This window comes from Solanum stenotomum, chromosome 6 (assembly GCF_019186545.1).
Source record: "Solanum stenotomum isolate F172 chromosome 6, ASM1918654v1, whole genome shotgun sequence".
Lineage (NCBI taxonomy): Eukaryota > Viridiplantae > Streptophyta > Magnoliopsida > Solanales > Solanaceae > Solanum > Solanum stenotomum.
Window position 1 is genome coordinate 11,334,506 of NC_064287.1, and position 72,089 is coordinate 11,406,594.

The window sequence follows — 72,089 nt, forward strand, 5'->3', positions numbered from 1 at the left end:
GACTGTATTAGACTTTTGTCATACTCTTTATGATATAAAACTGTCTTTGAACTCTTTAAATTCTATTGTCTTGTATAATGTATGCTAAATGACTTGTGTAGGGCCTCTCGGGGTCTTATACGCCATGTCACATCTAGAGTGTTGTACTTTGTATCAGTGACAATAACCTCTTAAAGTTGTCTTGTCAATAGCTGTTGTTTTAGATTGAATGATCAAAGGATCATTCAACCATTGTAATACGCTAAAGAATTGATATCAAGATAAATGCAATTTCAATTAGTTTCACACAAATAATCAATTTAACAATTTACATCGAGCAATAAGTTAAAGGAAGTGTTATCAAAAGTACTCCAGTCCTTAAAAATTCATTGGGTTTGATACACTCTTCTCTTGGTTTGTTGATACTCTTGAATGAGATATTCATAGAAATCAAAGAGTTTACATGTCTTTATTTATGACGTATTGAGGTCATAGAAATTGAGCTTATTGTTGAAATTTTTATAGAGAATAAGAATACGCCATGTTAAGAACGTTAGTAAGGATTTAGTTATTGCCCTTGAAACTTATTTATATAGTTCATATATGTATTGCTTTATATTCTGTTAAAATCAAGCTTGTCACACCCTTTTTTTTTTACCATATTTATAGGGTTTGAAAAAGGTTTGTCCAATCAAAATGACGTTTGGATGGGGATTATTTATTTACAGAATTGCCACTTGAAATTGAGTTTTGGTGTTCCAAGTCACTATATTGAAATCGCTAATCAAAATGAAGTTTTGACTCTATTAACTAATGGTCTACGAACTAGCTAAAAAATTAGGTAAGGAATTTTGTTGACTGAGGGGAAAGGTATTAGGCATCCCTCGAATTCCGTGGTTCTTGCACAACCACTTTATTAACTTATACTCTGCTTAAACCAATTTTTGAATAAATTGTGTTATTAATTATGCCTATAATTCACATAAGATTTGCTGAACTTTCATTAATCTTACCCAAGACGCAATGTTGCGACCTCAATTTTGACAGTCGATCAAGGCGCATAGCTAAAAGTGCAACTAACAAAAACAATTTTTTTTTAAAAAAAATCAACCAAATTAAAATATCAATCTTATTCTTAAAAAATGACCTTTAACTTGGCTTCAACGGACAACTACGTCCTCCAATTTTGAGTGTGCACAAGTAGACACTTAAATTTGTATAAAATTGAAAAAGTAGACACACATGTCCTACATTGACATAATACATGTAGGACGCCACGTAGAACACAAAATTGCTATGTAGGAAAAATGTGTTCAATTTCATACAAGTTTAAGTGTCTACTTGTGCATACCCAAAGTTAAATGTCATAGTTGTCAGCTAACGCCAAGTTAAAGATCATGTTTATGTATTAATAACTCTTGAAATGTATAAGTCCCAGCGGCTTCATAGGGAAGACCGGGAACTTTTCATACTACTATCGATAAAAGTCGTCCTTGGTGCTAGTAATCAAGTCCAGCTTATCCTGGGAGATGAATGACGCCATTCCAGAATAACCAGGGAGAATATAAATGATCTAAGGAAAATTGTATACATCTGATAAGCCTCTTAATTTAGGGAGCAAGCGGAATCAGACAAACAAGAAACCTTCGATAAAATTATTTAAAAATATAAAAAAGGGGAAGCTCAAAGCCAATAGTGAAACGATACGTATAAATCAAGAAAAACCTTCAATATGATGTGTGATCTGTGTGTTCCCAGGCACAACACTAATATTCCCCTAGTCATTCATCTAGTTTTACATGTGGAAGGTCACTTATTTATATCAATGATTTGTATTTAAAGGCGAATCCAAGATTTGAAGACTTTGGATGCACTAATATAAACATAGCTCAAATATGAGCTCTTAGCTAAACTTAAAATAAAAACAATAAAAAAGCGCTTTAGTTGGGATTCAAACCCTGGTCTTCTCAAGGGATAGTATCTCTAGCTTGTACCAGTAGCACAAAAACACTTCTATGCTTCTCATGGGTGCACTTTTAACTATATCCTAATTTCAACCAGTTTTTCAAAATAGATATACATAGGACTATTTTGAAAATTAGCGGATGCACGTGCAGTCCCTCTCCATAGTGTGGGTCCACCTTTATTTGTATTCTTTCAATTCTTTTTCATGCGCATTACCTGACAAATCACCGGCAAACAAAAGGGCTTTCAGGAGAATGTCGATGGATAGCGCTTTCTTGCCGGCATCTTTTGACTGACTACCGGCAAGGGCCTTTTCTTCACAATGACTTTGCGAAGAAGCTCCTGTTATAACCCACTCTTCATCTAAGTAATATGACGGAGTGCTTGTAGCCACAAATGCTGAAGAAGACATAATGTATGGACTTTGATCATTAACTAAGAGCCGGTTTGGATTGGCTTAAAAAATCAGCTTTTAAGTTAAAAATAAAAAATCAAACTTAAATGATTTTTAACTCAAAAAATAAAAAGTACGGGCAGACCTACTTTTGGTTTTTGACTTATTTTAAGTTATTTTTTATATTTTTCAAACACTCCAGAAGTCAAAAACTAGTTTAAAAGTAAGTTTGACCAACTTTTAAGTCAATCCAAACACCCTCTAAGAATTGTAATTTCTTAAAAGTGTATTTACCAATTATATATATAGTAGATATATTTTTTAAGTCAAATATTATTTTTTTCTAAAAATTAATACTTACAAGGTAAAACACCTACTTTTTAATTATTATTTTTTGGGTATAATTGCATACATTGGTTGAAGATTACATGATTAAGATGTCTTCGATAAACACTCGTATAGATTGCCTAAATATAGTCAGGCCCATCTTGTTTGGACTAAGACATAATAGTTATAGTTTTTGTGTAGATTATTTACAAGATAATTACATATAAATATGTGTGAAATGCTAAAAAACACACTTAAATTATTCGTCTTTTTGAATTTCACATCTAAACTATTCGGAGTGTGAGAAACACATCTAAACTCACTCATAAATTTGAGAAACACAACTCAAATAATACTCCCTCCGTCCCTATTTACTTGTCCATATTTCCTTTTTTGGTTGTCCCTATTTAGTTGTCCATTTTGACAAATCAAGAAAGGACAACAAATCTTTTCCTATTATACCCTTATTTACACTTCTTGAAAATTGTAAAAGTGTATGTTGTTTCCCTCCAATTTATTTCACTTTAATTCAAATAAGTAGTTGTAATTTTGAAGTGAAAAGTTGTCATAAGGGTAAAATTGTAACTTCACTGTGCTAATCATTGTTGCCTTAATCTGTGTGTCATTTCTAAAGTGGACAACTAAAAAGGGACGGAGGGAGTATATGATAGTGTGTGTTACACTCACTTTTTAAAATAAAAAATTGCCACGTGGATTGTCGCACGGAAAACAATTCCACCGTGACATAAAATGACAACACATGTAACAGTTCCAGCTGAATATATAAATTTAATCACTACTTCACTCTTTAAAAATCAATTGAAAATGTATAAAAAATATTTTAAAAAATGTGTCAAAAAAAAAGTAGACGAATATTCAAGGTCCAATCAATATTGAAATGTGTTTCTCAAACTAATAAGTGATAGTTTAGATGTGTTTCTCGCACTCCCAATAGTTTCAGGTATGAAACAAAAGAAATATATATTTAAATAAAAAAGGCCACGTGGACGAAAATTGTGAGTTAGACGCGCATGAGAATTTGTAGACACACATTTGGTCCATCCAACATTGACGAATGTTTCTCAGATCAATGAGTGATAGTTTAGGTGCACACTCCCAATAGTTTAAATTTGATACTCAAAATACAGATAGTTATGAATGCTTTTGACACTTAACCTATCATTATTTATGATAAAGACATTAATTGAAAACCTAATAAATTTGGTATCCGAGTGGCTGTCATGTATAAAACTACTTTGATACAATTGAACAATTACTTTACACTGTTGGTATATGTAATTCAAATCGATAGGGAAAAAACATTCCAATTCCAACTATGGTTATTAACACATATAATTGTGTTCCAAAGTTGATAAGACAACTTTGGCAAATCAAAATTTGACTCCTATGCATTTAGCATGCTTTAAAAGTTAATTATAGGGATTTTTACACTACATAGACTAATTGCCGAAAAATGTATATATTTTGTATATTAATGTAGTATGTACATATAATATACGTATCTTATACATAACTAGTGTAGATTTTATGTATTTTTGACTAGCAATTGTAATTATTATCCAAATTGCAACTTTCCCAATTATTCCACATATGAGCTACAATTATACTGATCAAAGTTGCTGCCTGCAGAGAATAGATACACGAAAAGAAAGGGTAAACAGTCCCAACTAAGTCATCATCCACCAAAAATTTCCAGCAGGTTAATCCCAAAATTTTAAATAGCTGGACAAAATGCTTCTTTTTCTGCCAAAAGACGAGAAAAAGAAATGCTAAAACTACAGATGAACGATAAATTTTAGGCCATCATCACATTCGAAACAAGTGTGATCATTGTATTTATGTCACTACTACATATTATGGATGTTCTTGAAAGTTTTCTCTTCATTTGCCCCTAATTTTGACTTGCAGAACCCATTGGACTTTACCTTCAGGCAAAGGAATGGACCTCGGCATCCGTAGTGGTACTTCAAACTCACCCATCACGTGCAAAGGTGTATCCAGAACTAAATGTTCAGGTTCAATATGAACAGAGATCTGTCTCGCCACCTGATAAAGAAGAAAGAATTATGGCAGCACGAAACTAGCATTACGTTTTGAGCATTACCTTAATATAATTGAGTGGCAGAAAATTATAAATTTCATTCTAGAATTAACACTTCTGAATCACAAACCCAATGTAATGACAAAAGAAAGAAAAAAAAATAATGAGGTTTTTTGACTACTACTCAGGTACCCTCAATTGTATATTTCTGTACTTCTATCAATAATGGAAATTAAAGACTGTGGACATAAGGCTCCCCACCTAATTAGGGCTTTGCATAAGAGAGGGGAACCCATTATGAGGAGACATGTCAAATTCTCTTCTATCCTTTTTTTTTTTTTTCTTTGGTGAGGAAGGAGGAGACATGTCACTCATATATCAGTCTCCTATCAGATGCCATTTCAAGGTCAATCTTGGAGACAGTATTTTTACAGAAACCAACAACAATATTGGCCAAGTTGTTATCATTAAGTTACTAAACAAAGTCAGGTGTCTCAAGGTCACAAGAGGAGGTTGATAGTGATTTATTGTGGAAAAGCTTGACCCTATTCTCCCGAAAGGAAATCATACCGATGCTAAACCATAACATCCCTAGCAAATATGTGATATTCTCCATAAGTTTCAAAACTCCTCAAATCAGCTCTTCATGACATTACATGCTGTGGTCATGCAGAAAAAAGTCCCAACTTTGCAGGACACAAATTATGCCCCTTGCCAACCACCAATAGAAGGATATGGCCCAATGAATTGGAAATGCGAATCAAAGAAAGATTTGTCTTGTAAATAGAACCAAAAATAACATCCAAATACTAATGGAGGTTTGACATTGTATTTGGTCACACAATAATTATCATCCAACATAAAGTTTGCAAAAACTAAAGTTGGATTTCCCTTTATAAACACACACAGAAGCATATATGTGTGTGTACTACTTCCATTTCAATTTTATTGAGTGTATTTCCTTCATAACATTAGAAAAACCTCCCTCTTACATAAATATCATTGCAAAGGGGGCTTATATAGGTGCTACTAGAGTCTTCTAGAGTCGCACCAATTAACTACTTTCACACACACTTGAATCTAACCATATTGATACCATAAGTCACCTAGATAATACAAAATGATCATGCACCTAGGATAACTAAAAGACATAAATCTAGACACTCAAACATTTAAGTTTACTATTTTCAACACTATTTTCGAACTTCAATTTCTTCTCAAATTCTTCAATCTTTCTTGACAATTACAGCTTCATTTTCAGCATCCTCTTTGTGTATAGATTCCAAATTTGTCTTCAAACACAATCCTTACAAAAACCAAGTTAGTGACATGAGTTTTAACTTTCTTCATTCATAAATTGTAGGAACTTTCCAGCAATTCCTTCAAAATTGGATTAAACTGAACAGTTGCATGCAATCCATTCTCCAATTTCTTCGAACTTTTGGCTATATTGCAAATAGAATCTCATGAAAGACTTCTCTTGTCTTCTCTATCTGTCTTGTGAAGTCCTTCAAGACTTACACCTCCTCGCCGAGTTGTTCTTCTCTTAACAAACGCAGAGGATTCACTATTCTTTTGCAAATATCTGGCCTCTACTGCTCTATGAAGATCCTCAAACCTAGAGAAACACCCGCAACGGAGATTGCCAAATTTTTGCCTTCATATGTTTCAGGATAAAACCAATGCCCTGATACCACTGGTTGAAATGTTAGGCAGGCCCTTGATAATATCATAGCACACATAAAGGATGGAATACGGAGATATTCATTAAGCTCATTTCATATCATTATAAAAACACCGCTCTTACATAATATTATTACAAAAAGGGCTTATATATGAATAGTCTTCTAAACTCCCACCTATTAAGTGCTTTCACACACACTTGAATCTAGCCACATCGGTACCACAAAAGTCACCTAGATTATACAAATGACCATGCACCTAGGATAACTAAAAGACATGTGAATCTAGACACCTAAATATTTACGTTTACTATTTTCAATAATTGAAGCTCCGGGATTACACCCTTTTTAAGTGGGATCATCAGGGAACTTTGAGGTAACAAGTTCAAAACCTTATTTGAACTATTTATACGATTAACCATGATTTCTAAGATTGAAACTAAGGAGTTCAAGTGTTCTAGGATGGGTTTTAACCCTAAGGGGTGATTTGGTAGCTGGATAAAAAACAAGTTGTCCATATATTAATTTTCATATGACTTATACGATGTTTGGTAGGTAGATAGGAAACAAGTTATCCATGTATAAAATTAAGGGCAAATTAAACAAAATGTCCATTGAGTTAAATTTCTTACACAAAATATAGTCCGCTTAAAAAATGAACCCTTTATTATTGAAATTGCCATTCGGCCTTTTTTCCCCAGAAATTGGCCACGCAACGACCTCTGCTTCTTCTTCATCCTCCATGTTGCTTCTGTGCTTCTTTGTCCTCCTTCTACTTTTGCATCTTCATCCTCCCCTCATAACTAATCCCACTAGTACTACTACTTGCATAACTCTATGAAATGACACCTAAGTTCCCAATGACGATTTCATTGATTTGACCAAGTATATTGGATCAAGATTGGATTTTGATACAAATTTGGATTCCTTAGCTAATGGGTAACGCGTCCATGTAATTTATTTTGAACTTCGACCGATTGACCCAAGGGGTAAGTTTGAATTGACCAAGAATTGACTTTGACCAAAGGACATCCCAAAATTATGAGACAAGTTCTCCAAGACTAATTTGGACCTGACATTCATATTTTTGAATAGATTGAGGTCATCGGAGTTCATTTGAGTGGATTTGGGCGATTCAAATGAAGTAAAGTTGTGGTATTTGAGGCAAGTGAGACTTTAACTCTTAGTTTGCTTGTTTTTCATTAGAAACATGTGTTACTTATGCATAATTTAAACTATCTAGATCATGTGCGGGGAGAACATGAATTAGGTTAGTCAATTCTAAAGTAAAAAAGCATAGACCATGAGGCTCCTAGCATATGTATCTGTATTGTTGATACTTTCAGCAATTAATAAACTCTATGTGATATTTGTTAGTTGTTTAGCATGCATTATCACACAGTTAGTATCACACACAACTTGGGCATGGTGATATCACAAGGCTAGCTAGTAGATTGAGCAGTACCGAGTAAGACGTGTGGTTGATGCACCACGCCAGACAAATGAGACATGCACTAACACATCGAAGATAGGTAAGGCATGTGGTTGATGCACTGCCATCAGGCGGGTCAGAGAGGCAACCTACATATCATAGTGATTCATAAGCAGTTCTATCAGCTTTAGTAATTTAGTAGTATTAAGTAGGATCATGATTATCCCATGTGATTATGTTCATGACCTCTATTCTTGCATACTTTTATATGATTTCATACATGTTATGCCTTGATTGCTATTTATGCACTATCCGTAGTTTTCCAAAGTCTTGTCTTAGGGGTGACTGAGGGAGCGAGTCTATAAACTTGTTGGGTCTCTCGCCTCACACTTGTTATTTTTGCATAGGGTCTCTGTTGAGGGTGGTCCATAGGTCGACCCGTGATAATCATTCTATTGCAAACAAATCCAGCTGAGGTGAGTCGCCACTAGTTCGTGGAAGCCCTTTTCAATCATCATCACTCATTATTCAATATTATCTTTACTTTCAAGCTACATTGTGTACCTTGTACTTAGATATTATGGGTTATACACTATATTCGATATTGTGTTCGTTTCCACATTTATATTATATCAAACTATTATATCAAACTATTGTGATATTTTTCCATTGTAAGGATTGGCATAGAGGGTTTGCCTGGCAAGGGTTATGGTTTGTGGGCGTTTCGCCACGACTTTGCAAGGGTTATGGTTTGTGGGCGTTTCGCCACGACTTTGCAAGGGTAGTGGCTTGTTGGGTGCCTTGTCACAACCTAGGTGCAAAAATTGGGGTCGTGAGAAGCGTGTTTCAAAGCAAACGAGATTTCGTTGAGGCAAAAATCCAGATGTACTTGGCTCATGAATGAGAAATAACACTAGTTTTTTCCCATAAAATAGCCCAAATGCACCCCGGCGCTATAATCATATTAACAGCTTACAGTGAACAAGGAAGTAGTTTAAGACAAACAAAATGTTCCATGGTGAATTCCTAACTTTTTGAAAATTTCTACTCAGACAGAACAATATGTCATAGACATATTTGGTTAACAACTTTCGAGAGGGAATGAGTGGTTGCAAAGGAAATTTGAGAAAGACAGTCATTCAGCAGTACACAAGTGATGAAAATATTAGGTCCAGAAGATTATTGGATTCTACAAAATATGGTAGAATGTTATCAGAACCAGTGTTATCAAAGGCGAAAAGCGCAAAAAAGCTCTAAGGTTCGTAGGGGCTTTAAGCACAAAGCACAAATAAAGTGTGGGCTTTAATAAAAAAAGGCGCAAAGGGAGAAAAAAAACAAATATAGTTGTTTAGTCCAAGACTAATTATTATAAACATGAATGACAAATATATGACCAAAGATATTGAAAAAAATTTATGATAAAGTGAAATATCAATTATTTAGTGTCACTTCTTCATAAGAGGCTCATTGGCAAGGAAGCGTTTGCCTTAGAACCTTGATGATGACACTGAGGCGCACATAAAGCGAGGTGAAGCGCTCAACACGCTTTGAGCCTCGCTTCAGGGCTTAAGCACGCTTAAAGCGCTCAGAACAGACTTGATGAAGGTAATACACCATTTCTATTAAACATGCCAATTTGGAAAATGTTCCAAGCGGCGAGCCGAAGAAGTAAAGAGAACACATATATATTAGTTTGATAGGTAGCTTTTAGAAGATTGTATCCAAGCTACTGTCGAAAAAATGGAAGAGAGTCATTGATAAATTTGTTGGCAACTCTCAAATGGCATTCATAAAGGTCAGGATGTCAGGGTGATAAATTCTTTTGCAAGGGATTTCTTTCAGATACACAGGGAAATAAGGTAAGGTAATCCTCTTTCCCCTTTCCCTTTCATAAGAACAGAAGGAGGTGTAAGCACCATGCTTCAATTTGCAATGGAACAGAGTTGGATTAGAGGTTTCTCAGCATGGACAAGATACCAGGAAAGGCTTGCCATCTCAACACATTGTTTATGCGGATGATACTTAAATCTTGTGTGATCCAACTTGAATATACACTATACCTCAGGCTTTTGAGGTTGTCATAGCCATTCATATAAACTTACAAAAAAATGGCTATTTCCCGTAAATTGAGTCCAGAACCTCCAACAGTTGGCTAATATTCTTTGGTGTAACATCATGTCACTACCTTCCACATATTTGGGACTACCATTGGGATATAAACACAATTTGTCTCCATATGGAATGTCATTATAGAAAAAAAGTGAAAAGGGTTATCAAATTGGAAAAGAATCTCTCTACAAGAGGAAAGTTAAGTTTTAATAAATAGTGTATTGACTTCCTACCTACACTATGTCCATATTTCCTACACCTACTTTAGTGACGAAAAGAATCGACAAGAACTCGAGATTCTCATTGGCAATGAAATAGAGAAACAAAACCTTCAATCTAGTCAAGTGGAGATCAGTTTTGGAAGACAAATTTCTGGAAGACTTGGGGTAAGGACTTGCAAACACATAATGACAATCCCCTGAACAAATGGCTTTGGAGACTCACGCAAGAGGAAGATGCGATAAAGGTCATTGAAACCAAATAGGATATGTGAACCAAGGATAATAAAGGCACCTAATTTCTCGTATGGGCAATCTGTTTGGAAAAGAATCATGACATTCCGGGATGACTTGAAAGCAAAACATACTTCAAAGTTGGTGATGGTAAGAAGATTAGCTTTTGGTATGACACATAATTGTGACACACCCTCACAAGTTGGACTTCCCTGTTCTTTATACGCTGGCTGCGAACCAGAGTGCTTCTGTATCAATACTACTCTAATCATGGCTAGAATATTTATTTCGGGAGGAATTGCAATGACTGAGAATTAGAGAGGACAACTACTAGGAACCATTCCACAAGTTCAGACAAGAAAGACACCATTTGTTGAAAGGGCAAGAAAGATGGTATCTTTACAGTCAAATCATGCTACACATTGTTATTGAAATTACAGAATGCAACATCAGTTTGGCCTTGGAAAAAAAATGGAAATGTTTTGCTCCTTAAAAAGTTCAGCTCTTCACTTGGTTAGTAGGCAAAAATGCATCTTTCACAGACTAATTTCTAAAGAAGATGCCCATATAGTTGCAACAGATGCTCCCTATTTGAAGAACAACCAGATGACACAAACCATCTATTTCAGTATTGCCAAAATATTGCACAATTGTGGGACATTTTTTTAACATTTTGGGCCTAAAATGGACAATGCTTAGAGTTGAACTGAAACTTTTACAAAGTTGGCACAAAAGGGGGCTGAGGGGCATACACCGCTCACGGGTTTGGAATGCAATCCCAGCAACAATTTGGTGGGTTATTTGGAGAGAGTAACTCCAAAATTGTACGTCAACTTGTGATGTGGAGGCCATGATTGACCTCATTAGTTCTCTACACAATGTATAAAATCTTCTTTTGATGTACTCTGTTGTATTTGTCAGCATAAGCTTAATGATGATACATATATAAAACTTTTACCTTACCAATGCAAAAAAAATGCATTTTATGTTGTCATATCCATAACGATGACATGTAGTACAGTTCAACAAAAGGAGTGCAATACATTTCTACATTAAAAAAAATTGTATGTCCCTACACATATTCTCTATTTACTTGTAACTTTCTTCAAACATGACTATAAAGAATATGGCACTAAACCAGAAATCTTCCACCATATGAAGTATGATTATTTAACACCTAACTTTGATAGATCTGTGATGACATCAAACACCACGCATTAGGGTAGTCTTCAAACACTCATCCACAAGCAAGCAAGACACTGGCCCTCGAGGATTTCTTGGTTATAAAACAAAAGAAAGACACTGGGCTAGTGTCTCAATAGTAACATGTACATCAAATCATAACCCCCTAACAACATAATCACAGAATTGATTCAGAAGGAAAAGAAGGTACTAAAATTGGAGGTAATCTACATCTAGGCTTTCCACAAACAAATTGGGAGCAGGAAGGTGAAGTTCTATTGACCCAAATGTACAGTTAAGACAGTAAGGCTTTCAGCATATGCCACCAGAAAGAAAATCCACATAAAGAAAACTATGTAACAGCTGTACGGAACAGCAAAAAGAGAAAGAAAATTACGGCCAAATCTCGGTGAGGGGATAGGCTTCCCTCAAGTAACTTTCACTTGGCTGTTGGGACCAAATAGGAAACAGAAAAAGGTCAAGAAATTGGTAAAAAACTGAGATTACTAGAGCTAAAGACAACTGGCAAGAGTGAAAAACAGCATTAATTTTAGTTCCCCAAACGAAAACCTTTAGTCTATCTCCTTCATATTTTGTTAGTTTTGTAAACTTCCATACTAAAAACATTTGTTTGTTTTGATGATTACTACTCCTTCATATACATCCTTCTTACTGAACTAGAAAAGAAAAACATTTGACGCACATAGCATTAGTTAAAGGTATATGCCTCATGCCAAATATTACAACATAAATTTCCTACACCTGACTGTCTTCAGCCAATTAGGCCTTGGGTAACATGTCCCCGTTACAACATTGATGTTGATCCTAGTTCAGTTATAGGGAAATCAAGAAGCCCAGAGATACTAGGCTAGCTGACTCAAGCTACAGAAAACAATCAGAAGTTTTGTAGAACAGCTGTTAGTAATTATGTTTATAGGAAATGTATAGACCACCAATCTACATTAGTAAGAGAATGAACTATTTTTCCACAATCAGCAGTGGTGCAAATCATACTGTGGCTACTAAGCTTTTGCAAAGTAGTCTTATAGTGCCTGTTCAGATCAGTGTTATTAAAGGCGAGCGCCTTTCGCCTTTGGCGACAAGGCGAGGCGAGGCGGCCTCTAAAAGGTGTGCCATGGCAATCAAAAGGCGACTGGCGACTGACGTGGTGATGCAATAGGCGTAGCCTTTTTGTTTTTTTTTTTGTTTTTAAAAGTCTAATTTAATAATTAAAAGCCAAAATTAGGGTTTTTTTTGGGTATTTTTGCAAACTCACATCAGATTAGGCATCGCGACTGCTGCTCCTCCTCTTCTCCTCAGATTTCGCAAGTCGCGACCCCTAGAGATTTACGTGACCTTCGCAAATCGCGACGCTGCTGCTCAGGTACGACTTACGCGACTTTTGTTCAGGTACGACCCCTAGAGACTTACGTGAATCTCTTCTTCTCTTCTAGTTCTTCCCTTCTTTTCTTCTTCTTCTCTGTTTTTCAGCAGTACGATTATGCTGCTCTGTTTTTCAGACCTCTATTTTTAGTGGTAGACTGGTGGTGAAGTATGAACTGAGTGCTCTGCTCTTCTGTTATGTTGTACGTACTGCTCTGCTGCTCACTGTCTATATTTTTAAAAAATAATAATTTAATTCTTCTATAATTATTTCTTCCCTACTTAATCTAGTTTTATACTAATTAATATAGTATTTTGAATTATTGGTTCATTCAAGTTCTAGACTTTTGATATCTATTATTAGTTTTTAAATTGAAATGTTTGCTAATATATGTTATTTCTATTATGATTTTGGATATTTATATATGCAATTAAAAATTTTAATTTTTGATATTAATTGGCACCTTAATTCAAAAAGGCGAGCGCCTCGCCTCGTGGCGAGGCAGGCCCTTGTCGCCTTTCGCCGTCCAAAACACTAGTTTAGATTGCGTCATATATGAGGTCTCAAAAGGTACTCCAAAAGTCTATCTTAGGCATTTTCTGCAGAAAAGTGATTCTAGCTCAAAGGGCTTGAAAATGGGTAAGGATTTATAGCAAATTGGAATACGAAGTAGCAAAAATGAAGAGAGTAGTGGCCATATATAGTGCTGACAAACACTGCCAGGAAAATAGTACAGGTAATGAAGACATGTCCTATAATTATTGGGATACAGGAACAATGATTAGCCAACTGATCAAACTGAAAGGCTTTAGCATTTGAGCCTAATAGGAAAAAAAAAAAAAAAAAAAGGAAGAAAGAGATAGAAAATGTCAGCATTACTCTTACCATCCAAGAAACATCACAAGTAAGATTAGAACTAGAGCTTTTATTTTTCTTTTGGGATAAATAAAAAAAAAATCCTTCTTTTTTTTTAATCAGGAAGTCAAGAAGTTTCAGTTTCTTCATTTGAGAGCCCAAATCTCTGTGTTCATTTTTTTTTCAACGCTTTTAACTTATAAGCCAGTATGAAGTCAGGTCTTCCAGTGAAGTTGAAAGAATTCCACCATTCTCTAATTCTATCAGTGGATCCTTCTGAACCTAGCCACCAATTTTCAAACTTGAAATAATTTTTGTTCTTGTTCCATGAACCAGCTTGCAATGCTAGTAAGTGTGATCCGACAAAATCCTGTCAATCCTAGAGGCTATTACTTGGTTGTCCCTTTTATACCAGGTGAAAATGGCATCCTCCGGTTGAAGATTAATAAGTTTCTTTCTTACTGTATTACTGAATATAAAATCCTTGCCAACTTAAGTTTAAAAATCAATGAGAAAATACTAGCTTGTCCACTAAGCTACTTTAATATCCAGGAGAAACCAAGCTATTTTTTGGGATAATCAAGAAATCCCCGAGGGCCACTGGTGCACAGTTCAAAGTTCGATGCTGATGCGCCACCCAATTTTAAAAAATCAACTTGCTCTGCCACTAAAGAAAAGCAAGAACCACAAGTATGAAATTTTGTAAATTTTCTTTTCCCCGAGCGCGCCACATTTTTGGCGAAGGTTATCAATAGAAATGTAAAAAGAGTATAAAGACAACAAACCAGGAACAAAGTATTACCTCAGCCACAATTTCATCTTTTCCAATAGGTTCCTGAATGAAAGTCCTACCATTGTCATCTTTCGCCAATGGTTTCTTCGCGAGCTTTCTTAGCACCTGAAAAGAAATTTGCAGTTCAGATAAATGGCATAGAAGCAAATAACTATGATAGCCCAATTACCAAAGGTATCTGAGACAGTTAAAAAGAGCCAAGGAGTAACTCTTGAATCTTGAAAACGCTATCAGTACAGCATGATCCTGTCACTTCTACAATAACTATATACCAGTTAGGTTGTCAATATTAACAGTTTGTGTGAGCTAAAGGATGATCAGATAGTTTTACTTTCCTCTTCGATATTCTCTTTCAGAAGAAATAGCAGGGATAACTCAGGATAGTAAAAAGTTCAGGATGAGTAAACGAGAGACATGATATAAGAATACTGACAATCATTAATGAAGATCTGTTTCAAAATTCCAAAGAGCTTTAGCATAAGATACTGACCAGCATAGTTCTATCCAGGCGGTTTGCTGCCATCTGGTATTCTTTCATCTTATCTTCCTTGGTAGCTGGAACTATTTTAACCTCTTCAACTTCCTCACGTTGGTAAATCTGGCAGAGAGGCAGCATATTTGAAACACTAAGAAGATGAATACATCATTTCACAAGAATGTGATCAGTATAAAAAAGAAATAATGGAGAAAACTAATGTCATTTTACTTTATTCACAAATGGCCCCATTTACAATGTGAAGGCCAAACGGCCAAATGAATAGAATGCATTGTTGAATGTAAACATGCCAGGGTATACCACATACTCAACAGAGGAAAATTAGCATATTTGTCCCAACATACTAGGCCTTTTTAAATGTAGATACACTAAGATATTTGTTTATTCTGTGACATAAAAAGTGAAAAATATGCAGAGGAAGAAAGAAAAGAATCCACTTCCTTCCTTACTATGGTATGCCCAAAAATAAAAGTGCAACACATCAAAGCGCATTGACACAAATTATCAGTGACCTCTAACATAATATTTGTGAGCCTTATGTGCATGATTTGTTAGTCTTTTAAAAAGAAAGAATTGACCACATCAAAAATCTACAAAAGGTCTTCGAAAGGTTAAGGAAACACCAACTAAAGATGAAGCTGAAAAAATGTGCATTCGCAATCAGGCAGAAGCCATAAATCATTAGCGCAATAGCATAGCTATTTCTTATACGATCCCTATTACTAAAGCCTACTCTTTCTTCGAGATATGTAATGAGCAGCCGAAAATGCTTGTTCCTATTGTATTTGGAAAAGACCCAATGCACAAGTGTTGCAGAGGTTTCTCCTTCTCAATGAGTATAATGGGAAAAGGGAAATTTAATGTCATTCAAATTCCTATTGGATATGAATTGGTGACAAAAAGTATTGTATCTGTTTTTTTTTTTTTTGAGATTAAGAGTACTTTATCTCTTTGGAGATGAGAAACTTATATCGTTATACTTATATCAGTGTTATCCAAAGAGAAAAGTGCAAACAAGCTCTAGGGCCCATTGGCGCTTTAAGAGCAACGAAAATGTAGAAAATACAAGTATATATGTTTAGTCCAAGACTAATAATTATAAGCATGAATAAAAAATATATGGACAAATAAATTTAAAAAAATTATGATAAAGTGAAATATCAATAGATTAGTGTCGCCTCATTGGCAAGGAAAAGTATGTCTTAGAGCTTTGATGACGATACTGAAGCACACTATGTGCGAGGCGAAGCACTCAACACATTTAGAGCATCGTTGGAGCGGTTAAGCGCGCCTTTGACAACACTGGCTAATGATATAATAAGTATGACATGGGCGGAACAGCTTTACCTGCATTGCAATTGTACTCAAAGAAATGACGCACAAAAACAGGAGCAAATTTCAAGGCTACTAGATTCAGGAAAATTTTGTGCTCATTAAAGGGTATACCAAATTCCTGTCTAAGGTACATTAATATCTCATACACTCAAATTTTATTCAGGACAGGAGAATAAAAGAACCAACATATCAAATTTCTCACAATTACATAATTGTATTCAGAGCATTATCTATATTTAGAACCGAACACTGACAGTACAAATAAAAGGAAGAAAACCTTTCGTTGATCTTCCACGAGATGCCTGTACTTGTCAATATTGGGTACAGCCAGCAATTTGGGCATAAGATGGTTTCGAAAATATCCAGGTGCAACTCTCACAGTTTCCCCTGCTTTTCCAAGCTTGTCTATGCCCTGCTTATCAAAACGCAATATTGAACAAGAATCAGGTCGTAATTGCAAAAGGGTCAGCCGGAATTGTTAAAATTGCTGAAGGGTCAGTTCAAAATAAAACAATCAAATAGTAAAAAAACCCATAAATATCGATAAACAAAAGAGAGAATCTGGAAGCCATTGGTACATTGTCTGTGCAAATTGTAGTAAACGAAAAAGGGTCAATTGGATGAATGAATTAGTAAAATTACTTACAGTAGTGAGAATGACTTGTAGTTTTCTGTATCGAACACCTTGGGCGGCGTAAAATAGTGGATGGTGTAAATGTACTTCTCCACCTTGGCACTTCTGGAAGATAGCTGCTGAGGTTTTCACATTCTTCAGCTGTTGCTGGAGAGTAATCCTACCATATTGCAGGCAAGCCATTTCTCACTCTTCTGTGGTGACGGCGGACGGCGAACGAAGAGGTACTTGACGGCGAAAGGTATTGAAGTCGGGTTCTTTCCACCTTTGCCCCTTTCTTCTCGTTATCTTTTTTGTGATGTGATTATGCAAATGTTTGTACAAAATAAAATACACGCAAAATTAATAATCTCCTCTTTTACATTGATGTCTTTTAAGGTCGAAAAATGGAAATATGTAAGTACACACTTATTTTTTTAGATGCAATTTTTAAAATGACTTTTTTTAAAAGAAAAATATTTTTTGAAAAAATAAAATTTGTGTTTGGTTAATCATTTAAAAAATTATTTTTGATAATCAAATTGTGTTTGGCTAATCTTTTTTAAAAAGTACTTTTGAGAGTCAAATTAATATCAATGTAATTTTAATATTAAGATTATTTTATAAAGAGCAACTATTTTAAATAATTATTACAAAATTTTAAATTAAAATTTTATTTTAATTAAATTAAAATGCACATGTTTAAATATTCAATCAATATTATACATACATTAATTAATTAAATATTAATATAATATTAACATGATGACCGAATTTGTCTTTTGATTTAAAAATGGTCTAAAACCTCCCCAATCTATATCTGAAATCTCAACTACACAGTATATTTCATGGGATTCCTATCACCCCCTTAAATTATTTTAAAACGAAATTATTTGCTCCCTAATTGCTGAGGTGGCAAAGAAGGTGTAGTTCACACTCTTTGAGAGAGTGAAAGGCCAAAAAAACTAATTAAAACTTAAATATGTTTCTTATTTCATATTCATTTTTTACTTTTTTAAAAAAGCTTTTATGTTTCCTTTTATTTATTTGTTACTTTTTACGTTTACTTTTATGTTTCCTTTTATTTATTTGTTACATTTTACGTTTTTTCTTCATTCTTCTTCTCTTTAACAGATCGGCAACAACACCTGCGGTGATGGCATCTTTGATCCACCAGGTGAGCTTGGCTCCTCCACTACCAGGTCTCCACCCCCATGGTTCTTCCATCACTAAGCTCCCTCTCATTTTCAAATCACACACTTCTCACAGTAGCTTTACTAAAAATCCATCGAAAATAATCTCTATTATTCCACCATGTGAGAACAAACTCATCAACAACCAGTTCCAATATAAACCACCACTTAAATCACCATCGCCACATACTCTGTTTTCATAGCTCCAAGATAGGGAATGCAAATTCAAGCTTAAACACAAAATTTAAAAGTCAGATGCATTCTTATCTTTTTTCAGATCTAAAAAGAATTTGGTTATCAAATCTACAATAAACATTATATTATACAAAAATCATACTAAACCTTCATTTTTCAAGATTCCTACTAAATTAACTATAGCTAAAAACTTAAACCCTAAAATTGATTAAAAAAAAGAATTTTTGGGCATTGAATTGTTAGAGATTTTGGGTGAAAATTTCATCAATCAAAAGAGAAAAAAAACAGAAGATTATGCAAAATTAGAGAATTTGAGGGTTGAATCAGCGGTTATTAGAAGAAAATTGAGAAATTTCGAAGATTGAATTGAGAGGAATTTAGAAGAAAACTGATGAAAAATAATTTAGCATCAGGTTGATGATGCTATGGCGGTAGAATAAAGAAAATAAAAATTAATTGTTTTTATATTAAAAAGGTGATGTGATGTGGCAGGAGCGTGCAGATCACTGCTCAATACAAATCTGGTTATGACTTTTTAAGGGATATATATTTCAGTTTTAAAATGTTAAGGCGGTGATAGGACACCCGTAAAGTTGGACTGTGTTGTTGGGATTTCGGATATAGATTGAGGGGCGCNGGGGTTAGACCATTTTCTAAAAAAAATATATGATGATTTAAATATAATTAAAATTATTAAGCAAAATAAATTTAAAAACAATTCCACAATTAAACGACTATATACGAAAAAATCCCACAAAAAGAAATAAAGTCCTTCATATTTTAATCCTACAAAAATATTGTTGTTACCTTTATTTCTAATTTTGTAAAATAAAATTTAAAATAATATATAAAATATAAAATAAAAATATATAAACATAAAATTAAAAAAAAATTATTATATAGAAATAAAAAATAAAAAATATTTTTTTTGAATGAAACTTAACCAAACTTATGAGATACGTTAATTAATTAATAGGGAATATATATTTATCTATATATTTGTCTTAAAAAAATAATTTTATGCTTATGCTTTTTTCAAGCAGCAGAAATTTTTAACTTCATTTCCAACAGCAAAAAAAACTGCTTCTGCTTCCATTTAAAAACACTTAATTTTTCAAAAATATGTGTTTTTTTCTCAAAAAAAAGATACTTTTGGCCTTCTAACAACAATCCAAACAAGCTCTAAAACTAGTATAAGAGCTCTTGTGCTGAGCACAGGCCCAACGCTGCAAGTTAGTCATTTCAATTCATATTAACAAGAATGGAAAACATCATTTGATCAATGCTAGATTAACTCCAAAATATAAATTAACAGTTTGGTAGATGAATGAGATGCATCAATTGATTCTACACAATCTTCTTCGTATATCATTTTTCCATGATTTTTTACCGAACTTGATTACCGTTTTGACAAAGAATATATATGTTGCACATTACGATATATTTCTTTCTCATCTCTATTACGACCTTGAGGTAAAATAAATTTAATATAAAATAATGTCAGCTTTGAGATAATTGATGAGTCCTAGATTTTGACTCATAAATTTAGGTCTAGATTTTGACTCATAAATTTAGGGCTTGATTTTCATGATTTATTGTCCTCAAATGCCTAATTTATTCTCTAAACTGATGTTAAAATGTTGATTTGCAGCAACGAAGGCAAAGGAGCAAGGCAAGGACACTATCAAAAGCTGAGAATCGCCAAAGTCACTTGGCGATTCGCCGAGTGACACTTCAGCTCACCTAAAGTTCCAGACTGCCAGCCCTGGGAGAAGCCAACTTGGCGATGGATATGGACCTTCGGCGAACCGCCGCCCGAATTGGTGACACATTCTGGATCGCCTAAACTTACAGAGCCTTGAGGATAAAAAGTCAAAGCAGACCGGTGATGGAAAGAAGTGATTGGCGCATCACCGACCTGATCGGACACGCCCGACTTACCTCGCCTAATGGTCCTTGCAGCCAAAATTTGGGAAACTATAAATTGAATTTTAAAAGAGTTCAAAAGAATTCAGATTTTATTTTTCTAAGTCCAATTTTAGTTTTCTTCCGTTTTGAGTATTGTTATCCATTGGAGAACAACTTGGAAGGGTTTCTCAAGTATATTCGAAGTGGGTCTTTGATTTTGAGCTTTTTGGACCATTTTAAAGACTTGGATTACAATACCCAGATCATGGAGAATGTTTTTGGTATTGATTTCTATCTTTTTATGATGCTTGGCTTAAACCTCAATTTTTGGGGTGTGATCATGTGATTATTTCCTAATTAGCTTATGGGTATTATTGTTTAATAATTTAAATATTGTTTTAATATGGGTTTGATCAATAATTGAGTAGTAATTTATGAATTGTAATTTAAATCGTAATAGTTGTTCGAAAGAAAGCAATTGCACTTATAGTCTAGCCTACCCACAGTAACACCACTATGCCATCGCAAAACGAGTCCATCCTCCGACACTCGAAGGTCGCCTGTCTAGGGTCAATCATAGATCGCCAGAGGCTGAACTTGGGGCTGCTGATCGAGCAAGAGATGGCCATAAGGGCCAAACAGAGCCAGACCTCACTCCCATTTCCGGTGCTGATCACTGAGCTATGCAGACGGGCTCGTGTTCTGAGAGATGAAAAGACGGATGTGGAGGTGACACCCCCCCTTCTATTGACATCCAGGGTATTGAGGTCAAGTACATGCAAGATGAGGCTGATAGGAGGAGGGTAGCATCGTGGATACATCCCCGAAAGTCGACGTTGATATGTTGCCGACAGAGGCAATTATGCCCCCTCAGACCAGTGGATCCCAGGTACATCTGGACCTTCTATTTCTGAGACCCCTAGTACTTATGTTGCACCCCCTCCCACTAGTTCTACTATTGTTGCTGCCTTCAGACCCCCTATCACCCAGGCCATATTGTACAAGATGGGCCATCTGGTCCAATCTGTTGATGTATGTGCCTCCTGGGTAGAGGCCGTTTTGCTTGGATTGATAGAGCGGGCAATTACTGCCGCCCTAGCTCCTATTAGGGCCGAGTTGAGGGAGCACAAATTGATGATTGAGAGACACAAGCTGGCATTGGATGCCCTTACTATGAGGGTTGAGGAGTGTGACAAGAGCCAAGGGGATACTGTTGCTTGTTGTGACGGCCTTGAAAGTCGATGTTGTTAGACTACGCAGAGATATGGACGAGTTGAAGTCCACTGATTTATCGATGTTGTTTGGGACTATGAAGATTCCTGAGATGCTGAGTGTTGATGTTCCAGCTAGTTCTAAGGTTCCTCCGGCTATTACCGGAGATGAGACTAGAGTTGATGATATTGATGTTGAGTCCGAGGTGGAGGAAGATGAGGAGCATCTCGGTGTTCGAGATGAGGTTGTCTTTGATGACTTGGCAGACATAGATGGAGCCATGGTGGATACAGTTGTACAAGCCTCTTGAGGGACGTTTTCTATGGTGGGCTCCAGTGGAGCCAAGGATGTTGATATGCCGGGCACTAATGCCCAGACATAGGGTGTTGCCGACATGCAGACTTCACCCCAGGCCTAAACTGGCAAGATGACTCTTTGCGTCCCTTTTTGTTATTTTTAAACCATTTTTAGTATCTCTTTGCATTTGAGGACAACTGCTATTTTTGTTGGCGGGGTGAGGTATTTCCATATCCACCTCTTTTGGGTTGTTTTTGTTTTGTGAATATTGTGTTTTTGGGTTTTGTGAATGTTGGATCTGATTTTTGGTTTATATATCTATATCATGGTTTTTTATCCATATTGGTCCATTGTTTCGAATTGCAAATGGTTTTGAACCATTTTTTTTAAAAATAAAATAAAATTTGCCACCTCTTGTTATGTGAATGTGGCTATTCTCTTGCAATTTTGAGTTTCGATTTTGGTCAATACCGATGACTTGAATAGTGATCTTGTTTGAACGACATGTGTGTGCAAATCCTATGAGGCGAATTGAGTTGCATAAGTCATATATGAACTCATATTATCTTATTGTGACTATGTGATTTGTTGAGTGGAGCTCTTGTGATGACCATTGCACATTTGCAAAAATGGTTAAGTCTTGTTTTGATGATTGTGTTGGATGCCATGTGTTGTGAGATTGACTTGTAATGCATGCTTGGTTATACCTAGAACTTGCCCCGTTGGTCCGATTGGCTAATGTGAGTGAATGATAGAGATGATCTTGGGCAATTTGTGGAGAGTGAGCCAATGTTGTCATTATACCTCTTTGTGACCACCTTGTGAGAGTGTGAACCTAGCTTGGCACCATTTGAGACTATCATTTTCTTTAGAAGAACCTGGAGCACAAGTGACCCCTTTTCTTTCCCACCTATAATCTTCATGAGGCGTTGGTTGTTATAAATAGCCAACTTAGGCCAAAAGCCTAAGTTGGGAGTGCGGTGAAAAAGGAGGTAAATCAAGAAACCTGAGAAATCCCCCCCATTTGAAAGATCTTGTTGGAAAAGATGGAATCCATACAAAAAAAAAGAGAAAGAAAGATGAAAATGATTGAAAAAAGAGAAATATTGTGGAATTAAAGTGTGTGAAATGAGCAAAAGGAAATGTGGTATCCAATAAGTTGTGCTTAAAAGAATGGGATGTGACTTTTAAGAATCAAAAAGTGTTGTAAGAGAAGGTGAAATAATGAAATACAGGACATGCTTCATGAAGGTAGTAGTCACTAAACCTAAATGATCATACCATTACCCTCTGCCCTGTTACAGACCTTAAAAGACCTTTGTGATCTTGAATGAGCTTATTATCTTGTTGATTGGAAAATACGGGCAAGCCTATGGGGAATAAGAGAGTGAGAGTTGTTTTTGAGAGAGTGAGAGTTGTTTTTGATTCCGAATTCTTAAAGTTGATGAGCTTTGTGTGAGCATGGAATCATTTTTTGTGTGAGGGCATTCAAATGATGTTGTTAAGCTTGAACTTGCATTTGAAGCAAGCATTGTGAACTTGGGTCCATTTGATGATGTTTAGTCACAATTTGAAACTTAGAATGCACAATTGAACATTGCATGTGTAGTTTGAACCTCTTGTGTGCATGTATGTTGAGTCTTGAGTAGCACTGTTTGTAGACTTCCTTGTTGAACTGATTGATCTTGAGTTCTACTTGAGGAAAAGCAAAAGTTTAAGTTGGGGGTATTGATGAGTCCTAGATGTGACTCATTTAGGGCTTGATTTTCATGGTTTATTGTCCTCAAATGCCTAATTTATGCTCTAAACTGATGTTAAAGTATTGATTTGTAGCAATGAAGGTAAAGGAGCAAGGCAAGGACACTACTGGGCAAAAAGGAGCTAAAAAGATGAAAAAAGCAGAAGATAACAAAAGCTAAGAATCGCCAAAGCCACTCGGCGACTCGTCGAGTAACACTTTAGCTCGCCTAAAGTTCCAGACTGCCAACCTTGGGAAGAAGCCAACTTGGCGTTGGATTTGGACCTTCGGTGAACCACCGACTGAATCGGCGACACATTCTTGATCGCCTAAAGTTACAAAGCCTTGAGGATAAAAAGCCAAAGCAAACCGACGATAGAAAGAAGTGATTGGCGCGTCCACGCCCGATTTAACTCGCTTAATGGTCCCTGCAACCAAAAATTGGGAAACTATAAATTGAATTTTAAAAAAGTTCAAAAGAATCCATATTTTATTTTTCTAAGTCCAGTTTTTGAGTATTTTTATCCATTGGAGAACAACTTGGAAGGTTTTCTCAAGTAGATTCGAAGTGGGTCTTTGACTTTGAGCTTTTTGGACCATTTTAAAGACTTGGATTACAATACCCAAATCATGGAGAATGTTTTTGGTATTGATTTCTATCTTTTTATGATGCTTGGCTAAAACCCCAATTCTTGGGGTGTAATCATGCGATTATTTGCCTAATTAGCTTATGGGTATTGTTGTTTAGTGATTTAAATGTTGTTTTAATGTGGGTTTGATCAATAGCTGAGTAGTAATTTATGAATTGTAGTTGCAAATACAATTTTAGCTTAGTGTTTTGGGCTTGCTCGAGAGAGAGGTTCTAAAATCAAGGTTATCGATTGATGATTGTAGCTCGAGAGAGTAGATAAATTAAGGTTTTGGGTTGTTTTGTAGTGTCAAGCTTGTCGAGGTTCGAGAGAACTCACATGAACCGTAATAGTTGTTTGAGAGAAAACTATTGCACCTATAGTCTAGCCTACCATAATGATTCAACACTTTATTAATAAACTTCAACTACCCATATAGTGAAATTAGCTTATAATCGATCACATCCCGAGAATTCCATCCTACTTGTCTAATCCCTTGTTTTATTGATTATTGTAGATGTAAATTGACACCTTAAACCCCCCCCCCCCCCCCCCCCCATTTGACATTCGTTGTCAAACCTTTAACTTATTTGGTTTGACTTCGACAATGTCTACTTCTATAACTGATTAGAATTGCATTTTTACTTCCTAATTGAATTTGATACGGTACCGCTCCCTGTGGGTTTGACCCCGACCTTTCCTTGGGTTATATACTAGATTACGATCGCCTACACCTAGTATTGGATGAGGTATAGTTGAGCGTTTATCAATAATTCAAGTCATTTGCGTTCCTATTCTCTATTCAATAATAAAAAGGTTGGATTGAATGCTTTCCCACAAGCCACACTTGTGTTTCATTTGCAACTATATAATATTTTTTTAATAATAGAGATGAATAAAAAGACAAACAACAATAAACATACTTATATATATATATATAAATTAATACTATCAATAATCTTAAAATTGCTCTTACTTGTCTTATCAAGTCGACCTAATACTTCTATTTCCTTAAATAATAACAAATAAATTTTAAAAAAACTTTCACTATTAATGAAAACATTTAATTCCTCACTCCCCAAAACAAAAGAATAATATGGATATTGATGGATAAAAAAGCATAAAGTAGTGGGAGTTAAGTTTACAAAAAAAAATACTTCAATTTTGGCCTCACTGAATCTTGTAATCCCCTTTAAACCCAATTCTTAAAACCCCAAAACCGCTCATGGAAGAGAGAGGCAGAAAAATCATCTTGCCGAAGAAGAAGACATTCATATTAATTCGATAAATAAATATGCAGAGAGAACCTCACTCTCCTTTAAACAATTGTTATTTCAGGTGTATTTTCTGCCGTTTCTGATTGGTAAAATTAAAAGCATATAGATTTTGTGCAAAAATCAACATATTTTTTCAAGAAAATTTAAATCCAACAAAGATCCATATGCTAAAAATAAATATGGAGAAAGAAAAAAGTGCAAAAATGCCAAAGAAAAAAAATCCTAAAAATAGTACCTTAAGTCACAAAGATGAGAACTTTAGGAGGAAGCTGCTTCAATACAATCAATTCAATATTATATCTTTTTGTACAGAAAAATTGAGTAATTGCAAAGAGACGGTAAATATGGAAAGAAAAATTCATTACAATTCATCTCTTTTTGGGAATATCAAAAGTTAGGATAATTATACGGAAAATTAAAATATATTTGGATAAAAGGGATTATTTTATGCTGGAGGTACAAATATGTCAAACAAAAATTAAAGTTAAATGCCTGAAATACCATTACAGCAGCTGATTAAGATTCATGACAGACTTGGTACTTCTTAGAAATGACTGGTTTTATTGAAAATTTTAAGTACATACAATCTAAAAATATGACTATACAATTAAGAATATGCAACACTTAAATGAAAAATAAAAAAATACCTCCAACTCCATTAAGAAGAATTGAGAAATTTGCGTGATTCCTAAAAAAAGGTGTGTAGATGCGGAAATGGGAGCGAAAGAAATGTTGTGAGTGTACGTGATGGTTCTCCAACTCACTATGGAGGTCCTCATAACGTTTTTTGAGAAAAAAAATTGTAGGTGCTCCTGGCGCCAGGTCCATGGGCTAATATATATGAAAAATTGAGAAATTTGCGTGATTCCTCAAAATGGGCGCAAAAAAAATGGTGTGAGTATATGTGATGGTTCCCCAACTCAATGCGGAGGTCCTCATTAAGTTTTTTTAAATAACTTTTTTGGTGCTCCAGGTGCTTAATCCATGGGCTAATATTAACACACGAAAAATTGAAGAATTTGCGCGGTTCCTCAAAAAGGGACTATAGATGCTGAAATGGGCGCAAAAAAATGGTGTGAGTATACGTGATGGTTTCCCAACTCAATACGGAGGTCCTCATAAAGTTTTTTGAATTTTGGTGCTTCGGAGGCTAGGTCCAAGGGCTAATACACACGAAAAATTGAGGATTTTGCTCGATACCTAAAAAAGAGCATGTAGAGGCGGAAATGGGCATAAAAGAAATGGCGTGAGTATACGCGATGGTTTCCCAACTCAATACGAAGGTCCTCATAAAGTATTTTGAGAAAACTTTTTTGGGTGCTTTAGGGACCATATCCATGAGCTAATACACACAAAAAACTAAGAAATTTGTGTGATTCCTAAAAGAGGGCCTCTAGATGCGAAAACAGGCGCAAAAAAAGGCATGAGTAAACGTGATGATTCCCCAACTCAATACGGAGGTCCTCATAAATATTTTTGAGAAAAGAATTTGGGTGAACTTTGCCAGATCCATGAGCTAATACACACAAAAAATTGATGAATTTGCACGATTCCTAAAAAATGGTCCGAAGATGCAGAAATGGGAGCCAAAAAAATGGTGTGAGTATACGTGATGATTCCCTAACTCAATATGAAGTTTCTCATAAATTTTTTTGAGAAATGTTTTTCGGTGCTCCAGGCGCCAGATTTGATTCATGAGCTAATACACACGAAAAATTGAGAAATTTGCACTATTCCTAAAAAAGGGCATGTAGATGAGGAAATAGGCGCAAACAAAATGGTGTGAGTATATATGATGGTTCCCCAACTCAATACGGAGGTCCTCATAAAGTTTTTTGAAAATTTTTTTTTGGGTGCTCCAGGCGCCAGATCCATGGGCTAATACAGACAAAAGATTAAGAAATTTGTGCGATTCCTAAAAAAATGGTTTGTAGATGCAGAAATGGGCACGAAAAAATGATGTGAGTATTCGTGATCGTTCCCCAACTCAATTCAGAGGTCCAATTAATATTTTTTTAGAAAACATTTTTGGGTGTTCCGGGCGCTAGATCCATAGGCTAATACGCACGAAAAATGAAAGAATTTACGCGATTCCTAAAAACAGACCTGTAGATGCAAAAAATGGTACGAAAAAAATGGTGTAAGTATACGTGATGGTTCCCCAACTCAATATAAAACTTTTTGAGAAATTTTTTTTGGGTGCTCCAGGTGCCATATCCATGGGCTAATTACACACGAAAAAATGAGAAATTTGCGCGATTTTTAAAAAAGGGCAAGTAGATGTGAAAATGGGCACAAAAAAAATGGTGTGACTATACGTGATGATTCCCCAACTCAATATGGAGGTCCTCATAAAGTTTTTTGAGAAAAAAATTTGGGTTCTCTGGGCGCCAAATTCATGGGCTAACACACGAAAAATTGATGAATTTGTGAGATTACTAAAAATGGGCTTGTAGATGTGGAAATGGGCGCGAAAAAAATGGTATGAGTATACGTGATGGTTCCCCAATTCAATACGGAGGTCCTCATAAAGTGTTTAAAAAAATTGGGTGCTCCGGGCACCAGATCCATGGGCTAATACGCACGAAAAATTGAGGAATTTGCGTGATTCCTAAAAAGGACATGTGATGCAGAAATGGGTGCGAAAAAATGGTGTGAGTAGACACAATGGTTCCTCAACTCAATATGGAGGTCCTTATAAATGTTTTTGAGAAAAAAAATTTGGCTGATCCGGGCGCCAGATCCATGACCTAATACACACGAAAAATTGAGGAATTTGCGCGATTCCTAAAAAAAGGCATGTAGATGTGGAAATGGCCGCGAAAAAAATGGTGTGAGTATTCGAGATGGTTCCAAAACTCAATACTGAGGTTCTAATAAAGTTTTTTGAGAAATATTTTTTGGGTGCTCAGGGCGCCAGATCCATGGGCTAATACGCACAAAAAATTGAGGAATTTGCGCGATTCCTAAAAAAGGACCTATAGATGCTGAAATAAGTACGAAAGAAATGGTTTGAGTATACGTGATGGTTCCCCAACTCTATAAGGAGATCCTCATAAAGTGTTTTGAGATAAAAAATTTAGGTGCTCCGGGCGCCAGTTCCATGGGCTAATACTCACGAAAAGTTGAGGAATTTGTGCGATTCCTAAAAAAGGGCTTGAAAATACGAAAATGGGAGCCAAAAAATAGTGTATGTCACACCCCGTATGCTAGAAAGTCTAGTTTGCACAAATCAGAAGTTGTAGGTTCCATCGACGGGCACCACCCACGGACCGTAGGGTGACCCACGAACCGTAGGTAGGGTTCGTGGATGACCACCTGCAGCCCTCTTTAGAAAACTCAGACATAATATTCTAAGGCACGAACCACGGCCGAACCCATGGACAGTAGGCTAGACCACGGGCCGTGGTCCTGGTCCGTGGATCGAGACCCCAAAATGCCCTTCTCTTAAAGCCAATGACGGTTGACAGGACGGACTATGGGTCTGTCGATGGTCCGTCGGTCAGTCCATCGGTTGGCTCCGACAACTTTTAAGTCAGGGGTCGTTTGGTCTTTTCCCTATGCATTGGACCCCTAAACTACGTCGTTTTAGTCAGTTTTAGCTTAGTAACTTAATTAGAACTTACCCTAGTCAACTCATTCTCCAAAATTCATCAAGTTGAATGAAAAGAAGGAGAAAGAGTTGACCAAGCCCTCTCCAAGAACGCAACAAGTTTTCTTCAATTCCAGCTGCAAAATTGAAAAATTTCTCCGTGAATTTTGTCACCAGGTTTGTGAGATTTCACTAGTGGGTTCCTTTCACCCATTAGGTCCTTAGAATTCAGTGAGATTCTTGATTCTCTATATTATGTTTAGACCTAGGGTTTCTAGAAATTTCAGATTATTGTTGTGATTCACCTGTTAGGCTAATACTAATAATATTATCATGTTTTTGAGGAATATTTGCTTAGTTCTTGCATGAAACTCAGAACCCTAGTTGTGTAGATTCGTTTAGTTCATTAATTATACTTGCTAGGTCAGTTTATTCAGATATACAAGCCTTAGTTAAGAATGTTTCATTATCAGTATCTTAATATTGCATTTTCAGTTAGCACGTCAGTATTTTGAGCTATTCAGTATTTCAGAAATTCAGTCATAATGTGTTATTTACATAATCAGTTGGGAGTAGGCTTAATACCGAGTGGACTAAGGGTTAGTCACCCTCATAGTCCCAGAACTACATGCCTCCGTAGGATAAGTCCCTCTGTGGGAAACATATTTAGTGATCACGCCAGTCATGCCTTTATACCCCCGGCAAGGTATATTGGGTCCTCTCGATGGGGCGATACATCAGACTCCATGGATAGCTCTCGTGGTTTTACATTGGTTAATAGTAGCTCCCCTAGTCATATTCTAGTGCATTGATCAGGTTATCAGTTACAACTCAGTATTCAGTCTCAACATGTCATGTACTTGGTCATTGCATCTAGTTAGTTCAGTATTCAGTATATTTCAGTATTTACATCATGTTCAGATTATGTCATTACTCTTATTGCTTTGTTCAGTTAGTATATATTATTCAGCTTTATCCTATCTTGCATGCTCAGTACTTTTCAAGTACTGACACATACTATGCATTACATCTTCTCGTGATGTATGTCCAGGTCCCTAACATTTAGATTACGCATAGATAGGTTCCCGATCTCCAGCTCAGCAACATCAGTGGTGAGTCCTCGTTCTTCGAGGACGATTGCCATGTCTTTTATTCAGTCGTTTTATTTTAGTTTCAGTTTTTCTAGAGTTAGCTAGGGCATATCCCAACATCTCTAATCAGTAGAAGCTATCATTCATACATAGTTTAGATTTAGTTTTTAGTTAGAGTTTGATCTTTTAGTTGTCATTAAACTCAGGTTTATATATTCAAACTTAGAATGGGTATTCCTCATCATTTCATTTTATGATATGTTTCTAGCTTCCGCACAGTATATCTATTATTCAGAAAATCTTTAAGTATGCTTATGATATGTCAGCAGGGTTAGCTTGGGGTCACTCGTGATCCTAGGTCATGTGTTAACGTCCAGAGGGTAGCCTCGGGGTGTGACAAACTTGGTATCAGAGCACTAGGTTTAAGAGTCCTAGAATGTCTAAAAAGCCGCACTAAGTAGAGTCCCTTTCATGAGTGTGAAAAGTGCCACACCTATGATGGGAGGCTACAAAGTGTTTTAGGAAAAACTTCACTTTCTTGATATTCTTATCGTGCGTTCGTATGATCTCTCTTTCTAATCCATCATTATGCATTTTCAGATCATGCCACCTCATAGAGCTTACCCCAGGAAAGCTAATGCATGCAACACTAAGCAGCTCCTCCAGTCTCTGATCAGGAAGTTTTGAATGTAGAGTTTCGCCATTCAACTTTTGGCCCAGAGTGTAGCTAACCAGAACAATCATCAGGTTCCAGTTTCTGCAAATGCTAGTGGTGGATCAGTGGCGGCAGCTAGGGTCCGTGATTTTGTTGGGATGAACCCATCTGTGTTTCTAGGGTCGCAAGTTGGTGAGGATCCTCAGAACTTTATATATGAGGTCAAGAAATTTTTTGGAGTGATGCAAGTGATAGGAAATAATAGGGTATATTTGGCGTTCTACCAGCTCAAGGATGTGGCTCACATTTGGTTACTCAATGGAAAGAAAACAGGAGTGAGAATGTTGATCCTGTGACATGAGAGTGTTTTGCCGGTGCTTTTCTGGATAGGTTCTTTCTAAGAGAATTGAGAGAGGCAAAAGCTCAGGAGTTCATGAATTTGAGGCAAGGTTCCATGATAGTCCAAGAGTATGGACTTAAGTTCACCCAACTCTCCAGGTTTACTCCACACACGGTTGTCGATCCCAGGGCGCAGATGCATAAGTTCTTATTTGGGATATCTGACTTGGTGAGAACAGAGTGCATAAATGCTATGTTATTGGAAGATATGAACATCTGTAGGATCATGACTCATGCTCTATAGGTTGAGGGAGATAAGCTTAGGGAACATGCTAAGGATAATAAGAAGGCTAGGACAGGCAACTATGAGTATTCTAAGCAGAAATTGGGTGGTGGAAATCGCTCGCAGTTTTAGTAGAAATCTTCAGCTCCAACACCTTCATCATCTAGTGGTCCATCCACTAGGTTTAGACAGGATCAGAAAGGTAGGGCATCAGGCTCTAAGTCTCAGGGAAGTGCTTCAGTTACTAGAACCTACCCAGCTTGTCCAAAGTGTGGTAAGAACCATCCGGGCGAGTGTCTTGAAGGGAAAGATGGATGTTTTGGGTGTGTCTAGACTAGTCACAAATTGAGGGATTGCCATTCTTCTAAATAGGGTCAAGGAGGTAACAATGGTAGGGACCAGTCTGCAACTTCAGCAGCACCATCAGGTCAACCAACTCAGAAGTGTAACTTATTTGGTACAGGTGGCGGTCAGCACCAGAACAGGTTGTATGCTCTCCAGGCTCGCCAGGATCATGAAGATTCTCCTGATGTGGTTACTTGTACATTATGAGTCTTTCATTTAGATGTTTATGCTTTGTTAGGTCCAGGGGATACTATTTCCTTTGTAACTCCTTATCTACAGTAAACTTCAGTTTCAGTCCAGAAACTTTCTCAAAACCCTTCTCAGTCTCTACTCCAGTTGGTGAACCATTTATAGCTAAACAGGTATACAAAAATTGCCTTGTCATAGTCTCTCAGAAAGTCACCTCAACAGATCTTGTAGAGTTAGAAATGGTAGACTTCGATATCATTCTAGGCATGGATTGGTTACATTCCTGTTATGACTCAGTCGATTGTAGAACTATAATCGTTCATTTTCAGTTTCCAGACGTACCAATCATAGAATGGAAGGGTAGTAGCTCAGTGCCTATGGATCAATTTATTTCTTACCTTAAGACCAGAAAGATGATTTCTAAGGGTTATCTTTATCATCTAGTTCAAGTTAAGGATTCAAGCTCCGAAACCCCAACTCTTGAGTTAGTTCCAGTAGTTAATGAGTTTCTAGAAGTGTTTCCAGAAGATCTTCCTGGAGTTCCTCTCGAAAGGGAAATTGACTTCGGAATTGATCTCCTTCTAGATACCCAACCAATTTTTATTCCTCTTTACATAATGGCTACAACTGAGCTTAAGGAATTGAAAAAGTAGTTGAAAGACCTTCTAGATAAGGGTTTCATCAAACCTAGTATTTCCCCATGGGGTGCACCAGTATTGTTCGTTAAAAAGAAAAATGGTTCTCTCAGGATGTGCATTGATTATCGGCAGTTGAACAAAGTCACAACCAAGAATAAGTACCCTATCCCAGGATTGATGACTTGTTCGACCAACTTCAGGGTGCTAGTCATTTCTCGAAGATAGACCTCAGATTCGGTTATCATCAGCTTAGAGTCAGAGATAGGGAAATCCCAAAAATAGCCTTCAAAACTCGGTATGGTCATTTTGAATTGTATGGTGTTCACGTAGATCTGTTCATAGACCATAAGAGCCTTCAGTGGGTGTTCAACCAGAAAGAGTTGAATCTTCACNCCAAAAATAGCCTTCAAAACTCGGTATGGTCATTTTGAATTGTATGGTGTTCACGTAGATCTGTTCATAGACCATAAGAGCCTTCAGTATGTGTTCAGCCAGAAAGAGTTGAATCTTCACCAGAGGAGATTAATTGAGTTCCTTAAGGACTATGATATGAATGTGCTTTACTATCCTGGTAAGGCTAATGTAGTAGCAGACACTCTTAGCAGACTATCTATAGGTAGTGTAGCGCATGTTGAGGAAGAAAGGAAAGAACTAGTGAAAGATGTTCACAAGCTTGCTCGTTTAGGAGTTTGCCGTATGAACATATCAGGGGATGATGTGATAGTTCAGAATGGGTCAGAATCTTCGTTGGTAGCAGAGGTTAAGGAAAAACAAGACATTGATCCTATATTGCTCAACCTACGGCTGCAGTTCATCAACAGTGGGTTGAGGTTTTCTCCCGAGAGGGAGATGGTGTGCTTTGCTATCAGGGTCGTTTATATGTTTCTAAGGTGGGTGAGTTGAGACAAAAAATTCTTGCAGAAGCCCATAAGTCCAGGTATTCTATTCATCCAGGTGCCACTAAAATGTACCGCGATCTTCGGGAAGTCTTTTGGTGGAATGGCATGAAGAGGGATATAGAAGTTTTGTGGCTAAGTTTCCTAATTGTCAGCAAGTGAAGGTACAACATTAGAAACCAGGGGGTATGACTCAAGATATCAACATTCCTACATGGAAGTGGGAAGTGATAAAAATGGACTTCATTACATGCTTATCGTGTACTCGGGGACATCATGACTCCATTTGGGTGATAGTTGGCAGAGTTACTAAGTCTGCTTACTTTTAGGCTGTTAAGACTGTAGGTTCGGCGGAGGACTACGCCAATCTTTACATTAATGAGATAGTCAGGTTTCATGGGATTTCTTTGTCTATCATCTCAGATAGATGTCCTCAGTTTACCTCTCATTTCTGGAAGTCATTTCAGAAAGGCCTTGGTACTCAGGTTAATCTTAGCACATACCATAAGAGCCTTCAATATGTGTTCACCTAGAAAGAGTTGAATCTTCACTAGAGGAGATTAATTGAGTTCCCTAAGGACTATGATATGAATGTGCTTTACCATCCTAGTAAGGCCAATGTAGTAGCACACTCTTAGCAGACTATCTATAGGTAGTGTAACGCAAGTTGAGGAAGAAATGAAAGAACTAGTGAAAGATGTTCACATGCTTGCTCGCTTAGGAGTTTGTCATATGAACATATCAGGGGATGATGTGATAGTTCAGAATGGGTCAGAATCTTCATTGGTAGCAGAGGTTAAGGAAAAACAAGACAGTGATCCTATATTGCTCAACCTAAGGCTGCAGTTCATCAACAGAGGGTTGAGGTTTTCTCCCGAGATGGAGATGGTGTGCTTTGCTATCAGGGTCGTTTATATGTTCCTAAGGTGGGTGAGTTGAGACAACAAATTCTTGCAGAAGCCCATAAGTCCAGGTATTCTATTCAATAGGTGCCACTAAGATGTACTGCGATCTTCGGGAAGTCATTTGGTGGAAAGGCATGAAGTGGGATATAGAAGTTTTGTGGCTAAGTGCCCTAATTGTCAGCAAGTGAAGGTAGAACATCAGAAACCAGGGGGTATGACTCAAGAGATCAACATTCCTACATGGAAGTGGGAAGTGATAAAAATGGACTTCATTACATGCTTATCGTGTACTCGGGGACATCATGACTCCATTTGGGTGATAGTTGGCAGAGTTACTAAGTCTGCTTACTTTTAGGCTGTTAAGACTATAGGTTCGGCGGAGGACTACGCCAATCTTTACATTAATGAGATAGTCAGGTTTCATGGGGTTTCTTGGTCTATTATCTCAGATAGATGTCCTCAGTTTACCTCTCATTTCTGGAAGTCATTTCAGAAAGGCCTTGGTACTCAGGTTAATCTTAGCACATACCATAAGAGCCTTCAATATGTGTTCACCTAGAAAGAGTTGAATCTTCAATAGAGGAGATTAATTGAGTTCCCTAAGGACTATGATATGAATATGCTTTACCATCCTAGTAAGGCCAATGTAGTAGCACACTCTTAGCAGACTATCTATAGGTAGTGTAACGCATGTTGAGGAAGAAAGGAAAGAACTAGTGAAAGATGTTCACATGCTTGCTCGCTTAGGAGTTTACCGTATGATAATATCAGGGGATGATGTGATAGTTCAGAATGGGTCAGAATCTTCATTGGTAGCAGAGGTTAAGGAAAAACAAGACAGCGAACCTATATTGCTCAACCTAAGGCTGCAGTTCATCAGCAGAGGGTTGAGGTTTTCTCCTGAGAGGGAGATGGTGTGCTTCGCTATCAGGGTCGTTTATATGTTCCTAAGGTGGGTGAGTTGAGACAACAAATTCTTATAGAAGCCCATAATTCCAGTTATTCTATTCATCAGGTGCCACTAAAATGTACTGCGATCTTCGGGAAGTCTTTTGGTGGAATGGCATGAAGAGGGATATAGAAGTTTTTTGGCTAAGTGCCCTAATTGTCAGCAAGTGAAGGTAGAACATCAAAAACGAGGGGGTATGACTCAAGAGATCAACATTCCTACATGGAATGGGAAGTGATAAAAATGGACTTCATTACATGCTTACCGTGTACTCGGGGACATCATGACTCCATTTGGGTGATAGTTGACAGAGTTACTAAGTCTGCTTACTTTTAGGCTGTTAAGACTATAGGTTCGGCGGAGTTCTACGCCAATCTTTACATTAATGAGATAATCAGGTTTCATGGGGTTCCTTTGTCTATCATCTCAGATAGAGGTCTTCAGTTTACCTCTTATTTCTGGAAGTCATTTCAGAAAGGCATTGGTACTCAGGTTAATCTTAGCACAGACCATAAGAGCCTTCAATATGTGTTCACCCAGAAAGAGTTGAATCTTCACTAGAGGAGATTAATTGAGTTCCTTAAGGACTATGATATGAATGTGCTTTACCATCCTGGTAAGGCCAATGTAGTAGCACACTCTTAGCAGACTATCTATAGGTAATGTAACGCATGTTGAGGAAGAAAGGAAAGAACTAGTGAAAGATGTTCACATGCTTGCTCGCTTAGGAGTTTGCCGTATGAACATATCAGGGGATGATGTGATAGTTCAGAATGGGTCAGAATCTTCATTGGTAGCAGAGGTTAAGGAAAAACAAGACAGTGATCCTATATTGCTCAACCTAAGGCTGCAGTTCATCAGTAGAGGGTTGAGGTTTTCTCCCGAGAGGGAGATGGTATGCTTCTCTATCAGGGTCGTTTATATGTTCCTAATGTGGGTGAGTTGAGACAAAAAATTCTTGCAGAAGCCCATAAGTCCAGGTATTCTATTCATCAGGTTTCACTAAGATGTACTGCGATCTTCGGGAAGTCTTTTGGTGGAATGGCATGAAGAGGAATATAGAAGTTTTGTGGCTAAGTTTCCTAATTGTCAGCAAGTAAAGGTAGAACATCAAAAACCAGGGGGTATTACTCAAGAGATCAACATTCCTACATGGAAGTGGGAAGTGATAAACATGGACTTCATTACATATTTACCTTGTACTCGGAGACATCATGATTCCATTTGGGTGATAGTTGACAGAGTTACTAAGTCTGCTTACTTTTTGGCTGTTAAGACTACAGATTCGGCGGAGGACTATGTCAATCTTTACACTAATGAGATAGTCAGGTTGCATGGGGTTCCTTTGTCTATCATCTCAGATAGAGGTCCTCAGTTTACCTCTCATTTCTGGAAGTCATTTCAGAAAGGCCTTGGTACTCAGGTTAATCTTTGCACAACATTTCATCCACGGATAGATGGTTAGGCAGAGCGTACCATTCAGACCTTAGAAGACATGTTGAGAGCATGCGTGATCGACTTTAAGGGTAGTTGGGATGATCACCTACCTCTTATAGAGTTCGCCTACAATAATAGTTACCATTCAAGCATTCAGATGGTCCCTTATGAGGCATTGTATGGGCGCACANAGGCAGAGCGTACCATTCAGACCTTAGAAGACATGTTGAGAGCATGCGTGATCGACTTTAAGGGTAGTTGGGATGATCACCTACCTCTTATAGAGTTCGCCTACAATAATAGTTACCATTCAAGCATTCGGTTGGTCCCTTATGAGGCATTGTATAGGCGCACATGTAGATCTCCAGTTATGTGGTTTGAAGTAGGTGAAGCAGCCTTGATAGGGCCAGATTCAGTTCATGATGCTATGGAAAAAATTCTGCTCTTTAGAGATAGACTTAAGACAACCTAGAGTCACCGGAAGTCCTATGCAGATGTAAGGAGAAGGTACTTGGAGTTATAAATTGATGATTGGGTTTTCCTGAAAGTGTTACCTATGAGGGGGGTGATGAGATTTGACAAGAAAGGGAAGCTTAGTCCTAGATATGTAGGCCATTACAAGATCTTGAAAATAATTGGTAAAGTGGCTTATGAGTTAGAGTTGCCTGTAGACAACGGTGCATCCAGTCTTTCACATTTAGTTGTTGAAGAAGTGTGTGGGTGATCCAGCATCTATAGTACCGTTGGAAATTGTAGTTGTGAAGGATAGTCTCACTTATGAGGATGTGCCAGTTGAGATTTTTGATCATCAAGTTTGAAGGTTGAGAAACAAAGAAGTCGCTTCAGTTAAGGTTTTCTAGAGGAGTCAGTCCGTAGAAGGAGCTACTTGGGAGGCAAAAACAGCCATGAAGACCAAGTATCCTCATCTCTTTCCTTTCGATTCCATTCCAGCTTGAGGTAATAGTTCCTCTCTAGTCTTTCAAATACTCATGCGTTTCAGTCTTAGTATCATGTTCCTTCAGTTATACTTGCATTTTCAGCATATTTGCATGTCCTTGGAACTTAGTTCATTCAGATTTCAGTTTCCACTACTTAGTGGAAGGGTTTGCAGATCATTCCTTCCATTTTTCAGCTAGTTTAGTTTTCATTTGATGACGAATGTTCCCAAGGGGGAGATAATGTAACACCCCGTATGCTAGAAAGACCAGTTTGCAGAAATTAGAAGTTGAAGGTGCCACCGACGTGTACCACCCACGGACCGTAGGGTGACCCACAGACCATAAGTGGGGTCCGTGGATGACCACTTGCAACCCTCCCCAGAAAACTCAAACAGAATATTCTAAGGCACGACCCATGACCGGACCCACAGACCATAGGTTAAACCACGGGCCGTGGTCCTAGTTCGTGGATCGAGACCCCAGAACCTCCTTCTCTGAAAGCCAATGATGGTTGACATGATGGACCGTGGGTCAGTCGACGGTCCATCGATTAGTCCGTCGGTTGGTCCCGCAGCTTTTAAGTCAAGGGTCATTTTTGGACGCCTAAACTACGTCATTTAACCCCTAAACTATGTCGTTTTAGTCAATTTTAGCTTAGTAACTTAATTAGAACTTACCCTAGTCAACTCATTCTCCAAAATTCATCAAGTTGAACGAAAAGAAGGAGAAAGAGTCGACCAAGCCCTCTCCAAGAACGCAACAAGTTTTCTTTAGTTCCAACCCCAAAATCAAATTATTTCTCTGTGGATTTCATCACCAGGTATGTGGGATTTCACTAGTGGGTTCCTTTCACCTATTAGGTCCCTAGAATTCAGTCAGATTCTTCATTCTCTAGATCATGTTTAGACCTAGGGTTTCTAGAAATTTCAAATTATTTTTGTGATTCACCTGTTAGACTAGTCCTAATCATATTATCATGTTTTTGAGGAATCGTTCCTCAGTTCTTGCATGAAACTTAGAACCCTAATTGTGTAGATTCGTTTAGTTCATGAATTACACTTGCTAGGTCAGTTTATTCAGATATACATGCCTCAGTTAAGAATGTTTCATTATCAGTATATTAATGTTGCATTTTCAGTAACATGTTAGTATTTTGAGCTATTCAGTATTTCAGAAATTCAATCATAAATTGTTATTTACATAATCAGTTGGGAGTAGGCTTAATACCGAGTGGACTAAGGGTCGTCCACCCTCATAGTCCTAGAACTATGTGCCCCGATAGGATAAGTACCCATTGTGGGAAAAATATTTAGTAATCACGCTAGTTATGCCTTTATACCCCTGACAAGGTATATTAGGTCCTCTCGATGGGGCGATACATCAGACTCCACGGATAGATCTCGTGGTTTTATGTCGGCTAATAGTAGCTCCCATAGTCAGATTCTAGTTCATTGACCAGGTTATCAGTTACAGTTTAGTATTCAGTCTCAACATGTCATGTACTTGGTCATTGCATCCAGTATATTTCAGTATTTACATCATGTTCAGATTATGTCATTGCTCTTATTGTTTTTTTTTGTTATGTATATATTGTTCAACTTTATCCTATCCTGCATGCTCAGTACCTTTCAAGTACTGAAGTATACTTTACGCTACATCTTCTCGTGATGTAGGTTCAGGTCCCCAGCATTCAGATCAGGCATAGATCAGTTTTTGATCTCCAGTTCAGCTGCATCAGTGGTGAGTCATCATTCTTCGAAGACGATTGACATGTCTTTTATTCAATCATTTTGTTTTAGTTTCAGTTTTGCTAGAGTTAGCCGGGGCATGTCCCAACATCTCTAATCAATAGAGGCTATCATTCAAACATAGTTTAGATTTAGTTTTTAGTTTGAGTCTGATCTTTCAGTTGTCATGAAACTTAGTTTTATATATTAAGACTTAGAATAGGTATTCCCCGTCATTTCATTTTTTGATATGTTTCTAAATTCTACACAGTATGTCTATTATTCAGAAAATCTTTAAGTATGCTTTTGATATGCCAACAAGGTTAGCTTGGGGTCACTCGTGATCCTAGGTCCCATGTTAACGTCCAGGAGGTAGCCTCGAGTGTGACAATGTGAATATACGTGATGGTTCCCCAACTCAAATCGGAGGTCCTCATAAAGATTTTGGGTGCTCCGGGTGCTAGATACATGGGCTAATACACACGAAAAATTGAGGAATTTGCGCCATTCTTAAAAAAAGGCTTGTAGATGTTGTCACTGGTATGATCAAAGTTTTTAATTTTGATGTTTATGCTTTGCTAGATCTAGGAGCGAGTCTATCTGTTGTGACTCCTTCTATTGCTATGAATTTTTATGTTCTTCATGAGAAACTTCTTGAGCCCTTCAGTGTTTCTACACCTGTTGGTGAGTCTATTCTAGCTAAGAGAGTTTATAATGATTGTACAATTTACGTCAATCACAAGAGCACCATGGCTGACATAATCGAGTTAGACATGGTAGATTTTGATGTTATTTTAGGTATGGACTGGCTTCATTCCTGTTATGCCTTAGTTTATTGTAGAACTCGAGTAGTTAAGTTCCAGTTTCTTATTGAGCTAGTTATTGAGTAGATAAGTAATTCAGCAGTGCCTAAGAGTCGTTTTATTTCGTACCTTAAGGAGAGAAAGTTAGTTTCCAAGGGGCGTGTCTATCATTTAGTCCGAGTTTATGACTTTAGTGTTTAGACACCACTTATTCACTTAGTTCCAGTAGTAATGTGCGATTCCTAAAAATGGGCTTGTAGATGTTGAAATGAGCATGAAAAAAATGGTGTGCATATACGTGATGGTTCCCCAACTCAATATAGAGGTCCTCATAATATTTTTTGAGAAAAAATATTTGGGTGCTCCGGGCGCTAGATTCATGGCCTAATACACAAAAAAAATTAAGGAATTAGCGCGATTCCTAAAAAAGGGCCTGTTGAAGCAGAACTGGGCGCGATAATAATCTTGTGATTATACGTGATGATTCCCCAACTCAATACAGAGGTCCTCATAAAGTCTTTATAGAAAAAAATTTAGGGTGCTCCGGACGCCAAATCCATATGCTAATAGACACAAAATATTGAGGAGTTTGTGTGATTTCTAAAAAAAGGCCAGTAGATGCGAAAAAGGGTGCGAAACAAATGGTGTGAGTATACATGTTGTTTTCCCAACACAATACAGAGGTCCTCAAAAAGTTCTTTTGAGAAAAAAAAATTGGGTGCTCCGGGCGCCTGATCCATGGGCTAATACACATGAAAAATTGAAGAATTTGTGCGATTCCAAAAAAAAAAACATGTTAATGGGTGCGAAAAAAATGGTGTGAGTATACGTGATGGTTCCCCAATTCAATACGGAGGTCCTCATAAATTTTTTTGAGAATCTTTTTTTGGGTGCTTCTGACCGCAGATCCATGGGCTAATACACACGAAAAAATAAGGAATTTGCGTGATTCCTAAAAAAGGGTCTGTATGTGCAGAAATGGGCACGAAAAAATGGTGTGAGTATACGTTATAGTTCTTTAACTCAATATGGAGGTCTTCCAAAAGTTTTTTGAGAAAAAAAATTTAGGTGCTCTAGGCACCAAATCCATGGGCTAATATACACGAAAAATAAAGGAATATGCGTGATTCCTAAAACAGGGCCTGTAGATGCGGAAATAAGCGTGCAATAACTGGTGTGAGTATACGTGATAATTCCCAACTCAATACGGAGTTCCTCATAAAGTTTTTTGAGAAATTTTTTTTAGTGCTTTAGGCGCCAGATCAATGGGCTAATATGCACGAAAGATTGAAAAATTTGCGCGATTCCTAAAAAAGGCCTGAAGATGCAGAAATGGGCGCGAAAAAATGGTTTGAATATACGTTATGGTTCCCCAACACAATATGATGGTCCTCATAAAGTCTTTTGAGAAAAATATTTTGGGTGCTCGAGACGCCATATCCATGGGCTAATACACACAAAAATTAAGAAATTTGCGTGATCTCTGAAAAAGGGCCTGTAGATGCAAAAATGGGCACGAAACAATAGTGTGAGTATACGTGATCGTTCCCCAACTCAATACAGAGGTCCTTATAAAGTATTATGAGAAAACTATTTTTGGTGCTCCTAGTGCAAGATCTATGGGCTAATACACACGAAAAATTGAAGAATAAGCGTAATTCCTAAAAAAGGGCTAGTAGATGTGGAAATAGGCGCGAAAGATTAGTGTGAGTATATATGATGGTTCCCTAACTTAATACGGAGGTCCTTACAAAGTTTTTTGAGAAAAAAAAATTTGGTTGCTCCAGGCGCTAAATCTATTGGCTAATACACACAAAAAATGAGGAATTTGCGCGATTCCTAAAAAAGGGACTGTAGATGTGGAAATGGGCGCAAAAAAAATGGCATGAGTTCAAGTGATGGTCCCCGTACTCAATACAGAGGTACTCATAAAACATATTTGAGAAATAATTTTTGGGTGTACCGGGTGTTAGATCCATGGGCTAATACACACGAAGAATTGAGAAATTTGCACGATTTCTAAAAAGGGCATGTAGATGCGGAAATGGGTGCGAAAAGTGATGTGAGAATACGTGATGGTTCTCTAACTCAATACGGAGGTCCTAAAAAATTTTTTTGAGAAAGTTCTTTTGGGTTCTTTGGGCGCCAGATCAATGGGCTAATAAACACGATAAATTGAAAAAATTTCACAATTCTTAAAAAAGGGTCTGTAGATGCAGAAATTGGGTGGAAAAAAATGTTGTGAGTATACGTAATGGTTCCCCAACTCAATATTAAGATCCTCATAAGTATTTTTGGGAAAAAACTTATGGGTGCTCTAGGTGCTAGATCCATGAGCTAATACACACGGGAAAATAAGGAATTTGTGCGATTCCTACAAAAGGACCTGTAAATGCTAATATGGGCGTGAACAAATGGTGTGAGTATATGCGATAGTTCCCCAACTAAATATGGAGGTACTCATAAAGTTTTTTGAGAAAAAATGTTTGGGTGCTCTGGGCACCAGATCAATGAGCTAATACACACGAAAATTTGAGAAATTTACGCGATTCCAAAAAAAGTGCATGTAGATGCAGAAATGGGCACGGAAAAAATTGTGTGAGTATACATGAGGGTTCCACAACTCAATGCGGATGTCCTCATAAAGGTTTTTGAGAAAAAAATTTGGGTACTCCGACCACAAGATCCATGGGCTAATACACACAAAAATTGAGGAATTTGCACGATTCCTAAAAAATGGAATGTAGATGCGGAAATGGGCGAGAAAAAAATGGTATGAGTATAAGTGATGGTTCCCTAACTCAATACAAAGGTCCTCATAAATTTTTTGAGAAATTTTTTTTTGGGTGCTCTGAGCATCAAATCCATGAGCTAGTACACATAAAAAAAATGAGAAATTTGCGCAATTCCTAAAAATGGGCCTTAAGATGCAGAAATGAGAGCGAAAAATGGTGTGTGTATACGTGATGATTCCCTAACTCAATACGGAGGTCCTCATAAAGTTTTTTGATAAAGAAATTAGGGTTCCTAGTGCGCCAGATCCATGGCTTATATACATGAAAAATTTAGGAATTTGCACGATTCCTTAAAAAGGGCATGTGGATGCAAAAATTGGCGCGAAAAAAATGGTGTGAGTATAAGTTATAGTTTCCCAACTCAATACAGAAGTCCTCAAAAAGTGTTTTGAGAAATTATTTTTGGGTGCTCCAGACGTTAGATCCATGGGCTAATACACACGAAAAATTGAGGAATTTGCGCGATTTCTAAAAAAGGGCATGTAGATGCGAAAATGGGCGCGAAAAAAAGATGTTAGTATATGTGATGGTTACCCAAATCAATACAGGGGTCCGCATAATATTTTTTAAGAAAAAAAATTTGGTGCTCCGGGCGCAGATCTATGGGCAAATACACAAGAAAAATTGAGGAGTTTGCGTGATTCCAAAAAAAAGGGATATAGATGTGGAAATGGCGCGAAAAAATGGTGTGAATATACGTGATGGTTCCCCAACTCAATACGCAGGTCCTCATAAATTTTTTTGAGAAAAAACTTTTGGGTGCTCCGGGTGCCAGATCTATGGGCTAATACATATGAAAAATTAAGGAATTTGTGTGATTCATAAAAAAGGGCATGTAGATGTGGAAAAGGGCGCAAAAAAATGGTGTGAGTATAAGTGATGGTCCCCAAACTCAATACGGAGGTCCTCATAAAAGTTTTTTGAGAAAAGTATTTTGGGTGCATCGGGCGCCAGATCTATTGGCTAATACACACGAAAAATTGAGGAATTTACGTGATTCCTAAAACAGAGCATGTAGATGTGGAAATGGGTGCGAAAAAAATGATGTGAGTATACGTGATGGTTCCCCAAATTTATACATAGGTCCTCATAAAGCTTTTAGCGAAAAGTTTTGTGGGTACTCTGGGCGCCTGATCCATTAGATAATACACACGAAAAATTGAGGAATTTGCGTGATTCCTAAAAAAGGGCTTATAGATATGGAAATGGGTGCGAAAAAAATGGTGTGAGTATATTTGATGGTTCCCAACTCAATACGGAGGTCCTCATAAAGTTTTTTGAGAGAGCAAATTTGGTTGCTCTGGGCGCCAGATCAATGGGCTAATACACATGAAAAAATGAGGAATTTGCGTGATTCCTAAAAAAGTGCTTATAGATGCGAAAATGAGTGCGAAAAAATAGTGTGAATATATGTGATGGTTCCTTAACTCAATACGGAAGTCCTAATAAAGTTATTTGATAAAAAAAATTTGGGTGCTCCGAGAGCCAGAATCATTGGCTAATACTCACGAATAATTGAGAAGTTTGTGAAATTCCTAAAACAGGGCTTATAGACGGGGAAATGGGAGCGAAAAAAATGGTGTGAGTATACGTGATGGTTCCCCAACTCGATACAGAGATCCCAATAGAGTTTTTTGAGATAAAAAATTTGGTGTGAGTATACGTGATAGTTCCCCCAACTCAATACGGAGGTCCTCATAATGTTTTTTGGGAAATTTTTTTTGGGTGCTCCCGGCTCTATATCTATGGGCTAATACACACCAAATATTAAGGAATTTGCGCGATTCCTAAACAAGGGCTTGTAGATACGAAAATGGGCACGATAAAAATGCTCTGAGTATACATGATGGTTCCCAACTCAATACAGACATCCTCATAAAGTTTATTTTTTTAAATATTGGGTGCTCCGAGGACTGATCTATGGGCTAATACACACGAAAAATTGAGAAACTTACGTGATTCCTAAAACAGGGCATGTAGATGTGGAAATGGTCGCAAAAAAATGTTGTGAGTATACATGATGGTTCTCCAACTCAATACAGAGGTTCTAATAAATTTTTTGAGCAAACAATTGTGGGCGCCAGATCCATCGGCTAATACACACGAAAAATTGAGAAATTTGCGCGATTCTAAAAAGGGTTTGTAGATGCGGAAAGACAAAAAAAATGGTGATTCTTGATAGTTACCCAACTCAATACGGAGGTCCTCGTAAAGTGTTTTGAGAAAAAAATTTGGGTTCTCCGGGCGCCAGATAAATAGGCTAATACACATGAAAAATTGAGGAATTTGCGCGATTCTGATAAAAGGGATTGTAGATGCGGAAATCGGCGTGAAAAAAATGGTGTGAGTATGTGTGATGGTTCCCTTATTACATACGGAGGTTCTTGTAATGTTTTTTGAGAAAACAAATTTGGGTGCTTTGGGTGTCAGATCTATGGGCTAATACACACGAAAAATTGAGAAATTTACTCGATTCCTAAAAAAAGGCCTATAGATGCGGAAATGGGCGCGAAAAAAATGTTATGGGTATATGTGATAGTTCCCCAACTCAATACGAACGTCCTCATAAAGTTATTTGAGAAAATAAATTGGGTGCTCTAGGCCCCAGATTCATGGGCTAATACACACAAAAAATTAAGAAATTTGCGTGATTTCTAAATATGGCCGATATGCAAAAATGAGCGCAAAAAAATGGTGTGAGTATACGTGATGGTTCTCCTACTCAATATAGAGGTTCTCATTAAGTTTTTTGAGAAATTTTTTTTGGGTGCTCCGGGCGCCAAATCCATTGCTAATACACACGAAAAATTGAGGAATTTGCGCGATTACTAAAAAGGGCATGTAGATGCTCAAATGGGTGAAACAAAATGGTGTGAGTATACTTGATGGTTACTCAACTTAATACAGAGGTCCTCATAATATTTTTTGAATAATTTTTGGGTGCTCCAGGTGCTAGATCCATGGGGTAATACACACGATAAAATGAGAAATTTGAGCGATTTCTAAAAAAAGGCATGTAGATGTGGAAATGGGCGTGAAAGAAATGGCGTGAGTATTCATTATGGTTCCCCAACTCAATACAGAGGTCTTTATAAAGTTTTTTGAGAAAACAGTTTTGGATGCTCCGGGCGCCAGATCCATGGATGCACGAAAAATTGAGAAATTTGCGCGATTCCTAAAAAGGACCTATAGATGCGGAAATAAGTGTGAAAGAAATGGTGTGAGTATATGCGATGGTTACCTAACTCAATATAGAGGTCCTCGTAAAGTTTTTTGAGAAAATATTTTAGATTTCTCTGGGTGCCGGATCAATAGTGCTATTACACACTAAAAATGAGGAATTTGCGCGATTAAAAAAAAGGCATGTATATGCGGAGATGGCCGCGAAAAAAATGGTGTGAGTATACATGATGGTTCCCCAACTCTATATGGAAGTCCTCATAATGTTTTTTGAGAGATTTATTTTGGGTGCTTCGGGCGCCAGATCCATGGGCTAATACACACGAAAAATTGAGAAATTTGTGCGATTCATAAAAAAGGGCATGTAGATGCGAAAATGGGAGCGAAAAAATTGTGTGAGTATACATGATAATTCTCCAACTCAATATGGAGGTCCTCATAAATTTTTTTGTGATAAAAAATTTGGGTGCTCTCGGCGCCAAATCCATGGGCTTATACACACCAAAAATTGAAGAATTTGCGTGATTCCTATAAAAGGGCTTGTAGATGCGAAAATGGGCGCGAAAAAGTGCTTTGAAATACGTGATGGTTCCCAACACAATACATATGTCCTCATAAAGTTATTTAAAAAAATAATTGGGTGCTCCAGGCCCAGATCCATGGGCTAATACATGCGAAAAATTGAGGAATTTGCGCGATTCCTAAAATAGGGCTTGTAGATGCGGAAATGGGCGGGAAAAACTGGTGTGAGTATACGTGATTGATTCTCTAACTCAATACAGAGGTCCTCATAAAGTTTTTTGAGAATTATTTTATGGTGCTTCGGGCGCCAGATCTATCGGCTAATACACACGAAAAATTGAGAAATTTACGCTATTACCAAAAAGGGATTTTAGATTCAGAAATGGGCGCAAAAAGTGGTGTGACTATACGTGTTGGTTACCGGACTTAATACAAAGGTCTTCATAATGTTTTTTGAAAAAAAAAATTGGTACTCCAGGTGCCAGATCCATGAGCTAATGCACACGAAAAATTGAAAAATTTGCGTGACTCCTAAAAAAGGGCCTGTAGATGCGGAATGGAGCAAAAAAAATGATCTGAGTATACTTGATGGTTCCCAAGCTCAATACGTTGTTCCTCATAAAATTTTTTGAAAAACAAATTTGGGTGCTCTGGGTGCCAGATCCATGGGTTAATAATCACGAATAATTGAGGAACTTGTGCGATTCCTAAAAAAGGGCCTACAGATGCAGAAAATGGGCTCGACAAAATTGATGTGAGTATACATGATGGTTCCCCAACTCAATATGGAGGTCCTCATAAAGTTTTTTGAGTAAAAAAATTAGGGTACTTTGGGCGCCATAACAATGAACTAATACACACAAAAAATTAAGGAATTTGTGTGATTCCTAAAAAAGAGAATGTTGATGCGGAAATAGGTGCGAAAAAAATGGTATGAGTGTACGTGATGGTTCTGCAACGCAATACGGAGGTCCTCATAAAGTTTTTGAGATAAATTTTTAGGGTGCTCCGAGCGCTAGATCCATGGAATAATACACACGAAAAATTGAGGAATTTGCGCCATTTCTAAAAAAGGGCCTGTAGATGCGGAAATGGGTGCGAAAAAAAAATGTGTGAGTGTACGTGATTGTTCCCAAACTCAATACGGAGTTCCTCATAATATTTTTTAAGAAAAAAAATTTGGGTTCTTCGTGCGCCAGATCTATGGGCTAATACACACAAAAATAAGAAATTTGCGTGGTTCCTAAATTAAAGGTTTGTAGATGCGAAAATGGACGCAAAAAAATGGTGTGAGTATACGTGATGGTTCCCAAACTCAATATGGACGTCCTAATAAAGTTATTTGAGAAATAAAATTTGGTGCTCTGGGTGCCAGATCCATGGACTAATACACATGAAAAATTAAGACTAGCGGGATTCCTAAAATAGGGCATTTAGATGCGTAAATGGGCGCAAAAAAAATGATGTGTGTATACATGATGGTTCCCCAACTCAATACAGAGGTCCTAACAAAGTTTTTGAGAAACAATTTAGGGTGTTGCGGGCGCCAGATCCATGTGCTAATACACACGAAAAATTGATAAATTTGCGTTATCCTTAAAAGGGTTTGTAGATGCGAAAATGGGCGCAAAAAAAATGGTATGAGTATACTTGATGGTTACCCAACTCAATACGGAGGTCCTCGTAATGTTTTTTGAGAAAACAATTTTGGGTTCTCCGAGCGCCAGATGAATAGGCAAACACATGAAAAATTGAGGAATTTGCGCGATTCTGAAAAAAGGGCCTGTATGTGCAGAAATCGGCATAAAAAAATGGTGTTAGTATGCGTGATGGTTCCCTAATTACATACGGAGATTAAATTTGGGTGCTCTGGGTGCCAGATCCATGGGCTAATACACATGAAAAATTGAGGAATTTGCTCGAATCCTAAAAGAGGGTCTGTAGATGCGGAAATGGGCGCGAAAAAAATGGTGTGAGTATATGTGATGGTTCCCCAACTCAATATGGATGTCCTCATAAATTTATTTGAGAAAATAATTTGGGTGCTCTAGCCCCAGATTCATGGGATAATACATACGAAAAATTGAGGAATTTGCGTGATTTCTAAAAAAAGGCCTATATGCGAAAATGAGCGCGAAAAGAATGATGTGAGTATACATGATGGTTCTCCAACCCAATACAGAGGTCCTCATAAAGTTTTTTGAGAATTATTTTTGGGTGCTTTGGGCGCCATATCCATTGCTAATACATACGAAAAATTAAGGAATTTGCGCAATTACTAAAAAAGGGCATGTAGATGAGCAAATGGGCAAAACAAATAGTGTGAGTATACGTGATGTTTACCCTACTTAATACAGAGGTCATCACAATATTTTTTGAAGTTTTTTTTGGGTGCTCAGGGCGCCAGATCCATGGGCTAATACATATGAAAAATTGAGAAATTTGCGCGATTTCTAAAAAAAAAAGGCATGAAGATGAGAAAATGGGCGCGAAAAAAATGGTGTGAGTATTCATGATGGTTCTCCAACTCATTACGAAGGTCCTCATAAAGTTTTTTGGGAAAAATTATTTGGGTGCTCCGGGCGCTAGATCCATGGGCTAATACGTGCGCGATTCCTAATAAGGACTCGTAGATTCGGAAATAAGCAGGAAAGAAATGATGTGAGTATACGTGATGATTGCCTAACTCAATATGGAGGTTCTCATAAAGTTTTTTGAGAATAAAATTTTGGGTTCTCCGCGTACCGGATCAATGGGCTAATGCACTAAAAATTGACAAATTTGCGCGATTCCAAAAAAAGGGCTTGTATATGCTGATAGGCGCGAAAAAAATAGTGTGAGTATACATGATGGTTCCCCAACTCCATACGGAGGTCCTCATAAAGTTTTTTCAGAAAAGAAATTTGGTTGCTATGGGTGCTAGATCAATGGGCTAATACGCATGAAAAAAATGAGGAATTTGTGTGATTCCTAAGAAGGGATTGTAGATGCAAAAATGGGCGCAAAAAAATGGTGTGAGTATACGTGATGGTTCCCCAACTCAATACAGAGGTCCTCATAAAGTTTTTTGAGAAATTTTTTTTGGGTGTTCCGGGCGCTAGATCCATGGGTTAATACACACTAAAAATTGAGGAATATGCGCGATTCCTAAAAAAGGGACTATAGATGCAGAAATGGGCGTGAAAAAATGTTGTGAGTATACGTGATGGTTACCCAACTCAATACGGAGGTCCTCATAAAGTTTTTTGAGAAAAAAGTTTTGAGTCTTCTAGGCACCAGCTCCATGGGCTAATACACACGAAAAATTGAGGAATTTGTGCAATTCCTAAAAAAGGGCCTGTAGATGTGAAATGGACGCGAAAAAAATGGTGTGAGTATACGTGATGGATCCCTAACTCAATACAGATGTCCTCATAACGTTTTTTTAGAAAAAACTTTTGGGTGTTCCGGGCGCCAGATCCATGGGCTAAAAAAATCTTACCCAAATAAAAAAAGGAAAGAAGAGAAATCTGTAGAAATCTCACATAAGGTATGGAGAAATCAAGGATTTGTTGAATTACATACTCTTTATATAGGAGAAGTGTCCTATACTAGCTATACTAGGATACCTACTACAACACAAAGATATTATTTATACATTATCCTAGTCGACTACATCAGCTTTAGTCGTACATAAATTAGGTAGGATTGTACATGAATTAGGATTGAATAGTCTAGTTCTAGTGTAACTCTAACTCTAACTCGTCAGTCAGCTTCGTTGAACCTGTTCCTTTGATATGTTCCATCAGCTTCCTTTAACACTTCCCTTCAAGCTAGTGAGTGGAGGGACTGTAACTCCTAGCTTGCTACGAAACTCAGCAAAAACTTGCTTGGTTAATGCTTTTGTATGAATATCAGATAGCTGATCCTTAGACCTTACAAACTGAGTAAGGAGTTGTCCTCTAGCTACCTTCTTACGAACAAAATGGTAGTCCATTTCAACATGTTTGGCTCTAGCATACATAACTGGATTAACTGTCATGTACAAGGAAATCATGTTATCAAAACACAATGTAGGTACAGATCGAAGAAACATCGCAAGGTCATGAAGTAGATATATGATTTATGTCATCTCTGCTGCAGTGGAGGCGAGTGAGCTATACTCAGCTTCAGCACTCGATCGGGCTACTATGGTTTGTTTCTTTAATGTCCAAGAAATATAATTTGCACCTAGGTAGATTCTATAGCATGTTGTTGATCTCCTAGTGGTGGTATAACCTCCCCAATCATCATCTGAGTATCGATACAACCTACAAGGTGATTGTGAAATAATTCTGAGTCCAAAGTGTAGAGTACCTTTGATGTATCTGAGAATCCTTTTCACCCCTTGAAAATGTTCAATGTTTGGATTTTGCATAAACTGGTTTGCTAAATTCACATCATGAGTGATATACGATTTTGTGAGTATCAAGTATTGAAGACTCCCTACTATCATTCTGTAAAAAGATGCATCGACCAGGCTTCCCACAACTTCATGTAAACCATGTTTTTGAGCCAAAGGAGTGGCTACAGCCTTTGCCAAAGTCAACTATGTCTTGTCCAGCAACTCAAGACTCTCTACTATCATTCTGTAAAAGGATGCATAGACCAGGCTTCCCACATCTTCATGTAAACGATGCTTTTGAGCCAAAGGAATGGCTACAACATTTGCCAAAGTCATCTATGTCTTGTCCAGCAGCTCAACAACATACTTACTCTGACTTAAGTGGATACCCCCATTAAAATACTTAACCTCTACTCCTAGAAAGAAGTGTAAAGGACCAAGATCTTTCATGGCAAATTCTTTCCCAAGTTGTCGAACCAACTTTAAGACATGTGATGGATTACTTCTTGTGACAATAATATCATCCACATATAACAAGAGAAATATGGTGCTTTTGTGAGCTTGCAATGTAAATAATGAGGGATCTGCCTTACTACAAATGAAACCAAGGTGTAGGAGATGCATGCTAAACCTATCAAACCAGGTCCTTGGTGCTTGTTTAAGACCATACAATGCCTTTTTAAGTAAGCACACATGCTGAGGATACTTGGGATCAATAAATCCAGGAGGTTGACTCATGTACACCTCCTCTTGTAGGAAACCATGGAGAAAATCAGTTTTGACATCTAGTTGTCTAACTTCCCACTTTGAGATGACAACAATGGATAGAACCACTCTAATAGTTGTGGCTTTAACCACAGGGCTAAATGTTTCTTCAAAGTCTATGCCTTCAAGCTGCGAGAATCCCTTGGCCACAAGTCTGGCCTTGTATCTATCTATTGTTCCATCAACTTATAATTTTATCTTGAACACCCATTTTGATCCAACCAAATTTATACCAGAAGATTCGGGCACCAACATCCATGTCTTGTTAGTGTGTAAAACATTGATGTCCTCCTGCATTGCTGCAAGACAATGAGGTGACCTAAGTGCTTCCTTAGTAGTATTTGGTTCCCTTAGAATTTCTTTGTTGTTGCAAGCAACAAGTGATAAGTGATGTTCATTCGCCTTGTGTCTAGTGATCATATGATGCCCTTGTGGTGTAGGAAGTACCTCAATTGGTACATCAACTAAAGTAGTTGATTGCAGTGTAGTATCGTCAGGTCGATGGTTAACTAGTACATCAACTAAAGTAGTTGATTGAAGTGTAGTATCTTCAGGTTGATGATGCTCATTGACAGGTAAGATCAACCTGTTCCTTACTGCCGCTAGCAGATCCAAATCTGCAGGTGGAGTCTTAATACCACTATATAGATCATCACTTTCAACTTGTTCCTCATGATCATCATATGATCCTACACCTGAGAGGTCAATATGACTCTCATCATCAAGGAGTATATGGGTGGTTATAGTAGCATTGTCACTAGTAACTTGCGTACTATCAGTATGTTCTTCCCCTAAATTATCATATGGCTGCAATATAGAGAAAGATTCAACAAAAGTATCAAGGTGAGGTGAGACATCAATGTTAGTCTGAGATTGATTTTGAGACACATAGGGTAATGTGTTTTCATCAAACACAACATGTCTGGATATGTAAACCTTTCTTGTAGAGGGATGATAGCATCTATATCCTTTATGTAGACTGTTGTATCCTATGAACACAAAAGGATAAGTCTTTAGACTGAACTTATTGATACCCCTGATATATGGAAAACATCTACACCCAAACACCTTTAGGTTGTTGTAATCAGGTTGTTCTCCATACAACTTAACAAATGGAGTCACCTTCTTTAGGACGGAAGAGGGTAGTCGATTAATGAGGAACACTGCTGTGAGGAAAGCCTCAACCCATAGAAATAAAGGTAGGTTAGCATGGAGTAGTAGAGTTAAGCTAGTCTCCACAATATTCTTATGTTTTCTTTCTGAAACACCATTTTGTTCATGTGTGTTAGGACATGAAATATGTCTCACAATTCCACAATCTTCCAAATGCTTGATGAAGTATATTTTGATAAACTCACCACCTCCATTACACTAAAATGTCTTAATTTCTTTAGAAAATTGTTTTTCCACTTTTTTTTTGGAGTTTTACAAAGACCTCAAAGAATTCAGATTTCTTTTTTAGTGGATAAATCTATGTATATCTTGTGTGATCATCTACAAAAACGACATAATATTTCATATGTTCAGAAGATTCGATAGGAGCAGGTCCCCACAAGTCACAATGAATTTTCAATAAAGGTTCTTTCTCAATTTTATTTCCTAAACCAAATGGAAGTTTACAACTCTTGCCCAATTGATAACTAGAACAAACAATAGGCATTTTATTCCAAATACCAACATTGATGCAGCTATTACCACTCAAAACTTTTAAAGACTTCAAACTAGGGTGTCCTAATCTAGTATGCCACATGTTATCTGACGTGTTCCAATCATGTGCAGCAGTTAAAGCATAGAGATTGTTATCTTCCAAAGCATAGAATCCATTCCTTTTAGATCCCTTGGTCAAAAGTGCCCTTGTCTTCTTGTCCTTTACAACAAAGTTAGTTTCATCAAATTCAAGAGTGCAACAATTATCCTTTGCAAGCTTACCAATTGAGAGTAGATTTTTATTAATCTTAGGAACTACAAGAACTTCTTTTAACTTTAGACCTGGTCTGGATGTGTTCCCAACATGTGTTATGTCCAATTTTGATCCATTCCCAATAATGATTTTTATCTGGTCCATTGTAGTGTTTAAGATCACTTAGGATACCTGAATTATGTGTCATATGGCTACTTGCTCCTGAGTCCACATACAAGGTGTCATCACTAGTGTTTTGTAGATTAGTAGCAGCCAATGCTTGTGGTAGATCATCTGTGACTTGGTAAGAATAATCCCACCTGTAAAAACACTTAAGAGCAGTATGTTATTCCTACCACAAACTTTACACGCATCAATATTGCTCCTCTCCTAATTTCCACTTGAGGGACTGTTTTGAGGACCTAGTCCATTTTTGTTGTTATAAGAACTTGTTCCTTGTCCAATAGTCTTGAAGCCTCTTCCTCTGGAATTGAAGTTATTGTTTCCTCTTCTTTGAGAGTAGTTTCCTCTTCCCCTGCACCTTTGGGCAGAGAATTCCATTTTATGGTTTTGTTGTGGCACTTCTTATTCATCCTCCCTCATATCAAAACCCCTGAGAGCATTAACAAATTGATTAAGAGTAGGATATGGTGCCTTATCTAGCATGAAAGTCTTGAAGGTTTTGTACTTAAGACTTAGACCTCTAGAAAAATTAATTACTTTGCTATCTTCATCTACATGCTTGTGAATGGCTGCAAGGCCATCACATATGCCTTTGAATTCCTTAATGTATTCATCAATCGTTTTAGTTCCTAGCTTCACACTTTGCAGTTGTTGTTTGAGCTGGAACTCCTTATCTTTTGGTGCTTGAAGATAAGCTTCTTCCAAGCATTCCCACATCTCCTTGGCAGTTGAGCAGCCTACGATCAAGTACATGTTTTATTCTATCAAGGTGCCTAATATCCAACTCCTTAGCAACACATCCTTCTCCTCTCAATCATCATTAATGTTGATGTCTTCTGCACCCTTCTCGCATGCTACAAATTTCTCAGTAGTCTGTCTAGTGGAACATGTACCTTTAGTTGGTTCATTCTCTGTGATGAGGTAGGTTAATCTAATCACTTGAATCAACTGAGACATTTGTGTCCTCCATATATGATAGTTTGTTGGCTTAAGTTTAATGGAGCAGGATGAAATAAGATGATGAAGTGAGGAGGTTGAAAGAGTGTTGATAGAAGGGGCCATTGCAATTCGATATTGTGGTTGTTTTGGTTTTGATATAATACATTAAAGAGCGGAAAAACTTTAATGCTTTGATACCATGTAGAAATCTCACGTAAAGTATGGAGAAATCAAGGATTGTATTGATAATTGATTTGTTGAGTTACATTCTCCTTATATAGGAGAAAAATCCTATACTAGCTACACTAGGAGTCCTACTACAACACAAATATATTATTTACACCTTATCCTAGTCAACTACATTAGCTTTAGTCGTACATAAATTAGGTAGGATTGTACATAAATTAGGATTCAATAGTCCAGTTCTATCCAGTCCTGGTGTAACTCTAAATCTAACTCGCCAGTCAGCTTCGTTCAACTTGTTCCTTTAATATGTTCCATCAACTTCATTCAATAGAATCCACAAATTTTTGAATTTTCTTTATATATATATATATGCACATTTTTCCTTGTCCAATGATGCCCAACATCTCATTTCAAATGCACTACTAAAATATGTAATTTTGAAAATATTTATCAACGTGAATAAAAAATAACATGAACAACAATCACAATACTTCATTTAAAGAAGAGCTTTAAGAATATCTTAAATATGAACAACAAGTTCTTAATTATGAACATTCGATAACAATCCAAAATTTTAGCTATAAGAACTTAATTTCTACTGATTTACAATGTAGAAATTACACTATCTAGCCAGCCAAACACAAATAAAAAATTCAGGAATACATATTAAATAATTAGACTAGTAAAAAAATATTTTTTCTTCCACTTTTTGGTCTTCCCATTATTTTCTTTTGTTTTACCCCTTGGAACATAAAAACATTGGTATCCATAAAAATTTCAAAAATGTACTCAGCTACTATATGATCCTCTGAAAGCACATTTTTATTGTTGTTATTTTTGAAAAACTCTTTATACATATCAGTCAACTCATTGTGAAATAGAAAATCAGTTGTGGTGAATTTCACATAATTAATAGTAGGACCATACTTTTCCCTTCTTCCTCGAAGTAGTAAAAGATCGCATCAAGATGCTGAAAATAAGAAAATACAAAACACATAATCATATACTAGAACAATACATGATATATCATAACAAGTATACAATAACTATACATTACGCTACACTCAAAAAGACGAATATAACTTAACTTTACATGGAGTATAAATTGAATATACATTATGATACACTCAAAAGTTGAATATAGCTTACCTATACATGAAGTATACGCTGACTATACAGTATGATACACTCAAAATTAAATATAGCTCACCTATACAAAAAGTATACATCTCAAAATCTAACTGGTCATATATCTTAAGTACATCAATAAATTTTTCATGATATCCATTGAGGCAAGGAAACACCATATCAAGAAGAGCAAAAATACATCACAACCATAAAAACAATAGAGAAATAGAGTCAAATGCATGTGATGGAGTTTCTGGTGATACCAAGGTAAAAAAAAACCAATTACAGAAAAATCAACTTATCTATATATTACCTACAGATACATCACATATACATCGGAATCCAATGACATGGTAAATCAAAAAATGAAAAAGACTTCAAAAATTCACAAAAAAGAAGAGAAAAATGAATCATAATGTGTTTCTCAAGCCTAAGTGTACAACTTTGACAACTATCCCTTCATATTCAAAAGATATACTCCAAGATCAAATGAAATCAGTCTGTAAAATCATTAAAAAGGAAATAAGCAAACACAATAACTAAAAAAGAAAATAGATAGACAACTTACTCTTTGTTTCTCTTTTGATATCAACTATCAATTTAGCTAGTTTTCACTGAAATCACTACCTTTTATTCCTTGATATCATCAGACTCTCTCTCTCTCTCTCTCTATATATATATATATATATATATATATAAAATTATAGGAATGACATAGTATAGGATATAAATTACATCATATCCCTTCTAGTTTTCATTTTACAATAAATCCCTTAAAATAATGAGCAACCAGATACATGAAGGGTTGCCGGATACATTATAGATGATACATTCTATTTAGGAGTTGTTGCGCTTAAAATGGAAAGAAAAAATGTAAATTTGATTTTAATAATTTAAATTCCCACATTTCACGCATTACAGGTTGTTAACCTTCCATCCCATTACGTAACTAATTCAGAAATTCAAATTTCAAAATTACACCTTCTCCATCTATCAACAATTACAGTTGAAAAAAGTGCTAAATTCAAAGAACTTGAAAAAAGCAACTGTAGAAGATGAATATATCGATTTTGTTACGGCATTTAGAAATTTGGGTGAGCGAGGTTAGTTATGAAGGTTACAAAATTGATGAAATTATTGTTGGACAATCAATTACATTAATGAATCTGAAAGCAGAAATTTTAGCCGAGTTGGAGATCGATGAGGTTAGGAAAGATATTGAAATCTGATACATTGTAGAAGGAAACTCGTGTCTATTGAAAATTAAGAACGACGTGGGTGTGAAACTGTATTTGGAAGTGAAAAAGGAATGAGCCTGGGTTCCCATGTATCTATCATGTATCAATACAATAGAGAAGATTGGTAGAGATACATAACTTTGATGGTACATCCGGAGAAATCATGTGTGTCGAAGGTACAGAAAGGGATACAGAAGCTCTTGCTCTAGTTGAATCAAGAATTTGTAATTCATATTATATTCCAGAATAAGATGCTACAAATTACATAACTGATTCCAAGAGTACATGTGTGATTGTATATGGATAACGCAACACTCGTAAATGTAATGGCAAAATATAAAATAAAGAACAACTTCAATTTCAGAGTGAAGAGATTGGATAAAAAAAATTTATTGGAGTGTTTAATCTCTAATTTGAAGTAGTTTTTTTTTCATTTTTTAGATATATGAATGATGATACACTTCTATTTCTAATGTGTGTGATACATAACAATAATTATTATATGTATCATGATGATAGGTTTGTTGGTTTTTGATGATTAAAACAGATTGGTATGATAATTATGATTGTTTATTTGTAATAGACTGATTACGTTATGTGTATCGTGCTAGACTTATGAATTCGATACATAAAAATATTGTAAAGTAGTCTTTGTGGTCGTTAATATGGATGATACATTAATGTGAATAATTATTTGAAAAGTTGTGAAACACTGTACATTATATATTTGAAATGTATCTACTATAAGAATTAATATGATGAAAAAATTTATACAACTATGTGTTAGTGTGCTTTGGTGATGAATGTGGCTGGAGTTTAAAGGCTTCGTGCAGAAAGAAATCTGATGTATTCAAAGTGAGATACTTCAATAGTGAACATACGTGTCCAATGTGGGATATGATACTTACCAAAGTACAAGCAACAATTGGGTTTATTACTAGTGTGACTGCCCCTAAATTGATAAATCATAAACAAATTCATACTTCGAAAGATGTAATTGATGATGTTAGAGGATTCTATGGGATTGAAATATCACACCATCAAGCATGGCGTGCTAAGAATGTGCACTAGAAATGCTAAGGGGTAAACCATCAGATGTATATATGCAGATGCCTAGTTACATATGCAAGCCAAATATTGTGTATCCAAATTTATATATAAGGAAGCACAAGTTGGAAAATGATAAATTCATGTATCTTTTCATAGCCTTGAGATCATTGATGAGAGGGTTCAACTACTGCAGACTGGTAGTTATTGTCGACGGTGCACATCTTGGTGGCGCTTACAAAGGGATTTTTGTATCATCGAGCACACTGGATAGGGGCAGGTATGTGTTTTTTTTTTTTTGTAATTGTGAACTTTTTTTTATTTATATAATTAATGTATCTTTAGTGTAGATGTATATATCAAAAAATAAAATATGTGTTGCTCTGTAATTAGGTTGCATACTGCCATTGTCATATGGTGTTGTAGACTCTGAAAATGACTGTTCGTCGACATGGTTCTTTGAACAATTCAAAAATGTATTTGACGAGTGTGAAAACATGTGTATTGTATCAAATAGAAATGAAAGTATTATGAAGAGTGTAAGCATTGTGTTCCCAAATATACCTCATTGCGCATGCATATGTCACCTTTGGAAGAATGTCTGTTCAAACATCAAAAGGAGCAGAATCACACAAAGTGAGCTATTCTACTCAATGGCAAAGGCATACCGAAAGGAGGATTTTGATAAATTAATGGCTAAGATGGTAAAGGTTGATCATAAGATGAAGGATTACCTTGAGGATGTTGGGTATGAGAAGTGGTCAGGAGTTCATTTAACAGTAAACAGAGGTAGAATGATGATCGAACATCACAGAATGTATCAATGGTTGTCTTGTTGAGGCATGTCAGTTACCTATATTAGAATTCTTGGAAGAGGCTAGAATTCTATTTGGTTCTTCGAACTGTAAAATAGAGAAATACCCTCATGTACAAAGGACACGTTAGGGAGACGATTTGAGGAGGTATTGATTGTAAACGCATCTAAATGTTCAAAGATGAAGATATTTATCAATATACATAACTTTATCTTTTATGTATCTAAAACTTGTATCATTTACCTGTTTGATCAGCATTGCTTTGGAAAAGATACAAAAAATATCATTTCATGTAATGTATCACTAACTTCTTAGTGTTTTCAGGTTATTCCATTGTCTGAATATATTTTCTCGGTTTATGAAGCTAGAAGAAGATACATTGTATGCCATGAGCGGAAATTATGTACTTGTGAAAGATTTCAACTAGATGAAATACCTTGCGCACACATAATTGCAGTTTTAAAGAACAAGAATGTTACAAATATGCATTCATATTGCTCTAATTACTACAAGCCTGATGCATTAGCAAAAACCTATGAGGTTGCAATGGTTCCAATGCTAGATCAGGAGGATTGGTCAGTTTCAGACTATGTTTTAGATGAAATTGTGTTGCCACCTAGATACAAAGGATGGCTGGATGACCAAGGAAATGAAGAGGAAAAAAACGTAGATGAGAAGAAAATAGTGAACACGAATTGTTGTGGACGTTGTGGACAAGAAGGTCATAACAGGAGAACTGGTACTTTCTTCCCAAAAGATAAGTGAAATAATTTTTTTAAAAGAAAAATTCATGTTCATGATCAATAATTTGCACTTGTAGAGATTTTTCACTTTACTGTTTAGAGTAAATAAAGTGTATTGTTTATACGAGTTAGTTTGATACATTATTTATTATGAGCTTTGTTGTTCAACTTAATAATTTGTTAAGATTAGTGTGCCAATGTTATATTCAATAGACAATTATTGAGATACTGTTGAAAACATAAAGAAATTTTGAATGTATCAACTTTGAAAATGTAACATCCCGCCTTAGAAAGAGCTAAATTTAGAAAACGCTAAATTGGAAATAGCTAAATTAAATTTTTTGCAAAGTTATGCTAAATTATGAGTTTCGGATCAACTTCAAATGACCATAACTTTCCGTACAGGAAGAGTTAGGTGACTCATAAGATATCAAATGAAAGATCTTGGAATCCTCTTTCCAACGCCACCGAGTTTTCTAATTTTCAAGTTCGGATGAGGGAGATATGCCCATTTGAAATCTAACTATCCGTTAAGGAAAGTTACCTGAATTTGTGAAGGGTATTTTGGTCTTTTCCTTACCCCATCAGCTTAAAACGAAATTAGTGAATATTTGGGGGTCAAATCTGATTTGGGTAAGTTTTACAAATTCTAATTTACGCTTAGGGTTTTAGAATAGAGTTCAAGAAATGAAAAGAGGAGAAAAGAGGAAAGGTTCAAGGAGTTCTTCAGGATTCATAAGAATTGTAGAGGATCTTCATCAAATTAAGATACGTAAGCTTTTATAGTGTTGGGTTCGTTCACCCACACGCCAATCATGATTTACACATTCGAATTTCATCCCAAAGGTTGGAGTATATTTAGTTCTTGATGAGTTCTTGAAGTTTAAGTCTCATTTTTTGATAATGAAGTTCTTGTTGAGTTCTTGAAGTGAGAATTACAAATGAGTTGAGTAAATTGATAGTTTCATGAATGGGTTTTGCTAAGATTGTTCTGGGTTATAAGAATTCAAGAGTATTTACCTTAGAATTGTAGTGGGTAAGAGTTGCATCGAGTTTGGCAGAGGAAGAAAATACCGGATAGGAATAGTTGTCTAGGTCCGCGTCGCATACTTGCTCCCCCAGAGAGTTTTCTCTCTCCCCGCATCGTGGAGAGAGCGCGGACTCCACTGTCTCAACAATTATTTCGGAATAAATTACACCTTCTCCGCGTCGCGCCTTTGCTCCCTAGATAGTATTTTCACTCATTTCTTATTTATCAACTATCTAAACCCGACTTATTCATTAAGAGGTCTTTCATAACACAAATCATAACTCTTGAAATAATTCAAATTCAAGATAGAGTTAAGAGTCAAATTTGACAGAGTCATCCGAGTCTATTTGAGAAGTCTTTTACAATCTTTTTAAAACTTATTTTAAGACTTGAGTTCTTGAGTATGAGGATGAGTAAAGTTGAGTTCATTTTTCAAAATGAATATATGGGAACTAAGTATTCCCAATAGTAAATATTTTTACATTTAAAAGAGAAGGAAACTATAATTTCCAAAAGAGTTTAAGAAGAGTTTTGAGTACTATCCCTTTTTAGAGAAATTTTTTGAGTAATTATCTCAAACCAGATGAAGAAAAATGCTTTTAAACATATGAGCTAAGTTATATTTTGGGAGTAGTATTGAGCACCGATATGGAGACGAGTTCAGATAACTCAAAGTCCTCATAAACCATGTAGCCAACGTGGGTAGAAAGGGTCATACTTTTTAGATGATTCCTTATTGATTTTGAAGCATAACTTAGTGGATCCACTTAGTGNGACGAGTTCAGATAACTCAAAGTCCTCATAAACCATGTAGCCAACGTGGGTAGAAAGGGTCATACTTTTTAGATGATTCCTTATTGATTTTGAAGCATAAATTAGTGGATCCACTTAGTGAGTAGGTCCTATACCTCGGCAAAGTATAGTACAGTTTTGACAGCGTGGGTGAGACGTTGTATCATCACATAGCTCATAGTGATGGTTGTCGGTCAGAGAATATCCCATACAGAGTTATTTTATATTATTATAAACACACCGAGTTATTTTGTATTCTTATATACAAATAGAGTTATTTTGTATTCTTATATACAAATAGACTTATTTTGTATTCTTACATACAAACTGAGTTATATTGTATTTTCTAATACATTGAGTTGTTATCTACTGTTTTTAAAAGATTTTCCTTATAATGCATATTTACTACTGTTTTATATTGAACTGAGTTGAGTAAGTTTTATGTATCCTTGAGGTTGAGTTGTGTCACGACCCGAGCCTACACCCTGGACGTGGCCGGCACTCCTTATGTCTTGTTTTAGATTTCTCCTTGCATGCTCGTACATTCCATGTACTGACACCATTTATCTTGCATATTTTATGATGGAGATACAGGAAATCAGGATCATCAACCGACGCTCCGTTGATCCAGTCGTGTTCCACAATTGTTTGGTGAGCCTCATTGCTTCTGAAGGATCCTTTGTCTACTTCTAGTATTTTTAGTTTTGTTAGGATGATCGAGGGTCTTGTACCGAAATTCCTCATAGTATTAGAGGCTTCATAGATAGATAGACAATAGTAGTTGATGAGTCTTTTCATTTCCAGTTATTATTGTTTAAGACTTGAGTTGCCTTTTTGGTAAGTTGAATGTTTTATTTCTAAAATATTCTAAGTTTACCATTTTAGACAGTTGAGTAAAGTTTGCTTTTAAAGCTCTTTTATTATTGGGTAAGTCTTCCGCTGAGAGTTGAACCAGGCCAAGGGTTCACTTGGGGCCAACAATGGTTCTCGAGTGCCAGTCGCGTCCAAGGTATAGGTTCGGGACATGACAAAAAAATAATTATTGTGTAATTGCATCAAAATTTATTAACTATTTGATACATAATTTAAACAATTAAGTGTCCCCAAAGTTAGCTGTTATATAGGTATAACATATGTAGCATATACATTATGTTTGTTGTATCGTATATGTGGATGCTAGTCATGAATCATATACATTACATCTGTATTGGGTACATCTGTAATCTATTGTATATGATGTATCATATACATGGATATAATTCATGTACCATATACATAGATGTAAGTGATATAGATGAATAAAAGCCATGTACCATACAATTAAACTTATGTATCATATACGTTATTTCATATCTAAATTATCTATTTACTTTAACTCAATTAGTTATGAGTGTGAAGCTTAACTTTGTATAAATCAAAAGTTTTAGTGGACCATAATGTATCAAAAGCAATATATTGAAAACACAATTTTTAAGAAATAACAAAATATTGTAATATGAATAAGTTTTTAGAGAAACACTCTAAAACTTAAGTGAATTTGTCTTAAAAACAAAAAACATATAACATTGTTTATGTAAACATGGTTGAATACTACTCTATGTGAATCAAATATTCTTCGGGTGGTGATGTGAATTGGCCCTTAGGCTTTTGTAGATCATCATTCTCACTAACGTATCCACAATCGGCCTTGTCGTTGACATATCTCCACAACAATGTTGCATATCTATTGCGTAGATAATATGAACGAAAACTCCGCACATGTAGCTACATATAAACCGCAGTCCCTACAACAAAATGCAAAATATAAATTTTAAAAAACATTTACACATATGATTAGAATCAAGAATATAAGTACTTACAGGCTATCACTTTTTTGTTGCATAATGTCTTAGGCAAATTCAACCTTGAAAGGATGTTGTGGCTCTAAAAGTATACCAGATTCTTTGTCCTTATATACATCAAGTTCTGCACAGTTTGTTCGCTCAGTTTTTTCGACGAATCCATTGTCAAGGAGGTAAGAAGGAAGCCTACTCGTTAATTTTTTTTATCTCCCAGAGTGTACTTTTTTCCTTGAGCCTAGAGAAGAGTCTACATGCGTATCAACTTCTGTTTCAATTCGACAACAACCAATACTCAATGGAATTGCCCATAACAGTTAACCAGAATGTAAACGTCATCCACAAGATTCCATGGTAATCTAGCTGGGATTGAAAATCCTTTCATGAGGTTGGTGATTGACCTCTCAAGTACATATACAACCAACTCACGGTCAATGCGTTCTTGGGTACTAATATTGTCATCAGCCTAATTGTTATAGTACCTTTTATGGATATTGTGGATGTGTGTACTGAACAAGCAATTGGATGTTGTGTATCTGTATTGATACATTCTATGAAATTTTTATTTTTTACGAAGGTAGTAAAAAACAACATCGATGTGCTACACAAAACATTAGAAACATAATTATACATTTGTAAAAAAAAATGAAAAAAGTGATACATAGATAGTGGTATATTGTATTAAAATGTATCTGATACATATAAAATAAATGTATCATATACATTAAAAAATATATAAATGCCAACTTGCCTGATCAATCCATCATTTATTTGGCTGTGATATGACTTAGAATCAGTTTTTGTCGATTGGAAATGCAACAACAAAATCCATCATATCAAACCCAAATGAAGAGGCTTTTGCTATGTATTTATCCTCTGTTGGTTTCCTGTATTATTGATTGTATTCAAAAGCTGTTATTTCAAAATGGATCAACTGGAGTAAATTTTATCAATTTTGTTTCTATAAAATTTACTTATTGGCATGACTTTTGAGAAGACCCCTAGTTACCCCATGCATATACTCATCAATTAGATTGGACGGAGCTTGGTATGTAATCCCACAATCGTCAAATGGGAAATACGGATGAATGTCATCCTCCAATTCCTCTTTTCCCTTTTCGCTAGACCCAAAAGAGTCAAATATGGAAAATGGATTTATTTTTTGAAGGAATCCTATTACGTGCTAGAGGAGTTTGAATCGCTTCGAACAACAATCTCTGTGATTGGAATATCAATGGGTAATTGATTGTCCGAAAGAAAATTGTGACTGACGGTTAACTCTTGTGGATTTACCGCACTAATGGTTTAGCAGGAATAGACAATTTTCCTAGATCAGTGATAAGTATCTATGGTTTCTTGAGTTACGGATGATATTGTACCAGATATGGTAGAATCCTATATGATTTAAATTGATATTTTAATAAAATTAATAAACCAATTGATAGTGACATGATACATAAATAATAATTTTATCGATGTATCAAATGTAACTGGATCTGGCACAAATTGACTGATGTTCTGTTGAACTATATCTGAAGCATCTTCATTTATTGTTCCTTCATTGAGATGTTGAGGCCCTTGTTCTGCTGCATCATCCTGAATGATAGCATATTGTACAAAAAGTGATACATTAAACTGCAATGTATCATATACACACTAATTTGATATATCAAACACTGTAGATGTATCATAAAATGAAATGTATCATATACACACAAATTAAACTGCAAAGTATCATATACACACAATTTGATGTATCAAATAATGTTGATGTATCATAAAATGAAATGTATCATATACACACAAATTAAACTACAATGTATCATATACCCAATTTGATGTATCAAACAATGTTGATGTATCATAATAGTAACTTTTCGATGACAATAATACCTTCTTATGCTCACTTGCTTCTGTAGTATCATGAATATTTTTATCTGAGGATTGGAGTTCTGAAACATCCTTCATTTCTTATTGATTCTTCAATGTATCATCAATCTGTGTTTTTAGATGTAGAACACGTTTTTTAAACAAATATATTACTGATACATTTTTTTAATTTGATATATGCAATGAACAGAAAAACTATTCTCTACACAAATGTAGTAACATAAACCTGATCTTCAACCTCAAAGCAGATACACCAATGTTTTGGTCATTATGGGAAAAATCCATTTGTATTGGTGAAGTTGGTTGTTGATCAAACTGATAGGTACTTGTTTGAGGTTCAACATTGCATTTTTTATCGGAAACTTCAACCATGCACGACATACACTTGCTGGCCACATCCTTCATCAATGAAATTGAGAACACAACAACATATGCAACTTAATACACAAAATAAATTGCATATACAACACACTACCTTTGGTGGCTAGTTGTCTTCTCTATGAATATATTTCATTAACTGAGAGCGGTTTTCCTTTATTAAAGCCTCAAGATACTCAAATTTTTTATCAACCTAGCAAAAAAGAAAGAAATTGTCATTCAGTTCTATATTTATATTGAATATACATAAACATAAATAAAATCGATATCATCACTTATGTAATCCTTTTGATATTTTTTCGGTTCTTCAATATCGAGATTTATAGACTTAGCTTTTTGGGCATGTGAAGAGACTTGGACAAAAGATAAATTAGCAGCCAGGGTAGGTGGTTCATCTAGCATTGATAATGACTAATTTATCGGCACATTCAACTGCTCTGACTAACTAGGTTTCAACACCTTTATTTTAGGTGTATCAACTTTCTTTCTCCTTTTGGATGATGGTCGAGATGATGTATCAGAAACCCTTGATGATCTCCTAACCAACTGCTCAAGAGGGCTTATGGAGAAATCCTCGAAACCTACAATATCTTTTGGTTGTACTTTCTTTGGATTAACTGTTATTGTGGAGGGTCCAAGAGGAGGAACATCTTGAATGTCAGGTAAATCAAGAGCTGCAACTTCGTCTGATGTTGAAACAATATTTGAACATGCATTCTGAATGACAACATTTGTGGAATATTATGACAAAAATATCTATCATTAAAAACTATTATTTATAACAAAAATTCGAAAGCTTAAAACAAAACTGTTATTTACAAATGTAAAATGAATGTTACCTCGGAGAAAACAGCTCGACATAAACGTTTCAAACTTTGGCTTTAAAATCACGACCCTCCAATTGCAAATCCTTAGGATAGCATTCGCTTCTTTAACAACAATTTCTGGATTTTGACTAGATGCACATTCGTAAGTCCATACATTCAGTGCATAAGGCATGCCAGATAAACGATACATTTGTTTGTCAAGGTTGAAGTCTTGTTTGAGTGATTTCATCAGCTTGGTGAATGTAATCTGACCCCAAGGATATAACTGATACCTACCATCTTCGACCATTAAGAATTCATCGATCGGTATTAAAGTCTCACCAAGTTGACATAAAATAAATGTATGGACAAAGTATATGATAGCTATCTGAACGGCATCTTGTGTGGTCACATAATTGCCCATTAGAAAGCGTTGAACCAAACGACTCTTGACTAAACTAATAGTTGCATCAGGGAAGTACATTTGTAATAACTGGCTCGGAGTGAATTCAGAATATGTTAAATCTTTAACATTACTTTTGCATTTAAGGCAAGTTATTATGAAAAAATCCTTGATACTAAACTGCAATACACTCATGTTAGCATGTCGAATATGCAGCACATCTGTGTTGTCCTATTGCAACTCCAATAGCAACAGACACTTAGTGATTTGTCCCTGAAAATTGCATTTTGGGATGTTTAAATATGGTCCAAAAATTGTATTCTTGAATAGTTCAATGCCCTCATCTCCTACAGACGCTTTGATTTTCTTCAAAAAAATTAATGTTGTACGTTGCTCCAAATCTCAATGCATGGGTTAGTATCTTTTTTATAACATATTTCATGCCCTACAAATTAAAAAACAAATCATAATATTGTACTTGTATAATTTCAACCACATGATATAATTAAGAGTAAATAATACATATTTTTTAAAAATTGATACATGATCAAGCTAAAATGTATGTGATACATAAATAGACTACATAAATCAACTAACATAATATTTCATCGTGTAATATGAATATACTGTGTTAATTGATACATTAAATAAAAAATTGAAAATTTAGCATATACATCATAATTTTATAATGATATCATATGAACCACATGATACATTCTGGGAAAAACTGAAAATCCAGCACATTCTGGGATACATTAAATAAAAACTGAAAATCCAGCATATACATCATAATTTTATAATGACATCATATCACCTACATGATACATTCTGGGTCAATGATACATAATAGAACAATTTTGGAATGTCACCGATCTACATTGCATATGATACATGAATAATTAACACCAATTCAATAAAAGAAATACTTCAATTATTATCATGAACATAATGTATCTGACAAGATACATTACTGACAGGAAATTAAAATGAACTTTATTACTTGATACATTATAAATACACATTCAAAATTGTACTAAAATTGAGGGTTTTACTGTAATTGATATGAACATAATGAAAGATACATTAATGGAAAAATCAATGAATCTGATACACATGTAAAAATTACAATCTATAATATACAATACTGACAGGAGATCTATATGAACTTTATTACTTGATACATTATGAATACCCATTCAAAATTGTACTAAAATTGAAGGGTTTTACTATGTTTGATATTAACAGAATGAAAGATACATTAATGACAACATCAATGAATCTGATACACATGTAAAAATTACAATCTATAAGATAGAATACTAAAATTTGGGGTTTTAATGTATCAACAAAATACAAAATCAGCAGCAGACATCAATAACATTGTAGAGATAAAAAAATATATCTTCATTGTTACATGAATCAATTTAAGTAGACCCAACAGACCAAATGAAAAAATGTAACCAAAATTAGGATTTTAATGTATCAATAGATTACAAATCGAGAATTGTCAAACATACTATGAGAACATTGAATTGAAAAGTAATGTATCTTCACTATTAATGTACCAAACTATTTCGACCCAACACAACAAATGCCATATCAAAGACAAAAAAAAAATATAAAAGGTTATGAAAACTCATACCTTAGGTAGTGGAGGTCGGAAAATGACAGGTGCCACTTTTCTCCCCTTTTTTTGGTGGGTTTTTTCAACCTTTGTTTTTGACTTGACATCACTCTGGTCCTTTATCGCTAATGTGTCATGCAATAGTTTGGATCTATTTTCGGACTACTTTTCATTGTCAGAATCATATGTACGATTAGAATTAGAGGAATTTATTTGAGAAACACCAATACTAAATGATGGACCCTGATCCATATATATCAGGAAAAATCATGAAGAATACAACAATGGAGAATAAAATTTCTACCTATTCGGATGTTTGAAACTGATAGACTTGAGAGAGACCCCTTCTGAAAATCAAATTGATTCTAAAATTTGTAATTGTTAAGGATGCGGAAATAATTTAGAGAGAAAATGGAGGAGTGAAAAGGAGAGTGGGAGACGTGGGTCTAGACTGAAAAGAGGAGTGAAATATTTATGTATTCGGAAGTTTTAAGAATTGGGAGAATTAAGGGATTTTTGAAATATTATAAAAAGGTAGGGAAAATAGATATTAAGGTAAGTAAATGTGTGTATATAAGTAATTTATATATATATATATATATATATATACCCTGGTGGTATCAAATATCAATTACATTTATGCATGACAATGGGGTAGTGGATGTAAATAATTTGGGTCATTGGTCCATTAAGGGTGAATAGTTTGGGTTAGGTCTAATTTAGGTAAAGAATTCATTAATTGGTCCGATTTGTGTAGTTTTTCCTCTCTTTTTATGGGGAAATTAAGCAAATATCCCATAAAAACAAAATAATTACAAACATATACACTATATACCCCCAACTAATTTCACTTAATTGATACTAAATCAGTATATATATACTGTATTGGTATCATTAAGTTTTTTTGTTCAAAAATTACTCACTAACCAATGATATTATAAGAGTATATTACTCGTATAATATCATTGACTAATGAGTAATCTTTTAACAAGAAAACTTAATGATACCAATACAATATATATAGTCAATGATACTATAAGAGTATCTACTCTTATAGTATCATTGACTAATGAGTAATTTCTGAACAAGAAATATTAATGATACCACAACAATATACATATACTCTTATAGTATCATTGACTAATGAGTAATTTCTGAACAAGAAACCTTAATGATACCAATAAAGTGTGTGTGTCTATATATATATATATATATATGTATGTATGTATATATTAAGCCAAAATTATCAACCTTAATGTGGGGGGTATGGACTGTATTTTTTTTTTAAAGAATGAGTATTTCTTGAATTACTATGGATTGGGGTATGAACGTGTAATTATTTTGGATTATATGGCCCATTTATGTAGTTTTCCCTTTTTTTTAATAGGGAATGCTTCCCTCTTTTAATGTACCTTACACAAATGACTTTTAATGGACCTTACACAAATGATTTTTATTACGTTTTATCCTATGACAAACTTTATGTTATACGAATATCAATTAGTGGAGATGTAATTAAGCAAATACCTTATGGAAAACAAAAAAATAAAGAAAGAGTAATTGTCATGTCTTTTTTTAGTTTGATTCGAAGCAATTCCTTTAAAAAACATATTTAGGGCCTGTTTGGAAAGCCACCTGGTAATTGGAATTGGTGTAATTACTAGGGTAGTAATTACCAGCCTAATAATTACATAGTCTAGTAATTACACTGACTTATTTGTTTGACTTAGTGTAAATACACTGTAATTACGCATGTCCTGTTTGGATGTCACAGTGTAATTACACATGTTCTGTTTGGACTTTGGATGCACAATTGCAATCTTAAAATTATATTAAATTTTTAAAATAAAAATTAATTATTTAAAATTTATACTAGACAAATAAGAAACTTTATAAATGATATTAAATTAAACATTTAAGATATATATTAATTAATAAACAAATGTTCTTAACTAATATTATGAAAAATAATTGATTTATATTTTTTCAAATTAATATATTTCAGTTGAATAAATCATAAAACCTAGAAGTATGAAGTTTCTACAAAAAAAAAATCTAATTAAAAAATGACTTGCAATGTGAATTCAATATTACTAAAACAAATGAAACTGAAAATATACCATAAGTTATAAATTCAAAACAAAAAATTTAAGATAATACTCTTATCGCAAATTTCAACAAAGAACACATCAATATGATTCATGTTTTTTATTTTTATTTTAAAATAATGTAAGTGTCACGCCCCGAGCCTACACAATGGGTGGGACTGGCACTCGAGAACCATTGTTGACCACAAGTGAAACCTTGGCCTGACTTACTACTCAGCGGAAGACTTACTCATGATAAAATACTTTAAAAAGTAAACTGAACTGCTCAATAGATAACTTAGAATGTATTAAATAACATTCAACTTAATCAAAGTGGCAACTCGGGATTCAACATAAGCCAATAACAAGATAGTGACAAATGAACTAACTAACTGTCTATGAAGCCTCTAATAACTTGGATGGATATCGGGACAAGACCCACGACATCCTAATGTACTAAAATACTAAAAAGCAATAAAAGGGGATCCTCCGGAAGCAATGAGGCTCACCAATAAATTCTGAAGCTCAACTAGAATCAACGATGCATTGGATGCTGATCCTAGTTACCTGTATCTGCATTAGTACATTGAATGTACGAGCATGCGAGGGGAATTCTAAAACAAGACATAAGCTTGAAAAGGGAACGGAAAGAACAAACCTGTTCTTAACTCAACTCATTTCAATATAAAGAAATAATATGAATGCAATATAAAGAAAAGCTTTTAAAACATGGATAACAACTCTGTGTATTTAGAAATACAATAGTAACTCTGTATGTATGCAAAAATACAATATAAACTCTGAATGTATATAAAAATTCAATTTACTTCTGTGTATATAAGAATACAAAATACTTCTGTGGGAGTTTCCCTAACCGACAACCATCACTTAAGAGTTATTATGATGACACAATGTTTTGCCTCACGCTGCCAGGGTCGTCTTATACCTTGTTGAGGGCATAGAACCTGACTACTAAGTAGATCCACTAGTCTATGCTAAAAAGCAATAAGTAATCATCTAAAAAGTATGACCCTTTTCTTCCCATGATGGCTATATGGTTTATGGGGGTTGGGAGTTGTCTGAACTCTCTCCCATATCGGTGCTCAATACTACTCCCAAAATATAATACTAGTTCTTATGT

General features: G+C 35.8%; 1 protein-coding gene across 1 annotated transcript; it reads right to left on the bottom strand.

Annotated features, from left to right (window-relative positions):
- Positions 1-4,218: 4,218 nt before the first annotated feature.
- On the bottom strand, positions 4,219-17,402 carry LOC125867890 (uncharacterized). The gene is made up of 5 exons (XM_049548485.1): positions 17,094-17,402; positions 16,725-16,859; positions 15,107-15,214; positions 14,626-14,721; positions 4,219-4,732 (listed from the first exon to the last, which is right to left on the bottom strand). Exons 1-5 carry the CDS (start codon positions 17,262-17,264, stop codon positions 4,568-4,570), a joined length of 675 nt encoding a protein of 224 aa, XP_049404442.1. The 5' UTR covers positions 17,265-17,402; the 3' UTR covers positions 4,219-4,567.
- Between the last annotated feature and the right edge of the window lie 54,687 nt (positions 17,403-72,089).

What these genes read in the sequence shown, in the direction of transcription:
- LOC125867890 (XM_049548485.1), bottom strand. Translation starts at nt 17,264, where the DNA reads ATGGCTTGCCTGCAATATGGTAGGATTACTCTCCAGCAACAGCTGAAG. An exon ending in TACAAGTCATTCTCACTACT is followed by an intron (nt 16,860 to 17,093) that starts GTAAGTAATTTT and finishes TTTGATAAGCAG; the next exon opens with GGCATAGACAAGCTTGGAAA. An exon ending in TCGTGGAAGATCAACGAAAG is followed by an intron (nt 15,215 to 16,724) that starts GTTTTCTTCCTT and finishes CCTCTCTGCCAG; the next exon opens with ATTTACCAACGTGAGGAAGT.